Genomic DNA, 71,362 nt, shown 5'->3' on the forward strand with positions numbered 1-71,362 from the left:
ATCGTGGACTTTAATGACTCTCAATATTGGTTTATTACATGTGACATATGAACCCCACAAAGGAAGTATAATTGTGGGAATTGTGTGACAGAAAGGATGGGAACTTTCATATCTGATTTTTATGTTTATCTAAAACTTCTAATAATAGCATCTATTAATTAAAAATAATAACTGGCATCACTTTTTCAGGGAGACACTTATTTCTGCTAATGTTTAACTAAAATGTGAGAAGAATTGGCTCAATATTGTGGAGCAGGAGAGCTGGAAGGCAAGACGGAGACCTCCTCCCACACTCACACCAAGGAAGCAATTACAGCAAACACAACTAACCTGGAAAACGACCTGAAGACTGCAGGACAGACCACCTACTCCTGGGGAAGGAGAGGAGCCACACAGAAAAGGGTAAAGTGGCAGATCCACAATCAACTGGGACCCCAGCCCTTCCCCCATCCCAGCCTACAGGCAGCAGGAAGAGGAACAGCGGGAGGGGACAGGTGCCCAGGAACTCTGCACATCTGGCCCTGGAGATATGCTCCAGGAACATGAGTCCACATTGCATTGGGTTCTGGTGATTAGCAGACTGGACACAAGAGACAGGTGGAACACTCTGGGAGGCTGCATGTGGAGAACCCAGCTGCATGTGGAGGACAGGCACGCTCCCCTTTTCCCACTGAGACCCAACACAGAGGCAGCAGTTTGAGAGACGTGCCCGCAGCGGGAGGGGAGTCAGAGGAGTGAGGGTTGGACAGAGCTCTCTCTGCAGGAGAAAGGGCAGGTGGACAATACCTCCCCAGTCCTCCCTTGTCTCAACAGATCAGGCGCTCTCAGGAGCCCAAGACACCCCATCCCCTCACTGCCAGCTCAGCCTGGCCGCTGCTGGGAGCCATTTATAAGAAGTGCGCTGCATCCGCCCCCTCCCGCGTCTTCCCAGCCTGGCTAATCTAATCGCGTTTCCCAGGCTGCAATTAATAACCCCCAAGCGGCCCCAAAACGAGGCTCTCATAAAGGGCCAGCAGCTCCCATCGGCGGGGAAGGGGCCCATACTTTCCCAGAGCCTGCCAAGGGGGAGATGGCCCCTGGGGAACACAGCAGGGTGCAGCCCTGCTTCCAGGCTGTGCGACCTTGGGCCAGCAGCCTGATGTCTCTCAGCCATGGGTATCCCCTCTGAAAATGCGGAGCCCACGAGACCTACTGCAAGCCTCCATATCTGCATCTTCCCCCATTGCCCGGGTGGGGAAACTGAGTCTCAGAAAGGGGTGGGAGCAGACGAGGCATTGTACATATGCTGCTGCCCCCACTGGCGTCCCCGCTCAGTTCCCCACACCCTCCCTGCCCTGTCTGAGGAACCTCTGTCCTAACCCCACAGTGTTTTCCCCCCAACCCAGACACCCAGGCCTGACCCCACTTCCTTATCACCTTCAGGGTCCTTGTCAGGGCTGCAAGGGTGAGAGGCAATTGATGGAGCAGCTGACCCCTTGACCACAGTTGCCAAGGAGATGGTCCTAGGGGACTGGGGGTGGGCCGGGCGGTGAAATTGGCCCGGGCCGGGGGTAGAGGGGGTAGGGTGGCAGAAGGACAGAGAGGGAAAGAGGAAGGGAGCCACAGCAACAGTGAACAGTCTTCACACTAGAGCTCCCTGGGCAGCCTGTCAGCTATGCTTATAGCTGCAGGGTGGGGTCTGAAACCAGTATTCACCCATCCTTGGAGGTCCACCTGTGATGAGCCACAACTACAGGCTCCTGTCTGCAGACTTGGCCTGGAAGCCCAGAGGCAACAGCCCCCACAAAAGGTCTCTCCACAGCTCTGTGAGCATTGGGGCACCCTGCCTGTGCTCCCTGGTGGCCTCTCCTCTATTCATGCCCAAGAGACTAGGGAAGGTGTCCCAGAAGAGGGGCCAATAAGGGAGGGTCCCGCTGGATGAATAGGAGTTCTAGAGGGTGGAGTGGGAAGCGTACGGAGGTGGGACCTTGGGAGTGAAGATGCAGTGGGTGGGTAGGGTATCAGGTAGGGTCCCTGCTGGGCTTAGCAACTGCCTTAATGGTGAACCTCCACCCAGGGCTGGTGGGCTGTAGCTGGGTTGTTGGAGGCAGGCAGGCATAAATTTCCCATAATCATGGGGCTTCTGGGCTGTTCATGGGGTTCCCAAAGGGTGACAGACATCAACTGTGCCTTTATGAGCTCAGCCCTTCATGGGGCTACAAGCAGCAGCCATATCGGGACCGGGACGGCAAGGGAAAGAAACCCTTGGTGGGTGAGAGGACCGCTTGGGAGCCAGCGCTAACACAGGGTGACCTGTGCCATGGACACGCACGTGTGCGGACATGAGTAAACATGCCAGAGCATGTTCGCCAGGACATGCGCAGGCACGGATATGCTGGACAGCACATGGAAACGTGTGCGGGGGCCCAGTGCCTCAGGGCAGGGAACAGATCAAACAGGAGCAAAATGCGCCACGAGACCTGAGAGTGACCCGCACGTGCGAACACGCCGGGACTGTGTGGACAGCGCGCGCGCACACGCGCCAAGCCCAGGGGCGACATGCACATGCCCAGTCCACTGGAGTGCGCGCCCACTTGTGCACCCACGCGGAGCCCGGGCACGCGCATGCGCACATGGCGCCCGCGAGCTGCGGGCGCCCCGTAGGTCTCCGGACATCTCGCGTTCTCTTGTGGACACCTGCTACGGCCAGTGCAGGCGTACAGTAGTACGCAGGTCTGGCTGGGGGGGATCCCATGGGAGGGCTCAGGACCAGATCAGGACGAGCCAGTGGAGCCCGCATTACTTTCCTCCGGGTTGAAGCTTCTCCACCCCGCCCATGGGTTCCCGTGTGTCTGGGTCCGGGGGAGTCGAACCCGGCTCTACATCCCCCAACCCGGGGCGTCCTGGGGGGTTCCCCAGTGCGGGGTGGGCTCCATGGGGAGGGGACGCCCGGAAGACCTGCAGCCTCACCCCGGGGTGGGCGCGCAAGTGCGCACCTTGGGCCTGAGTCTGCCGCCCTCTGACAACAGCCTCAGCCGCCAGTGGGAGGGGAGGTGCTGGGAGGACTCTGCGTGACCGCAGCTCCTGACCTTGCCGCTCTGTGCCTCAGTTTCCCAGTTTAGCGATGGCGACGTGGAGGTGACCTGACTGGACACATGCGTGGTACAGGATGGCATGGGGTGCACAGAGGGTCCCGCAGGAGAGGTGATGTGCAAAGAGGAAGGGCCGGTAGTGATGCCGGGGTTCTTGTTTGCAGATTCGAAGAATGAACTTAGCAAACACCCGAGGTAGGAGAGCCAAAAAGAGGCTTTTATTTAGAGATACAGAGAGAGGACAGAGCTCCAAGGCACAAGAGAGCCCGTAGTGCGTTGTCTAGGGGTTTTATAGGCAGTTGAGGATTTGGGGGAACCGGATAACGGACTTAGGGGTGCGGGCTTGTTAAGTGGTCCCTGAATATTAGAATTAACAACACAAGGAACTTCCTGCTCTGATTTCTCCTTGAGATACCAGCGTCTTGGTCTGGGACCAAGGTGGGCTAAGGTATTGTCTGTTTGCTAAAGAGTAAGTTAAGAATCTTACTTCTTACAATGTGGCGGGAGGGGGGCGCATGGGGAGGGCTGTGCAACACAGAGAAGACAAGTAGTGATTCTACAGCATCTTACTACACTGATGGACAGTACTGTAATGGGGTTTATAGGGGGGTGGTGGTGAAGGGGGGACCCTAGTAAACATAATATTCTTCATGTAATTGTAGATTAATGACAACAAAATTAATTAATTAATTAATAAAAAATTAATAAAGAATCTTACTTCTTACCTTCCTGGGCATTAAAATGAAATCTTATCTTTAAGGTGGAATCCTTTCTGCCTTTTACTGTGTTGTTTAAGGCTAGGCTTGCTTGCCATTATTAATTGCCCAAATCGCAAATCACCTCATCAGGTCTGGAGGAAAAACAGCATATACACCTGGGCCTTTTAGCAGGCTAAAATGAATCTTCTTTATCTGGGGAATATTAACTGAGCTCACTGAAGAATGACTCTAGAGCTTAAAGTTTAACACAGAGTTTTGGTAGGGGGTTTCCTTGCATGTAGTTACATTGCTCTGACTGTAAATATCCTGCCTTGCTTTTTCCAGAGGCCCTCACACTACTCTGACTATACCCACGGTCCCTGTCTCAGAATCAGGATTTGGATTCAATCCACTTTACCCCCACAGACCCCCACTATTGTTCTGGATCAGAAGGGTGTCTCCAGGCAGTTCCCATGGCAGAAGAAACAGAAGCAGGTCCAAAGACAGTCTCCCACTGACCTAATGCTTAGAGAATCTACATGGTTCACCACAAAGAGCAGAGGCAAAGGATGGTTACCTTCATGATTAAAGGATAAATATAACCACAACAAGAGACCACTTGTCACCTTTCAGGTGGCTATAATAAAAAGCAGTGGACAATAGCAAGTGTCAGCAAGGATCTGGAGAAACCAGAGCTCTCATACACTGCTGGGGGGAGTATAAAATGGAGCAGCTGTGGAAAACAGTCTGGCAGCTCCTCAGGTTACGCTTAAAGTTACCTTATGATCCAGCAATTCTCCTCCTAAGTATACACCTAGAGAACACTGAAGACATACATTCACACAAAAACCTGTACATGAATGTCTATAGCAGCATTATTCACAATAGCCAAAAAGTAGAAATAATGCAAATGTTCATTAACAGATGAATAAATCGATATGTGGGATAGCCAGACAACAGGAATGAAATACTGATACACGTTACAACATGATAAACCTTGAGAATATTTTAAGAAAAAGAAGCCAGTCACAAAAGACCACATATTGTATGACTCCATTTATATGAAGTGTCCAGAATAGGCATATCTATAGAGGCAGAAAGTAGATTAACAGTTGCCAGGGGCTGGGCTGGGGGCTGGGTGGGCAGGAATGGGGACTGACTGCTAATAGGCATGGGTTTCTTTGTGGGGTAATGAAAATGTTCTGGGATTAGTGGTAATTGTCATACAACATTATGAATATACTAAAAATCACTAAATTATGCACTTTAACATGGTAATTTTATGTTATGAGAATTATATAGCAATAAAAAAGTCCATCTAAACAAAGAACTGATATAATTCTCCATCCACACTCCTGCGGATGATGAAATTATAACTGGTTGCCCATCAAATGGAAAAATACTGCTGTGGACAGAGCCCTCTGACAGGGGCAGTACAAAGGCTAATCACATTCTGTGTGATCTACAAGAACCTCATGAAAGTGGTATTTGTTTCCATTTCCTTACCTGCAGTCACTTGCCATATTTTGATAACGCTCTAAATTACAGGACCCAGAACTGGTCTTTAATTAAAGAGTACTTTAATAGAGCTTGTGGCAAATGCTGTAGAATTAAGGGAGCCACTAATGAAATACAGCATCGTTTTATCTGTTCTCTGGTGGTAGCTCTTAAAACGCAATTGGTACCATGCAAGACATTTATTTAGGATTTTATCTCTTTTATTCATCCCATCTCCAAATGAATGTTATCCTTCCAGCTGCTTTTTATTCCTTCACACAAGTATTTTCTCATTTTCAATCCACTCTTTTCTCCCCTTAGACTCCAGGGAGCCAGAAAGTCCGTGTCCTGGGGGGCGCTAATCAAGAGAAGCACACATCTTAAAGATTTTCACTCATCCTGCCCCCTGCTTTTCCCCTGGCATGGATGGAGGGAGGAATGGACACAAGGAATTAAGCTTAAACATTGCTGTAATGAAACCTGTTACTTACAGGAAAGCAGTACAACTTCGGGGGCAAGGCAGGACAAGTTCAACACAGCCCCAGTACCTCTCTCTGACCTGCTCCAGGCACATTTCTCCTTCTGACAACTCCCTACTCTCAGAGGGCACCAGGCACTACCAGGCCCCCCTACTTTTCACTCAAATGCCCATTCAAATGTTATATCCTCTGTAAAGGATGTAACTTCCGACCCCAACATGGAATCCATTCCTTCTGGGATCCCTTTATCCATATTCAGCAATATTTGCCTTTTCTACTGCTTGGCAATCAGCAGTGTGTGTGTCTTACATCAGTGGTGGGACCTCACGGGCAGAGCTACCCCAGCGCCACAGGCAGCATGCTGCACATAGGAAATGATCAACAAATGTTTGTTTAATAAAATCATGTCAAGTCTCTCCTATGCCAAAAAAAAAAACCATCAATGAATCAGTGTCTCCTAAAACTGTCATCCTCCTGAAGACACTTAGGATTTATCTGGCTTGTGGCTTGTGGCTATACTGCTTCCGAACAAGCAGGGACTTTGGTCGGTCTCAGGGGGGCCAACAGGTGCCAAGCACTGTGCTAGGTGCTGTGGACACTGTAGAGAGCAAGACAGCATGTCCCTGCCCTCCAGGAACTTACGATCCAGTAGCAGGAGACAAGGTAACTGTCTGACTCTGTGGATGGCCAGCAGGAAAGCTGGCGGTTCATAACCCACCTGCCTCGTAGGGAGAGAAGACTGTGCCTGGGGGAGGCCCTTTGTTCTGAGCTTCATGATGGAACCAGATGTGTGCATTTGGAGGAAGGAGCTGGGAGAGCTGGATTTTTCTCTGCAGGGAAGGGAGTTCCTCTGGGGGAGAGCATCAAGTACAGAGCTGGGGGAAGGAACAGGACGGCATCCGGACCGAGTGGCAGAAGCCTGCAGCATGAGTCTGCTTTGACCCTCAGGTCAGAGCAGAGGCCACCTCAGCAGGACGGCCTGTGTGAGGGGCAGTGTCTGTGGAAACTAGGAATGGACTGAGTTTTCCACCAGCCATGACTTGGCAGAACAGATTCTGCTCTAGGAAATGGGGGGCCATGGGACAGAACAAACGAGGCTGCTCTTGGAAGTGGAGACCCATGGGGCAGAAAGTCCATGAGAAATGAAAACCTCTTCCCCGCCCGCCAAATTTAGTAGAAATGATATGGGGGGAGGCCTTTGGATACCCATTGACTTTGGAATTTAAGTGTGTACTGTGGGTTGGGGAGCTATCCATATAATTTCATATAGATCCCTGGGGAAAGAAGCCCCGACTTGGCCTTTGGGGTAACAATATAAAACTGTAAGGCAAGGGTGAAGTACCCAGCTCAGTATGTCCACTTAGTAAACTGGAAGTGCTGTAATGATGGTGATGAGGAAGGTGGCCGCGGTGGTGGTGAAGACAGTAAGGCCATTTCCCGCCCGCCCCGATGGCCAGAGTCCCCTGTACCGAGGGATGCCCTAGGACAGTGCTCTAGGACATGCCTCTTGGTGTTGCTGGAGGTATCTTTGAGGACGTTGGTTGGCACGGAGTGTTGGTAAGAGAAGCTGCAATGAAGACTCACATCCCCGTGTGGGCAGATGAGAACTGGTCTGACTGCAGGGTGCCTTCCTCCAGCTGTGGGGCCTCCAAGGAGGTGGAGCACACAAGGGGGGCCCTCTGCTCTCCCCTCCTTCCGGGTGACCACTGTATAGGCTGGCCTTTGCCTCTGAGCAGGTTCACCCATGCCTGCCTTCCTGTGTGGCACCCTTCCTCCCTGCTGGCAGCAGGCTGAAGCTGTAGTACTGTGGGAGACCTCGACCCATCAGCACCGGGCACTGGAGGAAGATCAGCCTCTCACCTGGCCCTGCTGGGGGTCCCCTGGGTCAGGTTTCACTGATCAGAGTGGGGAGATTGGAGGTTCAACTCGGGGTGCTGGGGCTGGGAACTCAAGCACACCTCACAGCTTGCTTAATCAGAAGCCATTGAGATGTAAACTGACCTAAAAGGGGGTCTGTGCCAGGAATTAAAGTCCAGCTTGTAAGTGCTCTGCAGCGGGGCTGGGGGCTGAGACCCCAGAGAAGAGCACTGTATCACCTGCCGTTCACTCATTAGAGCCTTCTTGACACCGATGTTCCTTGGGAACCTCATGGGGACAAACTGCTGGGGTTCAAATCCCATTTCCTAGCCATGTGTGGCTTTGGGCGTATTACCTTACCCCTCAGTGCCTCAGTTTCCTCATCTATAAAGTGGAAATAAGGGACAGTGTGTCAATGAGTTTCTACATGAAAATCACGCTGAATCACACCTGGTTTATGGCTAGCACTAAGCTGATGTTGGCTGTTGTTTCTCCCACGAAAGCCCAGGCCCGCCACAGCTGGACACCATCAGTGTTCAGTCTTTTCCCCTCAGTAAGAACACAGTCATGGTGGGTGGCCTCACACATCCAGCTGTAACAAGCCGGAACAAGCCGCAAGCCTGGAGGTCACCCTTGACACCTCCCCAGTCAAACCCAAATCACTGCAAGATTTGTCAACCTTACTAACTTAATAACTTCCACCAAAGTTACCTAACTTCCTTAAAATCCCCCAGATCTGTTCCCTCTGCTCCAGAACCTCTCCCCAGAACTAACCCAGCAGGCCCTTACGTGCAGCCACCCCAGCTCCCTCTAACCCATTTCCACTCTGCAGTCAGACTGATGCTTTGAAATGCAGACCTGATCATGTCACCACCTCCTTGGACTCTTCCTGTTGAAACCTCATAATGACTTTCCACTGTTCTTGGGGTTGAAAAACAGAATCCTAACACCATGCAAACTGAGTCTGTTAGGATGTTTTGGCTGTGTGGTTCAGAAAGCCCTGATAAAATGGGCTTAACATACAGGCAATTGATTAGCTCCCTCAAAGGTAACTGGAGTAGATCAGGCACTGCGTGATCAGGGCTCTAGCACCGTATTCTCTCAGCTCTGTCTTCCGCCCTATATATCAGCTTTATCCACAACACAGCTTCCTTCTGATCAGCATCAAGAGAACACTTCCAGAGGAAAAAAAACACCATTTCCAGCCACAAAATAAGATTCCTTCCCATCAGCCTAAGTGAGCCAACTGAGACCGTTTGCGCACACCCAACCCAAACACTCCTAGTGATGTACCATGCACAGAACCTTCCATTCCCTGCCTTTGGTGGGAAAGGGGTAGAAAAACACATTGAAATCATGCTAAAAGATACCATTGGTTTTATTTTAATGATGCTCAACTCTGAAAAATATGAATGAGTTAACCTTAAATCTCCCTACTATCCTTGATGATGGATCCGGGACTAGGGGTACCCTTAGGACTCTGACCTCATGACAATAGACAGTAAGAGTGGAGTGCTGGAGCATAGATGAGAGAGGAAGACAGGGGCTTGGTCAGGGAGGAGGGGTCAGCTCCACCTCCTAGGAGATGGTTTCTGAATGGAAGTGATGGGAAAGATAAGAAAATGCTACTGTAGCATCTTCTGTATCCTGGGTGGTTTCTTGTTTTGCTCATTGTTTTCTTTCTGAAAATGGACTTGGCCACCAAAAGAATTGAAAGAAGGGATTCAAACAGCTTTTGATACAGTGATATTCATAGTAGCATTATATACTATAGCCAAAAGGTGGGAACAACCCAAATGTCCATCAATGAACACAGAAAATGTGTAATATTATTCAGCCTGAAAAAAGGAATGCCATTCTGACACATGCGTCAACACAGATGAACGCTGAAGAAATGCTGAGTGAAATAAACCAGACACAATAGAACAAATACTGTATGATTCTACTTCCATCAGATTCCTAGAAAAGACAAATCATGGAGACAGAAGTAAATAGTGGTTGCCAGGGGTTGGGGTGGGATGGTTTCAGAATGGGAGTTTTGAGTAGAGTTTCAGAATATGGGATGGTAAAAGTGTTCTGAAGATGGATGGTGGTGATAGTTGCAGAACAATGTGAATGTACATAATGCCACTGAAATGTGCAGTTAAAAGGGTAAATTTTAGGTTGCATTTATATTTTATACAATAAAACAAAATGGACTTAGTTCATCTTCTAGGCATTCAGGACTCAAAAAAAGAGGAGTGACAGGAAATTCTCAAAGGATGATTGTTTATTGAGCTATCTGGCTAAAAGACACTTGGCATTTTGGTCCTGTTTGGAAGGAAAAATTTTCTTTTACGTTTCAGTTGCCGTGACTGAGCTAAATTAAATTGACCTGGGACAGACTAACAGTAGAAAATAAAATTTAATTACATAATTATATACACAGTGGGGACTCCATAAGAATATGAGACCTTTGGGCAGGCAGGCAACTGAAGCTTATATGCCATCCAGTGAAGGAGAAAGGGTAGGGATCTGGGACTTCAAAGGAATGGAAGACTATTCGCAGGAAGATTTAGAGTAAATGTTTGATAAATGAATGTTTGCTGGGCTGTCACAGAAACAGTGGGACACAGGGAGGAATTTCAACAGACTGCTGCATTCTTTCCTGTCTCACACCTAGTTCATCTTGTGCTGTTGTTATCTATGGTGATAGCTCCCCCTGGAGCCGATTCTCTCAAGTGTTTTAGGCAGGTAGAGGGAAGGCCAAGGGTTCTTCTCGAGCCTCTGTTTCTTACAAATTATCTGCCTGAAATAATCCACTTGCTAAAGAGACACATTTGCAGTGGCAAATTTTGTTCCCCTGCAGTCCCACATTGATACTGGTGACGGTGATGGTGCCGTTAGACCATCCGAGGCAGAAACCCCGTGGCAGCCACGCGAGAGGCGTGTGAGAGCGCCCTCCTCTGGCCCTGGAGAGACTCAGCCCCAGCACCCGCCCTCTGGACCTGGCAGGCTCTTTGTGAGAGGAATGCCGGGGTTCTTGTTTACGGAGTCGAAGAATGAACTCAGCAATACACCCGAGGTAGGAGAGCCAGGGAGAGGCTTTTATTGAAAGATACAGTGAGAGGACAGAGCTCCTGGCCAAGAGAGCCCATAGTTGTGCATTGTCTAGGAGGTTTATAGGCAGTTGAGGATTTTTGGGAATGGGACAAAGGGCTTAGAGGTGTGGATTTGTTAAATGGTCCCTGAGTATTTATAATTAACAACACAAGGTCTGAAGGAGGAAAGACAGCACATAGGCCTGGGCCTTTTAGCATGCTAAAGTGCATCTTACATATGTTTATAAATGATTAGCATAGTAAAAACATGTGCTACGCTTCTTTATCTGGGGAATATTAACTGATCTCACTGAAGAATCACTCTAGAACTTAATGTTTAACACAGAGGTTTGGTAGGGGGTGTCCTTGTGTGTAGGTCTATTGCTCTGACTGTTAACGTCCTGCCTTGCTCTTTCTGGAGGCCCTCACCCTGTTCTGCCTACACTCAGGGTCCCTGTCTCAAGAGGGGCACATTTTCTTAGGCAACATTGGTCTCTGCAGAGAGGAGGCTGCAGAGTGGTGGGAGGAGACGTGAAGAGGGGAATTTCCTTCTGTTGAGCAGGAAAATAGTGTGAGGGAACCGAGCTATCCCTGCTCTTTGAATGGAAAAGGTCTCTTTAAGACATCCTTTTAGAATTGTCCCCTACCCCGTCGTGTTGCCAGAGGGATGATGGAACAGCTGTCACGCCAGTTGGGTCTGACTCTTAGTTTATCATCTTTCCCCACCCCTCTCTGTAACCCCCTCCTTCAAAACCCACCCGCCCAAAAATGCCTGAGCACAGACTATTTTAAGAACTGAATTCCCTGTCGGCATGGCAACTTCCTGGCTGTACCTCTTGGCATAGCTGCATGGGTGGATGGAAAGCCACCTGAAAGGCTCCAGGGCTCCAGCCAACCTATAGCAGGGACGGCTCACGGGTCAGACGTGACCAAAGGGTGGACCTCTAGTCGTGGTGACGTACACTCCTCTGGGTGTTTGCTTGGTTTACAGCTTTTAACAATACGAAAAGCATTCTCATCTGACTGGCCATAGAAACATGCTCCAGGCTGAACTGGCTCAAGGACGATAGTTTACCCAACCCCTGGGTAACGCAAGAGCAGCAGGTGTTCACACTTGCTGGATTTCTCATTGTGGAAGCTTGAAAGGTTTGGAAGGGTGACAGGTGCTTGGGGAAAAGATGCAAAGGAGCTTGTGGAAGAAAGACAATGGGATTAATTGATTTTAAAAATTTACCCCCCAGATAGCCACATTTTATAATACTTTAAAGGTGTATTTATATTATTCTTGTGCTTCAAAATTAAAGTCTTAGGCTATGCTATCTTCACCATACCCCAAATAAAGACTGAGGCTTACCATCTATGAGTTCCTTTTGTAGAAAGTGGTGTTTATTTGGTGACTTATCCTTCTTCACAAAGACCAGATTTTCTTCAGATATGTTGAAAGAATGTTTTGAATGCTTCTGTCTTTTTTGTTTGAATTTCTTTTAGAAAAAATATTATAATTTTTTTATTATGGAAAATTTTAAGTCTACACAAAAGTACAAAGAATAATAAAATTAACTCCCATGTACTGACAATACTGGTTTATTGTTAAAGAGTATACCTGTGTAAATGGAAGAAATAACCTGTACTTTCTTAAAACATGGATTAAAATGGGGAAAAACGATACCTCTGCAAATATATTTGAATAGAATCCAGTTCTAGGTCATGCCTGAAAGTGATTGGGAGTAGGGAAGATCAGAACATACATAAGAAAGAAAAGGCGATAGCTCTTTGATGGTTACCATAGAAACCACTAGGTTAAGATGGTTGAGTTTGCTTATGGGGCAGTTAGGTTCCTGCTAATGGAGTCTGGGTCAGGACTGTGGGAGAACTCTTAGGCTGCTCCAGAGGATACCTTGATGTCTCTGAAACTCCCTGCCCACCCTCCTCACTGTTCTTAATTTGAGGATATTCTCATTTTGAATCAATAGGGTTTGATTCAATTTTAGGACTCAATTTTAGGACTTACTTTGTTTTGATTAAGTCAGAGTCAATGTGTTCCTGTGCATACTTGATTTGAAGTATTTTGGGATTTTACAGTAGACCTTTTGAGTCCTGTATACAACAATAGGAGGGCCCCTATGTCCCTGGAAGAAAGCCCTAGAAGGACTGGTGGACCTGCAATGATCCCCACACTGGAATGCAGAAGTACGCATGCGCTGCGGTAGAGCAGGGACTCGGCCTGATGAGAATCAAAGGGTCCAGATCACTTTCTCCTTCCTGAAGAAACTTGACACCAGAGTAGAAAGTCCATCAATCCCCAGTGCACAAGGCTGCTTTAGACATCGGATTATTTGTTACAGGGCGTGTCAGTAAGAAGTGAAACTTTGGCATCGCGTTCTTGGACTTGGGTCCAGTCCGCACCGATAATTAACTTCTACCCTGACATTCTCTCAGTCGATGCTCAGCACTCATAATAGGCAGGCACAGAGGCAGAAAAGGCAGGCTGGGATTGGTCATCAAGGGGTAAACGTGTGCAGAGGGAACAGACAGATGGCCTCCAAGGATCGAGGTAGATCCTCAGAGATGGGGTCCCAGAGCTGGGATCCCCAGAGGTGAAGTCTTCCCTCTAGTGCTTGTCCTGCAGCTCAAGGGAAAAGGCTCTGCCGACGAGGCACAGCCACCAGGGGGCGCACGGGGCCTGGGATGTTGGGAATCTGGGCTGCTGGAGGGAGGTAGACACGGGAGGACGGACTCATTTCCTCCTCTCGGCCCGGGTGGAAGCTGGCGAAGAACAAGACAGGTATCGCACCGGCAGTTGCTTAGCTGTCTGTATCTCCTACGAAATCAGCAGTTCCTTGAGGGAAGCGTCTGTGCTTTCGTCCCTAACTTTCCTAAGGGCACACAAATCCCTAGCCCCCACCCCGAGGTTTGCTGAGCAGTGTGGAGGGAATACACTCACGCTGGAAGGCGAAAAGGGCGGAGCAGAAGGGCTGTGCAGGGCTGTGGCGAACTTTGAGGCAGCTGCTCTGGGTCGGGGAGTGAGAGATGTCCGATCCTCACCAAGTGGGGCCCAGCCGTTGATTGGGAAGGAGACCTTGCACATTTGTGAACCTTGCCGGGAGCCTAAGGGACACTCTATGTACGAGTTGGGGAAGAAATAAGTCAGCGATTCTTAAACTTGATCTCAGGACTCCTTCATACTCTTAAATATTATTGAGGACGTCAGAAGAGCTTCTTATGTATGTGGGTTCTGCTTCCCCATATTTACCATATTAGAAATTAAAACTGAAATTTAAAAAATATTCACTTACTTAAAATTAAAAATAACTATATTTTCCAAAACAAAAATGCTAGTGTGAGTGTGGCACCATTTTACATTCCTGCGAACTTTTAAAATGTTTAGCTTAATAAAAGACAGATGGAGTTTCATATCTGCTTCTGGACTCACTCTGTTATGATACCAGAGTTTTGCCAAAGCACATAGCTTCATCCATTTATGAGAAAATGAGAGTGAAAAAGGCAAATAAACTCTAATTATGAAACTAGTTTTGACCTTGCAGATGCCCTGCCCATTTTGATATTAATAGAGTATAAGCTGCATATAGCATTATTTTGGGGAAAGAACTGAAAGGCTCTTTGTAGAAGGAAAGGTTGCTTTTGGTGAAGGCTGAGCTTGCCTTGAAGTTCACCCACTGGCAAAGAGGCAGCCTCCACAGCTGGTAATACCAGAAAGCAGGGCCTCAGCTGGTGTAAACACACATGCGTGTGTGTCTGTTCACATCCTGTGAGTGTTAAACTCGACCACAGCTGACTTTTCACTGCCTGCTGTTCTGAATTGCAGCTGGCAGGACGGCAGCCAGACTCCCTCTCTTGAGGCCAAAAGCACATGAAAAAGTTGATTCTCCTTGGGGAGGGTCTGGGCTTTTTTGGGAAGATACTCTGCTGACTTTGAACCCATTTTATGGGTTCTCATCAATCCAAAAATATTTCAAAACAATGGCCCCACTCACCTCACACCTGTTAGAATAGCTATCCTCAAAGAGACAATAGATAACAAGTGTTGGCCAAGGATGTGGAGAAAAGGGAGCACTTGCACACTGTTGGTGGGATGTGATTTGGTGCAGCCTCTGTGGAAAAGAGTATGGAGGGTCCTCAAAATCTTGAAAATAGAAATACCATAGGATCTAGTAATCCCACTTCTGGGTCTATAGTCAAAGGAAATAAAAACAGGGCATTGAAGAAGTATCTTCACTTCCTTGTTCATTACACCATTATTCACAACAGCCATGGTATGGAAACAACCTAAATGTCCATCAACAGATAAATGGACAACAGAGATGTAGTATATGTGTGTGCATGTATGTATATGTGTGTATATATATATATAAATATATATATATATATATAAATTTAGGGATATTATTTTTCTAAGCAGATAATATATTTATCGGAAAAAGTGACCACCCCGGGTAATAAGCTTACTGTAAGTCTTTGCTAGAGAGAGCAACCTGTTTCAGGGATGTCTTTGTTTAATGATGGACAGTGTTCAAGATAGGAATATGATGCCACTGACCATAAAATATGCCATATATCATATAAATATGATATATATATTATAGAATATTATTCAGCCAGAAGGAAGAAGGAAAGAAATTATGCCATTTGCAACATGGATGGACCTTGAGGGCATTATAGTAAGTCAGATAGGGAAAGACAAATACTGTATGATAGTATTTATATATCTAAAGCAGCTGAACACATGGAAACAGAGAGTAGAATGGTGGTTACCAGGAGCTGGGGAATGGGGGAAATGAGATGTTGATCAAAAGGTACAAACTTTCAGATATAAGATGAATCAGTTCTGGGGATCTAATATACAGCATTATTATAGTTAATAATTCTGTATTATATGTTTAAGTGTTCCTAAAAAAGTAGATCTTAAATGTTCTCACCACAAAAAAGAAATGGTAATGTGATGGAGGTGTTAGTTAACGCTATGATGGTAATCATTTTGCCATATTTAAGTGTACCAAACCAACATGTTATACACATTAAACTTATACAATGTAATATGTCAATTATATCTCTAATAAAGGTGGGGGAGAAAACCTCCAACACACAATGGAGTGAAGTGAAGTCCAGCACCTCCATGTCCCTAGGCCTGTGTAGACTGGGGGTCTATGTAGACTGCCCCAGTCTGAATGAAGAGGCAATGTGGGGAGATTTCCAGGGTCAAGTCACAGATCAGGAAAGTGACTTCCCAGTTAATTCCCTCCAAGGACACCTAACCTGAGTGAATGTCCTATTCACCTGAGGAATGGCAAAACAATCCTGATTCCTGGGCCCACTTTATATCAACCCGGGCCAGAGGCTGGCTTCTAAAGCTCCAGGTCCAACCTCAACCCCCCAGGTTTGGGATCCACTGGCCCCCTCTATTCCTGTCTGCCAACTACAAAAGCCCTTGGTCCTTAGACACCTTGGCATCACTTGGGGCTCATATTTAAAATTTTGAACATTCCAGGCCCAATCCCAAGGAAGCCTAAGTGCCGAGAATTGAGGGAAAGCTGGGATGGGTCCTGGAACAAGTTCTGAACATGCAGCCCAGTTAGTAGGGATGAAAATAGGCCAGGGCCACCCTCTGCCCCAAGAGTAATTGCTGCTGGTGTATTATAGTCTGTGTGTCACAGAGTTTTGGGCCGAGCTCAAAACCGGCACAACCTTGGCCTGCCTTCCCTTACCCTTTAAGCAATCAGACCCTTTTCAAGGGGCCTAACTATACACTCCAGGTTTACAAGTCTCACTGGACCGTGACAGTCTTCCTCCCCGGCTCCACATCTGGGCATTCCAAGGAGATCCCCATCTTCTCAAACTGCAAGGGGGCATCCACCTGAGCCCTTGCCCACGTGCCCCCCTCATCTTCCCCACACTTCCCCACCGTCCTAACAGAGGCCAGGTGGCAGGTGGGTGCACAGCCATGCAGCCAAGCTAAAGGTGCAGCACGCTAAAAAAGATGGATTTATGAGTTCAGCTTTATATCAGGAGCCCCTCTCCTGCTTTCTCTTCCAATTTTGTACAGGTATTTTAGTCCCACCCGCCCAGAAGGAGCTGTTTCTTCCTCTCCATCCGCCCCCTCCCCTGGCCACTGGTTTGAATGGCCACCTGTGTGACTGGCTCACAGTTTCCTCACAGGAGCCCTGGGCCTTGACTCTCTGGGGACACTCCATGGGCCCCTGGTCTGCTCTGCAGCCAGCCATCCTCAACCTCTGCTCTTGACCCTGACTTTCACACACGTTTGTGAATATGAACTCATTTCATGAATAGCTCAAAGCAACAAATTTGATGAGTGGCTTTTTTTTTCTCACTTTTGTCTGGGCACACAAATGCACACCTAATAATGGAATGGGGTTCATGGTGTCCATCTTAATCCCTGCCTAGCCTCATTCATTTTCCACTCAGGTTTGAACTGTATGGGAAACGCCATGGGAATCTGGGGCTCTTTGCTGTCAGCTTTGGAAGACTCAGTTCTGGGAGGGGTTCAGTGGAAATGGTGAATGTGCACAAATCAGGGCTATCTCCCATTTCTGGACACCAAAGCTGCTCCCATGCCACTTACATCCGAATCCCTAGGGGTGGGCCTGGTCTTCGGCTTCCCTGCTGATTGCAACTGGCAGTCAGGTTGAGAAGCACCACCTACTCCCAGTTCTCAGGAACATCTTCCCTTCTACTAGAGGGGATTGACTCAGTTTGGAAGTCATCCAAAAGAAAGTCTGTTTCCCCCAAGGAAAAGAAAAACTGCTGGAGTGAAGTGAAGTCCTTGAAGAACCTCAGGACACGCCACCCTAAAATATGCCACTTTGATATACGATTACTTTGAGCTGAAGGCACTTGGAAAACAGTAAATGCAGGGAGAGGCTTTCTCCAAACTCCCCTTATTGGCCTAATGACCTCCAAAAGGAGCTCTATTGTCATAAATCCCCTGCCTGGAGTTTCATCAGCCTGAGAAGAAGGACTCTCATCACAGGGGAGGAGACTAGAGGTCACAGCACACCCAGACAAGCTTTGTCACACACAGTCATGCCTGCCACCTAGTCTTCTAAGGGCCCACTCATCTTCCCTGAGAACTATGTACTCTCCCCTTTAGGACCTGCATCCCCCCTGCCTTTCCCTACTAAGATGGCATCTAAGCTCTCAAATTTCATCTCCTTTTGGATATTCATTTTTTTACCCTGTGACTCCCCATGCATGTAATATTAAATGCATACACTTTTACTCCTGTTACTCTGCCTGTTGTTAGTTATGTCATAGACACACCCAGAGAGTCCAGGAGAGGAGAGGGAAAGTCTCTCCATTCCTATATTCTCATTTACTCATTCTTTCTTTTATCAAACATTTATTAAGTACCTACCCTGCCCAGACATATGCTAAGTAGTATTAGAGGTACTAGGTTGAAATGAAGCATAGGTCCAAGAATCAGGAAGGATGGTGGAGGGACCAGACATTAAGCCAACAACTGCAGGGAGAGCTCAGCTTCTTCCCCAGGATCCTGACCCATCTTGGTGGACTGAGGGAGCAAGGGCTTCCTGAGGGACTGTGGGTATTTCTGAGGAAAAGTATTCATCCATGGCAACTGCTCAGCACCTATGGGAGGGGCGTCTTCAGGGACAACATGGCATCTACGTCCTATGAGTGCAGCATTTTTAAAGCACAGTCTCAAGTTCTTCATATTATGCTCTCTTTTTTTGGAAAAGATATACATCCCCCCTGTGTTTATTGCTGCTTTATAATATTCAAGATATGGAAGCAACCAAAGTGTTCATCAATAGGTGAATGGATAAAGAATATTATTCAGCCATAAAAAAAGAAAAAATCCCACCATTTGCAACACGGATGGACCTAGAGAGCATTATGCCAAGTGAAACAAGCCAGGCAGAGAAAGACAAACACCCTATGATTTCATTTATATGTGGAATCTAAAAACAAAACAAAATGAACAAAATAGCAGTAGACTCAGACACTGAGAAATGACCAGTGGTTACCATGGGGGAGGGGTTAGGGTGGGTGGGTGAAACAGGTGAAGGGCATAAAGAGGCAAAAATCTCAATCATAATATAAATTAGTCATAGGGATGAAAGTACAGCATAGAGAATTTAGTCAATAGTTCTGTAACATCTTCGAATGTTGACAGATAGTAACTACACTAGTTACGGGGGTGAGGATTTTAATAATGTAGATAATAATGTAGATTTTAATAATGTAGATAACTTGAATCATTGTGTCATTGACTTGAAACCAATATTATATTGTATATCAACTAAAATTTAAAAAAAGATTTAAAATCAAGAGAAACAGAAAGAAAGACCCAAAAGAGAAAATAATTGGCACAAATAAGGTATAATGTGGCAGGACTGAGAAGGAAAAGGGTAGGAAACAAGGAGAGGAAGGCAGGGACCAAATCACAGGGCTTTGTAGAACATGAGAAGGAATTAGGGTTTTGTTCCAAGTCCATGGCAAACCACTGGAGGGTTTTCAGAAGGGCAGTGATATGGTTCACTTTGCATTTTTAAAAAGTCACTCTAGTGTATGTGTTTGTATATGCCTGGATGAATACGGAGAGAGTTACAGGCAGGAGGCAACACACTCCAGCATTGTTAACATCCAATATGTAGTTTTTGTTATTTAAAAATTAATAAGTATTTAGTGTAACAAAATAAAAATGTAAATATAAGATTGCAAGTAGAGAATAGACTTAATAGACTTTTAAGGGCATGAGCCTGCGGAGTCCGGTTCAAAGGCTATTTCAGTAATCTAGGTGAGAGTTCATATTATGCTTTATAAACTCTGTGGGAGGCATTGTGGTTACTCCAATTTTACAGGCACGGACACTGAAACTCAGAGATGAATTAGTTTGTCTAAATCCCTCAGGAAGAAGGGCTGGCAGCAAACCTCAGGTCTGTCTGACTTCAGGGTGCTTTTTGTAACAGCAAAACCATCCCAGCTGTGGAGAGGTGAGCTTCACAGAAAGAGCTGGTAGAAACTGACAGGCCCGTTTCACTGGCATCTCAGTGGGGCCCTGTGAACACCTGAGGGCTGCCACTGTCAGCAGTCATGGGTGGGGACTTTGGGGCAGGTGTGGACTATGGTGCTGGTCACCTCAGCTATCATGGTGGGCAGCCAGCAGTCACCTCCTGGCACACTAGCTGACATTTATCGGGCACTTAGGACATGCCACACACTGTGTAAGTACTTAATATGGGTTAATTCACTTAATATTTACAATTCACATTTTTACAGATTAGGAAACTGAGGCCCAGAGAGGTAACATAACTTCCCTGGGTCACACATCTTGTAAGCATGGAGCCAACATTTGAACCCAGACACAGTGACTGTTGGACTTGAGCCTGTGCTGGTGTGCATAAGGGATATAGTATCTTGAGAGTGTTTACTTTATTGACAGTGTGCCCCATGAAAGAAGAGGGCATGGTGGATTGCAAAAGGGCTACAGTACTTTGTAGCTCCTTTCATCAGGAGCTGGAGTCTATATCTCCCCATCCCTTGAGTTTGGCCTGGCCTTGTGACTTGTTTAATCCAGAGAACAGGGCAGAAGTAAGGGTGTGACAGTTCCAAGCTTTGGCCCAGAGAAGCCTTGTAGCTTCACAGAAGCCCAATGCAGGCCAGCCTGCTGGATGTGAGATGTGGAACTCAGCCACCCTTTCGCTCCAGCTGACAGCCTGTTAACCACCAGCTATGTGAGTGAGGCTGCCCTAAACCAGCCAGCAACCTGCCAACTCACCACAGCCACATAAGCAAGCCTAGCAGAGCCAGGCCAGAAACTGCCCAATTGACCCACAGGGTTATAAGCAAATAAATACATGTTTATTGTTTTAAGCCACTTGTTATGTAGCAATAAATACAGCAGGAAATACCTTGAAGACAAGGAAGATACGAAGTTGGAGGAACTCCCACCAGACAGTATGGATGTGTGGAAACCCTTCAGGCAGAGAACAGAGAGGTTCACAGGAAACCAGGGTGACTGGGGGAGAACCTGCCTGGGTTCCTCAGAAACCTAGTACCCCCAGCTCTTCCGGTTTCCACCAGATGGAGGAGTTGCAATACTTTTCTGAAGAGAGACTCCAGATAGCCAAGAGGCTGCAAGCAAGAGGACGCTGCTGACTTTGGGAAGTGGGTCCCCCACCGGCATGAGGCAGGGGCCTCCAGGCAGAGTGGTGATGCACGTGGGCAGAGAGAAAACTTGAGAGAGACCCCCAGGCTCTCCCTGGAATCCTGTGTGCCAAGGGAGGGTGCCAGCTATTCCCATTGGGGTAGCAGTGATCCAGGCAGTTACCTGTTATGAGCCCAACTCATGTAGCCGCTGTGAGAGCGAGAAGTGGAAAGAGAGGAGAAATGCTTAGAATGTTCAAGAGACAAGAAAACTTGGAGCCAAGTGAAATGGAGGTAATGGCTACTGAGGGTGGGGCAGCCTAAAATAACACTGCTCTTCAGAGCACAAAGGATGCCCTAGCAACTAACAAGAGGGGCCAAAATGTTAGATGATACTTATTAAATGCCATTGCCCTTCAAAGGTACATATTATGGTATGATCCTGTCTCTTTCATGGTAATATTGGTGAGTTTTTTATCTGCTATCAGCCCTTGACCCACTTGAATTTTAAAAAGAAGCCAGTAAGTGAAGGGATGATGCTACATTGGTCGAATTTTAGGCCGCCATTTAAAGTGGAAAAAGGGGTTTTCTTTTGTGTTGGGACCCTTTCCTGGGTTCTTGGCTTCAGCGTCAGCCACAGAACCACAGAAACAGTTCCCAGGCCTAGGCATCAGACACCTTTAAGTCCCCTCCTCCAAGGTTGTCCCAGTGTCTGAGGCTCAGGAGCGTGGGGGCGGGGGCCTGCGCGGCCGCCAGAGAGCGCTGCGCCGTCGCCGGGTGCGCCTCGGCCCCGGCGTGGGCATTTTTGTGTTTAAATGCCATCGTTTACTGCTTTCTCCTTTTCCAAACGTGTTTCTGATTTACCCGGTATCTCTTCTATGTGCAAAACTTAAGGAAAAAAAAATGCATGTTTAACTTGAATTTCTGGGTGGGCAAATGGGGCTTGACACCAAATGCAGTTTTGTTCCCGGAACCTCTGGCACTGGGGCAGAGCAGCCAGCAAGGGCTCCCCAAATACTACTCCCCGGTCAGGACAGAGGCGCACTGAGACGCAACGAACCCACCCTTGGAGATGCTCTTAACAAAGAACTGGCTCGCCCCTTTCCCCTCCAGAAGACAGGTTCGTTTCCGTTGAGGTTTAGGAGCTGATGGCCGAGGAGTACGGGGCCGCGCTGGGTAGACGGAGGGGCCACGCCGAGGCCGAGCAGGCAGTAGAACCGCCACTTTCCAGCTGTGCCGGGCGCTGTGCGGCGCCTCCGGGAGCAGCGGCGAGCGGACGGGGGCACAGACCAGGTGCCCGGGGCAGCAATGCGGGCACGGGGTGGAGTGCGAAAGGCAGTGGGCGGGGGGGCGGGGCGAGGCGGACAGCAGACGGGAGCCCCTTCTGATGGGGGTGGCGGGGACCAATCCTCTGGCTTGGGTGGAGGCGAGCAAGCCTGACGGCCACAAATAGATGTCCTCAGCGAAACGAATAAATACCCGTTTGACTGCAGGGAGGTCTGAGGGAGAGCTCCTAATCCCTGGGGTGGGGGCTGGGGTGGGGCTCTGGGGGCCGGGGTAGTGTTCTGCGGGGAGCCGTCTGATTGGCGGTCAGGTTCTGTTTTTCAGAGCAGAAAAAAAAATCCCCGTCCCTTGGGGAGATTTCTCAGTCACTTTTCTGCTGCAGGAAGCTGCTGCTTGTTGGAGCCTCCTGGGATTGGCAGAGTTAAAATCCTTTAACCCAGGATGCCTTGGGCCTTTTGTTCAACTCTTGACAATGGAATTGGGTGGAGGGGCCTGGGAAGGCAAGTAGCTGGGTCCGGGTGTATCCGTGGAGTGGGGGTCTGGTGATGCTGTGTGCAGTCACTGGGTGATAAAAAAGCAATGGAGTCTTGTGTATGTGTGTGTGCTAAGAGGGGGAGAGTGTAAGGGAGCCTACCACACAGGGCACCAGCTCATTAACACGTGTGTGAGTGCCTGCTGTGCGTTCAGCAAACCCTTAATTATCCAGGGAGACCGTCCAAAACCCAGAACTCAATATTGGTCCCTAAAAGGTTAGATAATGGGTTTTTCTTGCATCTGGAATCCTAAGGGACCATCTCTGACTCCCTTGGGCTCCCAGATTCTTCTAGATGTCTTTGTCTTCTACAGGATAGCACTTAGTTAAGTAAGGACACTCAGAAATGCATACCCTTCAACCATGTTAATCATCCTAAAACCTTTGCTTTGAACATACCACATTCATGATTCATAATTGTCAGCAATGCCCACTAATTCAAAGGACTAGGAGTGAGGTCCGTCGAGCCCTCCCACCATGCAGACTTTTCTCCCCCATTTCTCACATGCATTCTCCCCTGTAGCCAGCCTGACCCCCTCCTGGGCCTGGGGGGTGGGGCCGAGAGGAAACAAAGCAAGATAATCCATTGTAGAATTTGCTTTGGCCTGCTGGGGGGCCCAGCTTGTTTTTCTGACTTTACCCAGGTGCTGCTTTTCTTCCTCCAGCCCTAGTCAAGTGATTTGCCACCTGGGCAATTTAACAAGCAAGCCCAAAACAAACAGGAAGGATTCCATCTTGAAAATAAGATTGCATTTTAAAACCCAACTTGTTAAAAAGTAACTTTCTTAACACACTCTGTAACAAACAGACAATAACTCAGCTCACCTTAGGAGCAAAGCAGGCAGTCCTGAGTGATATACTCCCAAACCAGGAAGCTGCTATCTTGCGAGGAAATCAGAGCAGTAAATTTCTTGTAAATAATCAGGAAGACTAATAAAATTAATCTCTTCAAAGATAAACAATTTGGGACCACTTAGCAGGTGTACATCCCTAGTCCTTTGTCTCTCAACCCTCTATAAAATCCCTAGACAACTTACCACCCCGGGCCTCTCCTGGACTGAGTCAGGAGCTCTGTCATCTCACTTTTCTCTCTAAATAAAAGCCTCTGCCTTGCTTTCCTACCTTGAGTGTTGGCGAACTTCATTCTTCGGCTCTGTGAACAGGAACCCCCGGCATCACCATGGGTATATCTTCAATTCTCTAGCCCTGCAGCTCTCTTTCCTGGGACACCCTCCCCATCTCGGTGATCTAGCCATAACATCCCTTCTACATTCAGTTCTGGCATCAATCAGCCAGCACATATTTACTGAGAGCCTACTATGTGCAGGGCATGTTCTGGGCCCTGGGAATACATCAAAGACCAAGACAAACACCTGCCTTTAAGGATTTTGTGTTTTAATGGGAAGGAACATAATAGATACAAGGCCAAACAAGTTCACATGTTGATAAGTACTACAAAGAAGCTAAACTAATGTGATAGAATTAAGGGTGTTGGTAAGGGGGCACAGGGCGGTGGGGCTGGTGCTGTAGCTTTATTTAGACAGGGAAGGCCTCTTGGAGGAGGTGACATTTGAGATCTTATAGATGGGAAGTAGGCAGCCCCATGAAGATCTGGGGAAGAGTGCTTCAAGCAGGAGGGATAGTAAATGCAAAAGCCCTGAGGCAGGAGTGCGGGTGCTATGTTCGAGACATCAGGAAGGCCAGCTGCTGTGGTTGCAGCAGTGTGAACACAGAGATTTGAGGGCACTGGGAACATAGTCAGGGACTGGGACTTGGCCCATGGATCTAATCTTCATGGGCCAAGGTAAGGAGTGTGGTTTTTATTATGTTTACAAGGGGAAGCCTTCGGAGGATTTTAAGGTGGAAGTGAAGATACTTCATTTGCCCTTTAGAAAGATCACTCTGGCTGCATTGTGGAGAACAGACTAGGAGGAGCTGAGGAAAACTGAAGATTTAGTTGCAGAAGTTCTGGCAAGAGGAGAGAGAACTAGCGTGTGGCTGTGCATATGGGGAGACTGGGGAGACGTGGTACTGGTTTCTGGACCAGTTCTGGAAGTGCAGGAGGCTGCTCTGATGTACTGACCTGACAGAATGCAGCAGTCAAGGGTGAAGCCTCCATTTTTAGGCTGACTGGGTGGTTGGGGAAAAGGGGCGGATCACTAGGTCTGTTTTGGCCATGCTAAGACCTATCAGACATCAGGTGGCTACACGGAGACAGGGTGAGTTCAGGGGCATCTCTCCTTCAGGCTGAAATTTGAGAGCCAGCATGTAGATGACACTCAAAGCTGTGGCCTGGATCATTCCTCTTAGGGAATGAGTTAAGATAGGAGAGAGGGCTGAAATTAAAGCTACTCCAACATTTAGAGATCTGGTAGGGAGAAAGCCAGCAAAGACTGAGAAGAATAGCCTGTAAAGTTAGAGGAAAACCAAAAAGTAGTGATTAGAGGGAAACTGAGCAAAGCAAGTATTTCAGAAGGAGGATGTATCAGTCCCATATTGCTGGGTAACAACAACAAAAAACAAACAAAAATATGAATGGCACATAACAGTAAAAACTTATTTTACTTCCTTACTTTTTTTTAACTTACCTTACTGTGGGTCAACTAGACGCTGCTGGCCTTTGCTGGGCAGCTCTAAGCTGTAGTTGGATCTGGGTCTGCTCTACATACATGTCCTTCATCATCCTTGCACCAGCAGGCCAGTTGGGACAAGTTTTTCCCATGGCGATACTATTGGCACAAGTAGGCATAGGCAAGAGGCAACTTAAGATGCCTCCCAACACCTAGGCTGGGACCTGGCACCATGTCACTTCCTCCTGTATTTTATTCACCAAACAGGTCACACAGCCAGGCCCAAATCAAGGGGCAAGAAAATATACTCCACCTTTAACGAGAAGGATATGGACACAGGGAGGAGTGACAAGAACTAGGATCAATAATTCAATCCGCCACAGAGCGGTCTAACACGTTCAGTGCCACTGGGAGACCAGACAAGGCAAGGACTCTGAACTAGCCACTGTCTAGTCGAGATGTAGGTCCCTGGCAGTCTTGGTAAGAGCTATGCCAACAGAACAGTAAGGATAAAAGCCCAGCTGGAGTGGCGGGAGGTGAGATTGGGAGATGGGGAAGAGGAGTGTGTGTACACAGACAACTTCTCTGAAGAGAGGCAGACCAAAGGAGCTGTAGCCTGAGGCGATGTGAGCCTAAGGCTAACATGTTTTTAAGTTCAGGGAAAGAAGTCCTGTTTTACTTCAATAAGAAAGATCTAGTCAAGAGGATTGATGGTGCAGGAAAGGAAGGTGAAGGCTGGTGGAAGGGGAAAGGGCCCCAGGCACAGATGGAGGAGTGACCACAGAGAGGCGGGGAGAAAGCAAAGCCGCGGGCATTCTGGGGGCTTTCGTGGCAGGAAGGTCAGGCAGTTGGTCTGATTGTACCTATTTTCTCTATAAAGGGTAATCTGAGGTCAGACTGAGAGTGAAAGAGGAAGGGTTGCTGAAAATATGTAGAGAGAGGAGAAAGTGTGAAATCGTTGCTCTGTGGAGAGGGAAAAGGAATTTTCTAAGAAACTACAGCAGGACTGTCCAGCAGTTCAAGTGCCCATTTGAAATTTATGGCCGTAAATTTGAAGTGAGTTCATCTAGAGTAGCTGGGGAATTTTCTTCAGCGGTGTTCAACCGCTCCGTTGCAGGTGTGAAGTAAAACAGTTTGATCTAACCACAGTTGGGTGTTTGCCAGGTGAGTATGATGGAGAGAGAGCAGTGTAAGGGAGTTAAGAGTGTTTGCAAGGAAGATTTTGTGTGCTGGATCATGAAATCTCAGCTGACTGAGAAGCAAAGACCTGGTAGGAGATAAATAGTGAAAGAACAGTAGCACAATGAATTGGAGGTCTTGGGTGCAAAGGACTTAGAGAGTGAGCTAGAGGGCTGGCAGGTGGTGGGATGTTTGAATCTGAGATTTTAGACGTGGTGTAGACACTCATAGTTCCAAGGTCTAGGGCTTGACCAGGAAGCTAAGGTGGGGCAGGGGAAATATATTGCCAGGGCTAAGGCAGTGAAGGGACTTAGGGGCCAGAGTGTTGGGTAGCCTGTCAGCCCTGCCGCTGAAGTCACCAAGGACGAGGTCAGGGGAAGAGAAAGAGTCTCGTGCTATTATCAAGGGACACACAGAGAGTGACCAGGGGATGACTGGTGACACTAACTAGGAGAAGTGGGCAATAAACTCTCGATAACATGCACTCCAAAGGGGCTGGGTTTTTGAAGGAGGGGGTCCAGATTGGTAGCTTCAGTGGTGAGGACGTCTCCAGGCAGAGAAGTGCACGGCCTGAGGGGGGAAAAGAGCCTCTACTGGTGAGGGCTGTGGGGGCAGCCTGTCCTCAGAGCACAGACAGGAAGAAGTGAGCGTCCTAGAGAGGTTGGGAGTACAGGCACTGGGGCAAGGTTTGAGAGAGCAGGGAAGGGTGGCCAGGAGGGCTATCGAGGGCTGGCGGACGGCCCATGAGCGGGGAAAGGCCCCCGAGGGAGGTGTCAGGGAAGCCACACCTGGCCCCAGTCGTGGCAGCTTCCCAGATTACCCTGGGGGAGGAAAGACTTCCTTTCCCAGGAACCTCTATCTGGTTGCTCAGGATTCTGTTAGGCCTGTCACCTACTTCCTGGTATCTTCAGCGTTCTACCCTGTGGATTTCTTATTTCCTCAATTAGATGCAAGTCTGGGCGGCAGACCCACATGTGCCACTTTGCACCCGCCCAAGTCCAACACTACCTGGCAAGTAAGGAGCGCTTCACAAATGTTTTTTGAGGGAGTTGGACACGAACGTCGTGATGGCTTCCCTTTGAGGTCAAGAACGGGGCCCGGCCTCAGGCGGAGGGGGTCCTTCTCCCGAGACCCCGCCCCTTCCCGGGCCAGCTGCCGCGCGCGCGCCCCTCCCCCCGCGGCCGCGGCCGGTCGGTCCCAGTAACCCGACGCCTCGGCCGCTCCCCCTCCCACCCCGGCTCCGGGCGGCCAATGGCCGCGGCGAGAGCCTCCGCTGGGAGCCTCGGGGCCCTGCCGGCGCCGCCCCGGCCGGGAGGGAGCTGGGGCACCCGGGGGCGAAAGCCTGCCCGCCTGCGGCTCTGGCCGCGGCCTCCGGTCATGTTCCCAGCCCCCGCTCTCCGCCCGCTCCTGCTGTGCCTCCCCTCCCTGGGCCGCGCCCAGACGCAGCCCGCTCTCTGCCTCCGACCGCCGAGGCCAAACCGGGCGATCAGCGGCACCCCGAGGGCCAAGCCAGAGCCGCCCCCCAGCCCAGGGGTCCGGGCGTTTTATCAGCCCAGAGATCTTGGGCGGTCGGAACCTCTGAGCCTGTTGCCTCATCTGTAGTTGAGACTAGTACCGGTCCGCCTCCCAGGGGGGTGGTGTGCGGACCTAAGTGCAGAATGTGAAAGTCCTCGTGCAGTAGCCAGAGGACGGGCCAAACCCAAGTCACTGTGACCTGTCACCACCGCCCTGCAGCAGGGGAACTGCAGCCCCTCCTACCCACCATCCTGGATTCACCCACCATCCAGGGGATTCCCTGGGTTCGCAGGAAGAGCCTCACGTAGCTTTCCTTAACCCCCGGTACCGGCCTTTCCTGCAGCTCCGCGCTGCCGCGGCAGTCAGCTGTGGGCTTCAGCAGCTCTGGGGGAAGGGAGCTGGAAATACATGCTGGGCTGGCAGGACACCTTTCTGCTGCCTGTTTTATCTCCTATAAACTCGCTAGAGTGTGAGGAGTGGACAGAGGAAGCTCTCACCGACAAGGCCCTTCTTCCTTCTTGAAAGATTACGACTGAACGTGCCTGAGGGTTACTGTCCTGAGGATTACGTTCTCCGTAGGCTGCCAATGTTTGAGTGTTGATCCATACCTTTGATAGTGGTACCTGAAAGAAGAGCAACAAGAGCTCAGCAAATATTTTATACTCCTAAAGAAGAGGAAGAGAGGAAGTCTTTGTCAAGATACATCATTTTAACATCCATAGCCCCCACACACACCCACAATGGCAAGGCATGGGTTGCCCACGGTGATGAGGACACATAGGGGTCCCCTGAATTCTTCACTTCTGGGTCCATGTCCTGAACAATCTTCCAAGTTGGCTTCTGGAACCTGCAGCCACAGCTCACACCCCTTCTCTGCACTGGGCTGGCAACCCTTTTGCACCCTGCCTGGGGCAGAATGTCACAGCAGTAAACTGTTCTCTCTCTCTCCCTGGGACTTGGACTCCAGGGCCCAGCTACCCCATCAGGCCTTCTGCCCCCAGATGAATCCAAAGGCAGGAAGTGACTGGGGAGTCCACAGGAGATCTTTAATCGGGGAGAGGGAGAGGTGTCCTGCAGCCCAGGTCTGATGTTCTGCAGGCTTCCTGAATTCATTTGCTTCTACCTTTTCAGCCTTGCCAAGCCGTGTGAAAGATCAGCACAGCTGGAAATTTCTAGCAGGAAAGCACCAGGTGTTGAACAGGTCCCAGGCTGACCTAGAAAGTTAGGGGCTGGGGCAGTTTGACGTTGGCATTCTCACCTTTGCAGACAGGTACGAATTACTGGCTCTTGGAAGGCAATGCCAGCCCTGAGCCTGTGCCGGGGCTGCAGTGAGCCCAGGACACTGGGCAGCCATTACAAAGTAGGAGCTCCTCCCTCCCAAGTCCCCAGGACACCAACACAAAGGGCCTCCTCTGCTGGCCAAGCAGAAGGGATAGGCTGACTGGGGAGAGCTGGGACTGTCACCCAGTCAGAGCCAGGCAGCTGCAAATGAAACACAGGCCTAGAAGGCTCAGACAGGCACTCAATCTTTCCCAGAGCCAAGAAATCCTGGCTAGAAACTTGACTACGGAGCAAGGAAAAGCACCGGGAAATAGTTGAAACCAGGCAAGACCCCTGGTGATGTTGGACTCCTGACAAACAAGAAGCTGAGCCAAATGCTTTTTTCCCTGCCTGGCCCAAATACAAAAGCTGAGCTGGCCAGAGAGGACCCAGAGGAGGTGGCAGAGGAGTCTGGGAGGGGCCCAGCAGGGAGAGGAGACCAGGCAGCGGGGTAATTTTTACCCTGCTCAGACCCCAGAACTCTCAGAGCAAATAGCAAGTTTGCATGGAGGGCAGCCCCTCCTTGGCTTTGCACATGGCCAAGGTCACTTAGACCTGCCGTAGGCTCTAGTGAGGGGCAATGAAAACTCCAGCGTGGCAGCGTAGAGTCGCTGACACCCAGTGGCCAGGCTGCATGGGTCAGCTTGCATTTGGAGGAGAGTTTGTAGGGGCAGCTAGTAAGGAAGGACAGCGCTCCCACCCTCAGCCCCAGGTTGTGGAAGTTCTGGCCTAGGCACTCAGAGCAACTCAGTCCTTACACTGCAGGCTCGGCCTGAATTATTTTAAATCAATCTGCACAGTAGCATGATACAGTAAAATTTATAAACCTACCAAGGAATGTTCTTTCTTTTGTATTTCTTATAATCTGTGAAGGGGGGATACTTTTTAAAAGTTCTAAAATTAAAGAGAAAAGAGAAATCATCCTGTGTTGAGGATGGAGTCAGTGACTCAATTCTCTTTATCCTTTGCTGGATCTTTGGGAAAAAAAAGAATGAAAAGAAATATGCCACAGTACTAAGCCTTCTTGTTTAAAGAAAAAAAAGCTTTCTGAGTATAAAAGTAGAACATGCTCTATAAAAAGAAATTCAGACAAAAGGTATAAAGAAAGAAGCAAAAATCACTTGTAATCCCACCACCCAGTGATAGCCCTCATATAATTTTTGTATGTTTCTCCCTACTAGGTTCTATGCATGCAGATATGTGTTTTCACATGAGATAAAAGTATTAACATAAGAGTGGTCTTAGCCTGTTTCTTCTCCCTGCCCACTGAAGAAAATCCTGAATTTGCCTATTTGTTTTCCCCTCATTTCTCTCTTCTGGAGATAGGAAGAATTATTACTTGCTGAGATGAGCTGAGTTGATCTACATAACAAAGGAATGCAGTGGGACAGGGAGGACATCCAGAGTAGGGAACTCCTTCTGAGTAGAGTTCAGCAGGGGGTTAGATCAGCACACAATAGAGGCCCTGGTGAAGGTACAGGGCCTAGACAATTGGCCTTGGGGGAATGGGCTTCTGAGATGAGCCTACATGGTTATGACTGGAGCCCTTTTAATGTTCTTCCAGAGTTGTGATTAAATAATGAATTTATTTTGTATTAATTTTGTTCATTAAGGTATGCATTAAGTCTGTATAGCGACTGAATCCCATGGTCACCTCTCTGATTTACAAAGGCTATGCTTTTAAGGATGGGGTCACACTATATTTCCTTTTTAAAAAAATAATTTTAAAAAAATTACATTTCATGGTCAAGTCAGTAATAAATACAGATATTTGATATCCTTTAAACAGCTGCATGACAGCCCTTCATTTATCTTCACCATAAGTGATTTAACCCCTCCCCTGTTGAGAATCATTTATGTTATTCCATGTTCACTGTTACCAACAATTACCCAGAGACTGTCCCTATGAGTATATATCTTAGCACTCTTGCTGAATTTTTCCTTAGGAGATATTCCTAGTGAAGAGGGTGAAAAGATAAGAAATTTAGTGCATGGTGCCGAAGTGTTCTCTGTTAAGACTGAACAACTTAACACAACCACCTACAGGGCTGGATGCTGCTCTTGAAAGTAGTGGTGCAGGTAGGGGAGGTCCCAGTGGGCCAAGTGGGCAGAGATGCTCTGGGAAGGAGCTGACCTTAGCACGTGGTGTGGGAGGAAAACCAGGCAAGATGGCAAGAAAGCCCAGAGAAGGGTCCATGGAGGATTGCTTTTGCTACCCAACACCCTTTCCTGCAGAGTCACCCTTTTCCCATTCCACCATAACCACACAGCCCATGAGCTTTGTTGGTGCTGACCTCACACCTCCCCCACCCCCTTCCTGGGCTGGCTGCAGGGGTGACCCTGTGACTGAGCCAGATCATACTCCATACTCTTAGATTGGGGTGACCGGCCCGAGGACATACACAGGACCAAGCCAGGAAGAAGCTCCTGTCTTACTCTTGAAGCATCACGTGATGCTAGAACTGGCAGTGCCCTCTCCTCCCACCACCTGAGAGCCACCGAGAAGGATGCAGTGCTGAGAGGGAGACAAAACTCGGGCAGCGTCACTGAGAGCTAGAATACATCCATGTCTGAAGCCAGCAGGGTCCATTCCAGACTTTTCATTCACATGAGCCCATACATTCCTTTTTCTCTTTTTTACCCCCCGCCCCCCACCGCCAACTGTCATTAAATTTTATTTTGTAAGCATTGGGTTTTTTCTCGTTTTTTTTTTTTTTTTTATTGAGGTATATTTCACATAGTATAAAACTAACCACTGACCATTTTAAAACGTGCAGTTCCTTGGCTCTGAGTGCAGGCACAATGCTGTGCAGCCATTGCCTCTATTCAGTTCCCAGACATTTCCATGACCCCAAAAGGAAACCCCATACCCATCAAGCAGTCACTTCCTATTCCCGCCTTCCTTTCAAGCCCTGGCAACCACTTGTCTGCTTTCTGTCTCTATGGCTTTCCTTATTCTAGACGTTTCATATAAATGGAATCATACAACATGTCACCTTTTGTGTCTGGTTTCTTTCACCTAGCACAATGGTCTCTGGGTTTATCCAGGTTGTAGGATATAGAAGTACTTAATTTCTTTTTTAGGGCTGAATAGTGGTCTACTGTATGGCTATACCTCACCCATTTTGTCCATTCGAATAGACATTTGGGTTGCTTCTACCTTTTGGCTATTATGAAAAATGAATAATGATGCTATGAACATTCATGAATAAATGCTTGTATACCTGTTTTCTATTCTTTCGGGTGTATACCTAGGAGTTAAGTGGCTGGATTTAAGTCCACACGTTCCTTTTCTAGTTTAAGCTAATGTGCAATGGGTTTCTTCTTTGGGCAACAACAGGAGTCCTGGCCTACTGGGGCCTTGAAAGACAAAACAGCACGGCCAGGGCAGGAGCAGGGGGCAGTGTTCAGCCTGGAGGGTGGGCCAGCAGAGCAGAGACATGGGAAGCAGAGCAGGGAGGAAGTATGTGCTCAGATGAGAAAGCATTTCCTGAACAAGTAGTAGGGCCGTACTACCTGGGAGACCCATGAAGAGGAAGGTCAGAGCCACTGTTATGTCAGCCTGATCTGGGAAAGGAAATGCCTCCTCCTTCCTCTCTTCCTCCTCCCCTTCCTGCCATCGCCTGTGCAGGGAGTAGTCTGGGTGGGAGAGGACACACTTTCCTTTTTAAATGAGAAGGATTTGTTTCACTCTGCGCCTCCACAGCTCAGCCAGGGACTGATTTCTCCACGTGATAAGTCACAAGTAGCCCTCAGGACCATGTTTGAGGGTGAGCGGCCACCTTTAAATATATCTACTCTGCCTGGAACTCCAGCTAGAGTAGAGTCCCTGGCCTAGCCTAGAAAAGCAATCACTGGGGCCACTGCTCCTGTTCCTACCTTCCCATGGTCCACTACTGTCTGCGCTTCTGATGTTATAGTGCATCTGTGGGGATCAAACCAGGACAACCGAGATCCACGGTTCTGCTCACTCTAACTGAGCATGGGTGGAGGTTCTCCTCGGAGTTAGTGAGGTCTCTGCTGTGGAATGGACTACAGGTAGAACATGATTCTATTGAATTCTCTTCATTTTGAGCACCTTCTTGTGTGTCATGCTGTGCAAACTCTTGGGCAATGGAGGAGAAGTCGAGCTGGGTCGGGACACAGGGTGGTTGGGCACCAGAAATATTAATAACCTAAAGCTCCTGATCCTGAGAAGCATGCAGAGCAGGGGGGGTAGACATGTACCTAAAAGAGATAGGTGGCAGTGTAAAGGACAGTAGACAACATTACAACAGTAGGAAAATTTGGTTTTATATCTGTCTTGGTGAATATTGATTTACTTAGTTTAATATCTATTTTTAAATTGAATCAAAGTAATATCTTTACGTAGTTTAGTAGCTAAGTCCTCCTTACCCACAGCCAGCACCAGATTGCCAGCCAGGTGAGTCCCCCACCTTGGAAGCAGAGCCTCCAGCCCCAGGCAAGCCTTCAGACGGCTGCAGCCACAGCTGTTATCTTGACTGAAACCTTGTAAGAGACCCGGAACCAGAACTGTCAAACTAAGTTTCCCCTGAATTTCTGACCAACAGAAACTTGAGATTATAAATATTTATTGTTGTTCAAAGCAGCTAAGTTTGGGATAGTTTATTACACGGCAATAGGGAACTAATACATAATGTTTGCTATTATTATTTTCTTGAGTCAGTACCACAAGCAAAGAAGCTGAGGAAGGAGATGTTCTGACCCAGGTGTGCCATGAACAGTATTAATAACTGAGGGCACCTTGCTCCTAGGTTGTGTATAACATGAAGGGCCAAAGACCATCTGGACAAGTTGCAAAGCTACTTTTGAAATGATAAGTTTTACACAAATCTGAAGTGTGTTTCAGAAGCCAGTGGGCTCGGGGATGAGACGCCTGGGCTGACAGACCTTGTTCACAGAAAACTTCTAGTGCTCAGGTGACAAACATTAAAATGAGAGTTATAGGGCTATTGATCTAATGCAGTTCTCACAGGCGGGACTTCATTGAGCACTTTCATTAGAAAAATAGCCGCAGCCGCCAGTTCATTTGAGTCTGGCCCATGTTTCCAGCGTGTGGGAGCTCAGCCTTTCCTGTCTATGAAAATACAGTGGAAACCTCTGCAGTATTTCCCAGGGAAACTGGCTTCCTTCCCTGTCACCAGGACCTGAACAGAGTGAGCTGTGGAGCTCACGACAGCCACATTTCATCAGCTGACGTGAGCTCATGTCCAAGAAGTCCCCACCCCTCTCCCCTCTCATTACCTGAGATTCTGGGAAATTGGCTCTATTTTCAGCCTCCAGGTTTCCTTGTCAACCCGAGTGCTGAGCTCCTCAGAAACAAGTGGCCCACAGGGGAGCTGAAAAAAGAGGAAGGTGCAACGAGACCCACACAGTCCCGGAAGGGGACAGTTCTCCACCTGAAGACTCTGGGAACCTCTGTCAAAAACCCTCTCAGCAGCCACGCCTTGGAGACATCTGTATATTCGGGACTACGGTTGTGACGCTTCTCTTAGTGACCCAGTGGTCAGTCAGTTTGAAGCTCCTTCCTTGAAAGAAGTTTGATATAAAACGTTTCAAGAGAATTGTTTTAACACTTCTGTATTTTTTTTTTTTTGCTGCTTATTCCTTTCTTTTCCAGTTTTGCTGCTTAGAGACAGACCTTAAATTCAGCAATATTTACCTCCCCATGGCTGTAAAGAGAAGCAGTTGAGAAATGACCCCTTTTTGATTTTCCCACATCCCTTTTTAGAAGAAAGAAAACAGAATTCGAGTTTGAACCTTTAAAGGACCAAGGTGCTTATAAGACTTTCCAGAGGCCACAGACAGTAAAGGAGACAAATCCAGCCAATTGGTTATTTAAAACCTTCACTTAGCATTTGATGAAGGATTAACCATGAAAATTGACCTCCAGTTCCCAGCAGAAATTGAACATGTTTAGGCACTGCCCACAGGGTAAACGAAGAAACTGATGTTGAAAAAGTTAAATCTGGGTTTCTTAGAAACAGCCACAGCTTGTGTGGATGGGCAGGCTCTTCCCACAGTCTCCACGGCCCCTACTCAGTCCTCCTTCAGTGACAACAGCAATGCCATAGCTGAAGGGTAAATGTTATGTGGATGACGTGTCCTTCACAGCAACTTTAGACAAGGCTGACAATGAAAGAAAAGCAAAAATGAAATCAAAGTAAAATACTCCCAATGCTTCTATTATAATTTGCATCATATTATCTGTAATGATTTGTAATTTTACATATAAAGCTATTATCTTTTGGCAGACACCCTGACTTTAAATACAGGTCTGTTACCCCAAGGGCAGCAACCTGTGCCTAGCTTCCTGCAGAAAAACCCAGAGTAGGGATATTCCCCCCCCCAGAGTGCAGCTAGCCAGGCAGGAGCACCACCGGCCTCAGGCTGTGCCTTCCTCCATGGCATGAGGCTTCCCAGACTGGCACTTATCATGATACCTGCTTTGGTGACTGTCATCACCAAAGGGCTGCACGCTACCACTTTCCATCTACTCTCTACTCCCATCTCTTTCTGCATAGAAAGAATCGAGTATCTTCCATTCTTCCTTTGTTGCCTTAGTACTGTCTGATGAGTGCACTAAAGGATCATCTCTTGGTCCCTGACATCCAGGAACCTACACAGGCTTTAAAACAGTACAAAAGCTCCCCAAAGAGCTGCTTGCAGAATGGGAAGTTGGTTGCATTCCTAATGGAGTGCCACCTCCCTGACCCCACACACCTTTAAGTGACAGGAGACTGCAGAATGATGGGGGATCATCACAGACCATTCTGGTCCTTTTGTCAGTGCCTGACAGCTCCTTGGAGCAGATGACTACACAGAAACTCAATCAGAACAGAACAGGCAGAAGCAAGTTGTGAGGTGGGCCAGGAGCTGTTTCTCCCCAAAACACGTTTCGACACACTGATAGGTATGAATATAGTTAAAAGAAATAGGACAGTTATGTAACATACACAGCCAGTGTCTAGCACAGAGTAAGTGTATCAGTTAGCTCTTTCTGTTTAACAAACCATCCAAACCTTGGTGGCTTTAAGCAACAACCAATGTTTAGCTCCCGATTCTGCATTTCAGCATACTTAGGCTGGCTCACCCTTGCTCTGTGTCCCCGGGGGCTGGCCAGCCTTGGATGGCCTCAGCTGGGGCAGCTGCTCTGCTCTGCATGGCACCTCATTCTCAGGCACGCTAGCCTGGGCTGTTCACATGAGTTCCCGAGAGAAAGAAGTAGGCACGTACCGAACTATACAAATAATGCCCACTGCATTCTACTGGGAAGAGCAAGTCCTCAGGACAGCCTGAATTTAAGAAGTGGAAGAATAGCCTGCTGCTCTTGGCAGTAGGGACTGCAAAGTCATCTTGCAAAGTACTAAGTAAGCACAAGGGAGCTGTGAAAGACTGTGGCCACTTTTGCCATCTACCACTTTAGGTACCAATAAATTCTGTGAGTGTTTACTTTGTCAACCATTTCCAAAAAGAATTATATCGATGTGGTAGCTGACAAGCCAAGGATGAAAAGATATTTGGAAAAGCAAGACCATCAGACTGGGAAAGAAGGCGTCAGAGAGTGTCACCTTAGTTAATGTACTTGTTCCCCCAATGGTCAACTCCCCTCATCCTCCAGTTCCTTCCCTGCCCAGCGCCTGTTCTCTCTCCCCTTGATTTGAGAACCTGGCTGGGCCTTACCTAGGACTTGAGTCCTGTCCATAGGGCACTAGCCTGTGGGTAAGGAGACTTTCTCTGTCTTCTGACTCCCCATCCAGCAGTCCTGTTCCCTTGTGAGCTATTCATCTTCTTGGTGGAGTCATTTCAGTCTCTCCAAGAATAATAGAATCTGTGCTCAGTACCCTGATCTGGAAAGTTTATTTCCCTCTTATTTGGGAGTTAGTAGGTGGTTAGTAACATAGGGTCGGCATCCATTAGATCATCTTGCTCCTCCAGCTGGCTGGATATTTGGAGACAATGTGGAGAAAGCCAGGCTTGTCTCAATGTGTGCTGACTGGCTTCTGTCACATTTTCAAGTGAGACGAATTTGTTTAGTGATTTCCCTTCAGGAGTAGGAAATGTGTCCCCTCTTCCTTCGATTCCCACCCACCAACACCACTGTGCGCATACACACCCTGCACTCATGAGAACTACATTGCTGTTTCTTCAGCACAGCAGACCCTGTTGCCTCTCATCTTTACCCACAACTGCCTTTTCCATAGCTACCTTCTAGCTCAGGCTGAGCATGTGACACCACACTGACCTATGAGATACAGGCAAAGTCAGCCAAGTGAGATTTCTGGAAAAGCTAGTTTTCCTGACTTGAAAAAAAGAGAAAAAGAATAGATGAGTGCTTTGTGCTTCCTCCTTCTTCCTGCACACAAGGCTAGCAAGTGTAGCAGCCATTTTGTGACCATGAGGACTGAAGTCATCAGCTGAGGATGATAGAGCAAAATGATAGAAGTCTGGGTGCCTGATGACTTATTTGAATACCTGCACTAGCCTCAGGGTTATGCAAGTTAGTATAAGTCATTCTTGGTTAGATTTACTCTCATTTGCAGCCAAGCAAATTCCTTACTGATAACAGGCAGGATCCTTGTTGGTTTCAAAGGAAAGTGGATTCACAGAAATAAGTGACAGAGCTGAGTATTCCTGAAGAAGTCCCAGGAATAGATCACTCACAGAAATCACTGTCCATTCCAGTCTTCAGATTTCTATAGTAACTTGCTTGGAAAGAAAATAAATCAGTATCAAGGAGGACAAGGATACCATCACCTGAATTATTATTATATTTTATTAAATCTCAGGTGTCATCACTTGTAAGGTGTAACATTATTTTATGTATCATTATGAAAGAAAAAATGTTCTCAAGACACACCTCAAATTGTGAGATGTATCCCTCTGACTTCAGAGTTTTTTAAATGGGGTTGGGGTGGGAAGGGGCATCTTAGAATCAGTAAATTATGGCATGTGTTTGCTTCCTTCATTTACTGCCTGCCGTCCCTATTAGGTCAGAGTCCTCCATACCTGGAATTGCTCTCTGCTGAGTCCTCCATACCTGGAATTAGGCGTGGCACAGAGCAGCCTTCATAAATGTTTGTTACTGAATGAACTGGGGGATCTAGAGTCTGGGTTTCCCGTAACTTCCCATTCCGCCCCGGCTGAGCACGGTGTTTCCCTTTCTCTGTGCCTCATCTCTCCACAGTATATTTTAACTGAACCTCATCAGAACAGAAGAAAATAAAAATCCCCACATAAATGCCAAGTGGACCCACACTCTGCATCACCACGGCAATGCTTCCCAGCACCTCAGATGGATGCAGGGAGGCCTCATTCTCCTCCTCCCCTGGAAACCTCTGTTTCCCCAGAGCCCATTTCCTTCTACGGCTCTGGAATTAACCCTTTCTAGCCAAGCCTTTTCCAACATCTGGTTTGCTAAGTGTGCTCCCTGCAAATAGACAAGGGCCGAGGAAATATGCGAGGATCATTTAAGCAAAGAGCTGGTGTTTGGTAACTTCCATAAGTTTCTTCAGGAAGTCAATATGCCAGTGTGTCACTGCCACAAAATATTTTTAAGTAATATCAGCCTGCATCTCTCAGAGAATGTCTTGCCTAATTGAGCTGGTGAGGAGCAGAACTAAGAGTGCCCTTCCTGCTGCACTATCACCTTATTCAGAAATAATAAAGATAATAGTAATAACACACATAATGAGTGACACACCCTTGGCATATGTTCCCTCATTTGAACTTCAACAAAAATTTTGGGAGTAGGAAGCACCATTACCCCCGCTTTACAGGTAGGGAAACTGAGGCATGAAGCTGTTAAGTCACAGAAAGTAGCAGAGCCTGGCTTTAAACTCAGGTGGGGTTGCACCAAATGCCATGCTCATAACCATTATACTCTACTGCCCTGCAACTGCATTACACTGGGCACCTGGTTCACACCAGGCTATGCGCTTGGCACTCAGGCACAAAGAATAAAGGCCAGTCTCTTCCCTGAAAAAGCTCATTCTCTGGTGAAGACAGATAGGCAGACAGAGACAGATACACAAAAGGTCACAGGAACACAAAAGAAAGGGGAAAAAAGGCCTGTGCCTATAGGCAATCAAGGAAAGCTTCACAAAGGAGGTGGCTTTGAGCAGGGCATTGAAGAAAAAGTAGGAGTTTGCTAGGTATGGGGGGTTGGGGGACATCCCAAGGAGCAGAAGCTCCTTGGAGGCTGGATCTGGGGAAAGGGAGGAAGTAGAAGATGGGGCTGAAAATAAGGGAAGGGGCTCCATGGAGGGAGTTAACTTGCCTTGGTCAGGGAGCTTGAGAAAGATTTAAAGAGTGAGCAAAGGAACAGACTCGCTTTGCATTTTAGCAAGAGATCTTAGGTAGTTGCTTTGGGGGTGATCGTGGTGAGAGTCCAATGCATCTCAGTGGGCTGAGTTTCATGCTCCTCCAGTGTGAGTGACAACATGAAATGGAAACAAGAAGTGTGCATGGACGTGCAAACCGACTTTGGCTTCATGTAAAGGAGGGAATGGACATCCATACCTATGAAACTGCTCCACAAACTGGATGGGCCTTCTGTATCTTCACGTGGCATGGCAAAGGTCTCTGGCAAGATCTCTACTCCCACTTCTAAAACACCGCCATCTATTACTGAAATTCCAGTTCAGAAATTATTCCTCTGGCTTAAGTACTGATCTTTCTTTTCCAGATATTTCCTTACTTTTTTTCAAAGTGACTCTTTTATTTATTTTTTAATTCCCAGAGGGACACACCTTTTTTAGAGAAAAAGAAAACTTAAAACATACTAGAGATGTTTTATATTTCCTTCTCAAATGTGGTTGAGATTCCGAGTGTCTCTCAATACCTGTGAGGGTTATGTTTTCCTACATACAACAATATTATACAAAGCAGTAATAATAGTGTAACTCCATTCGGGTTCCTGGACCCGATTCCAATGTGTGTAAGTATGTGGGAAGGAGTCCTCCCACACAGTACACCAAGCAATTCTAGAACAGCAGCAGGGTGTTGGAGAATTCAACTCAATTCTGATGCTATTTGCCTGGAGACAGTACCAGATTCCCAGGTTAAGGGCTCCAACCTACAGCACTGCCCTCCACTCCACACTCCAGGCACCTGTCACAAGCCCAGGCAGTTACCTGTGCTTCTGACCCTCTGGCTACATATCAGAAGTTCCTGCAACGTCCTCCTTAGGTTCAATTAATTTGCTAGAGTGGCTCACAGAACTCAGGAAAACACGTTTACCAGTTTAGTAAAGGGTACCATATGAGTTAATAGCCAGATGAAGAGAAACAAAAGGAAAGGTACCGAATAAAAGGCTTGTATCCTCATGGCATCTGGGTACACATGAAAGCATTTAGTTCCCCAAGTGGAGAAGCTCTCCCCAACAAAGAAGGAAAATCCAACCAAGAAGAGTGTGTAAGTTCTTCTCATGAGTTTTGTGAGGGCTTTGTTGCATAGTCATGACTGACTAAATTATTGGCCATTGGCTGACTCAGCTTCCAGCCCCTGCCCTTGGGTAGGGGTCCAAAAGTCTCTCATCACCTGAAAAAACACCTGTTTCAGCTTTAAGACTCTGCAATGTTTTCAGGAACTGGGCATGAAGACCAAATACACCTGGGAAATATATATTTGGTCATATGAATGACCAAATATGTATTTCTTATGACTCATTGTATGGCAATACCCTTCTTCTTTTTTGGTGGCAGGATTCTCATATTCTGGGTGGCAATGAGTCTTGCTAAAAAAAAAACCCCATTTCCCAGACTTTCTTGCAGCTAGGTGTGACTATGTGAGTAGGATCTGAGAAAGATATAAATGGAAGTGTTCTGTGGGACTGTTGATAAGGCTGCTTAAAGGAAGCTGACTCAGCAGGAAATGGGAGAGTTAGTTTTTCTTCCATGCCTCTTTCCAGCCTACAACCCAAAGTGATGTGATGACTGGAGCTTCAGCAGCTATATCATATCATGAGGTAACTTTGAGGACAGAAGCCACATACCAAGATTGTGTTTAAGAGGCCACCATCCCAATCCAGGACTCCTCACCTTTTAGATGAGAAAGAAATGCATTTCTATTTTTTAAGCTGCTGTTATTTCTGGTATTCTGCCTCATGCAGCTGAATCAAATTCTGTATGACATACCATGCTGTCTTTTTAGAGAAATTAACGGACCATATAGTGGCAGCACCAGAGCTAATTGAACCTGATGTGGTGAACTGACCCTAATGGAATCATCTATAGGCTGCATGAAGCCAGATCCTCGCTCTCAGTAATTAGGAACTAGGTCAGAGAAACTCTAGTTAATTGGTGTTGGGGCTTGAAATTGAAAGCCACATAGTCATAAGGTGCTGAAGCCACCATTTGAGGGTAGCCATGATGAGGTCATGTGTTGATAATGGAGTAAAGAAAACCATCTGCTGAGAGAAAAAATGGAAGTGGACACAGACAGAAGAATGAGACTACAGAACCCCAGAGAATAAGAAAGAGTTGGGGAGGGTAGCTACTTGAGAAGTTTTCAGTTCTCTTGAGGCCATACTGTACTATCTGCAATAAGTTTCATGTGAATTCCAGTTTCTTAATAATAAACTTTTTTTTTTTTTTACCTAAGCCAGCTTGAGCATCTGTTTCTTGCAGTTAACAGATTCCCTAACACAATCTTTCATACTGTCCTATAATTTCCTTTTTCACTTTCTAGTTTCCTTTTTAAAATACAAATGTTCCAGAAGATGTAAATCACAGGCCACTAATATTTTAGGATAAATGACTTTTGTCATCTTCCTGAGTGGAGGAAGGAAAGGAGGAGGTAGGCAGGTAACATGAACTTCAGGGGAGCAGGTGGACAGCAGCTACGAAAAGTCAGAGACAGGCCTGGTGGGCCTCACAATTGTAGTGAGGCCAAGCCCAGCAGGCAGAATGCTTTCACTGCCTTTGGGTGTGCAGGGACTGCCTATAAAACTGGAGAAAACTGTTTCAAAGCACAGAGGCATAATACAGAAGGGAAAGAAGTAGCTGGATGTCTATTTTCTGACTGGATCTGTGGCTCTAATTCTGCAAAAATTCAATATTGTTATATTCTGCTCTGTCTAAAAGAATATGGAGTTTCTTTATTCTGTTCCCCAAACTTGGCATCCACGACTTAGTAGTTTCTCCCATTCTCATACCCCAGATGACAAACTATTAATAAGAAAAAAAAAAATCAGCCTTCTTAGTGACCTGACAAAACAAGTGGCTTTTTCAATGGCTGGCTGTTGGGAAGGCCACCGGAAACACCCACACTGTCAAAGAACCTCAAGCAGCAAGTGTCAGAGCCACACTTTTATTTACTTGAGCTTATTTATACCCTTTCTCATTCCACAAGGCATCTGGCAGGGCTGCCAACTTTCTGTGTCATCAGGTCATTACCCTAAACTCGTAACGAACACTGGGTATGTACACAGGGCTGCAAATACACAATGGCTAACATGGATTGGACACTCACTGTAGGCAAGGCATTGTGCTATGTGATTTATATGGATCAACTCATTCAGTATGTGAGAGGTATACTGTGTTTCACTGTGTTGACAATACAATCACACTGATAGTGAGTGGCACCATTATGTACTGCCAAGAAAAAAATCTGTCAGTTAACTGAAAGATGCAGTACCAGTCAGGATATGCTAGATTGTGTTGTCAAAATAGGGCCCCAAAGTTTAACGGCTAAAGAAGAAAGGTTTGTTTCTCTCCTCTTCAATGCCTGTTGGCTATGACTTAGTTCCTCATCTTCTTCACTGTAGGACCCACGTCCATGGGGTAGCCTCCATCTGGAACTACTGCCTGTTGAAGGTGAGCTGTGGCTGCCTTTTAAAGCTTCAGTCTGAAAGTGATACATGTCACTTCCCTACATAGTCCATTGGCCAGAGCAAGTCACATGGCCACCCCTGAGTTCAGCAGATGGGATGGAGGCTCCTCCTGGAGGGAGGGGCGCAAGAGTAAACAGCACCCAATCCCCTATTCCTGCATTGCCTGGAAGACATACCGCAGTTTCAGAGATATTTTAGCAGGTGAAAACTGTGCATCCTAGAATAGATAGAATATGATCCTCCCCAGGATATAGGTGAGGGACAGGGGATTCGGTGGGTCCTGATGCCCTAGAGACCTCAGTGTGGCTGAGCAGGAGCCTCAGCCCAGTTATCACCAACTCCTCTTTTAACTTGGCCCCAACAAGCCCTTGTGGAGGTGGTAAGATCTGTTAGGGATAAAGGAAGCCTAAGGACCCCCTAAATTACTTTCCATTTACTAATCTCTCTTTTTAAAAAAAACCTTTCCATCAAACACATGTTGAGCCAGCACTCTGCTAGGTATGACCCTGAACAATAAGTCTCTAGTTCCCTTAAACAAAATGTTCCAGGTCAGCGAGAGGTCAAAAGGAAGATTCACAGAGATCAGCTATTAAGCTGTAGAAATAAAAGACATGCACTTAGAGGCTAAGCTACACGTGACCCCTTCTAATATGGGGCCGGCCCTGGTCGTAAATCGTCCTATAAAAGAGATGATTATTTACTCTAAGCAGAGGCCTGGTGGGTGTGGGGTCCAGTGCCAAAAAGTGAGTGAGCTGGCCACTGGAATGTAAGTGTGGGTGTGGGGGGAAGTGGCTACTGACTTCCACTGAGTCACTTAAGGCTCAGTGGGGAGGGCAGCTGGGCCCCACCTTGGTGTCGCAGGAAGGAGCATGGTCGGGAGGAGTCAGAGGTTGGGTGGGGCAGGGAGGGGGAGGAGGGCTCTCTCTCAGGCCCCAGCGCATCTCTCAAGTGGCAGGCGAACAGGCCTTTGATGCAAACATTGCCCAGTGGAAGCCACTGAGTATCCAGTTGGAGATCCAGAAGGCTTCTTCTGGGATGCCAATCAGGGTTGCCATGAGAACATCCAGAACCTTGCTCTTGTCTGGTTTGAAATTCAGAAGCTCCTGGTTGGTATGTCTGATACAAATTTAGGGTCCTTCAGCTTCTGCTCTTCCTCCCAGAACAAGGATCTCAGCAGTGAGCTAGTTTTCAGACATTTTAAAAACAGGAAGTAAGAAAAACGGAGGGTTAGAAGTAAATAGAATGGTTGGAGGGGATGTGGGCAAAATACAAATATGAAATTGAGCCAGCCATAGGATGGATCATTGGTTAGTCAGGGTGTAATCTGAGTGTGCTGTCCCAGCTCTGCTTTAAAAAGTGGGAAGGATTACTGTGCAGAGAGGGAGTATGCCACAGGACAGCGCCAGACAGCCAGCTGCCGGCCTCCTGCTGAGTTGGAGGCCAGGCTGCCACAGGCCCCGCCTCCATCAACAGAAGCCCAGCTCCCCTCCCGGGACCCCTGGAGAGCAGGCTCACTCAGGCACTCTGCCAGGCTGGCCCCCAACCTCCGCCCCACTCCAGACCCACCCTGCTGCCTGTCTGGCCATGGTACCCACTCATGTCTGTCTAGAGCCTTCTTTCTTGTCCTCCTCACCTGGGCTGCTCTCTCTCCTCCACCCTTCAAGGCTGCCCTCCTGAATCACTTCAGGCCTCCCTGGGTAAGTTCTGGATATTTTGTTCTAGGGCTCCCTTAACAGCACAGGGTGGGCACCTGGCCTGCACTAGCCAAAAGGAAAAGGGAGGGGGGATGTGTTGGGAAAAGGGGCTCATCTAACTGTAGGGGAGGAAAGCATTTTCCTTAGCCCCTTCAGGGTCTTTGGACAGGTCTGAAAATGAACTGACAAGGCAGATTAACAGGAGAAAAGTACACAGATTTATTTAATGTAAGTTTTACAGCATGGGAGCCTTCATTAGGAAGTGAAGATCCAAAGAGGCAGACCTGAGTATTTTATATTAGTGAGACGGAGACCATGGGCTTAGAGTAGGGTGAGGGCCCCCTGAAAAATCAAAAGATAATCCATTGTGGGATTTGCTTTGGCCTGTTGGGGAGCCCATCTTATTTTTCTGACTTTATCCAGGTGCTGCTTTTCTTCCTCCAGCCCTAGTCAAGTGATTTGCCACCTGGGCAATTTAACAAGCAAGCCCAAAACAAACAGGAAGGATTCCATCTTGAAAATAAGATTGCATTTTTAAAACCCAATTTGTTAAAAAGTAACTTTCTTAACACACTCTTTAAGGAACAGATACTAACTCAGCTCACCTTAAGAGCAAAGCAGGTAGTCTTGAGTGATATGCTCTCAGACCAGGAAGCTGCTACTGTAGGAGAAAATCAGAACAGTATATTTGTCATAAATAACCAGGACTACTAATAAGAAAATATCTCTTCAAAGATAAACATTTTGGGACCGCTTAGCAGGTGTACATCCCTAGCCCTTTGCCTCTCAACTGCCTATAAAAGCCCTAGATGACCCACCACCCGGGGACTCTCTTGTCCCCTCCAGGCCTGAGCCAGGAGCTCTGTCCTTTCGCTTTCTCTCTAAATAAAAACCTCTGCCTTGCTCTCCTACCCTGAGTGTTCGAAGTCCCTTCCTCAACTCTGCAAACAAGAACCCCGGCATAGCTAGGTTTGCTGAAGAGTGGGCAGTCGTGGAGGCTAGGATAGGCTAAGGGGTAGGAGGCAGTTACAGTGACCTGGCGAAGCTTAGGCTGGGTTGTAGGGTTCTTCTTGGTGTCCCTTTCTTCAGAGATAAGGGTGCTCCTTTCCTCCGGATATAAGGAGACCACCTCTCACATGAAGGTTTGATTACTTGTTTCAGGGAAGAAGGGGGAGTTTCAGAGTGATCTTCCTGCTTCTGCAGTTTTCTCAAACTCCTTCAGCTTAAAATAGTCAATACATCAAAGTGCTTTGGGGAGGAAGAAATTTCCTCTACCCCTCGAGATTCTTCTAGCTGGTCTAAGAATCACATCGACATCAGACAGATTAACAGGAGAAACAAACCCCAAAGTTTAATTCAACTTTGTACATACAGGGAAGTCAAAGACATGGGTTCCCAAGTCAGGGACAGTGAGGTCTAGGTCATCCTGAACCAAGGAGATGAGTCAGGGGTCACAGACTGAAAACGGAAAGGGAAGTAACTCACAGGAATATTGAAAGATAAATGTTTTGTAAACAAAATACCTGATGGACCATACGGAGACAATGGAGCAGGGAGGAATTTTAAACAGACTTAGCCAGTCCCTCCCTGTCTACGCGCACCTAGTTTACATTGTAACATAGCTTCCATGGTGCGAGCTCTCCTGGAGAAGTGCCTCCGTCTAAATTCTTCTCTCAGTTGTGTCGTTGGAAGGGAGGTCACCGCCTTTTAGCTCCCCGGTTCTCCCTCTACAACCCTGTACCCCTGAGAAGCACACTTCCTCTCCTGCTGGTGGCGCCACCCCAGCAAGGGGTGGTGAGGTGCCTGTGCAGTCTTAAGGGAATTTGGAGGCAGGTGGTACTGGGAAGACGAGCCATCAGCTGCACAGATCATTGCTGTCTCACCACTAGCTACTTGTCGCAGGTGTTCTTAACCCGAGACTCGGCTACACTGTGACTTCCTGCAGGCGAGTCCCTCCTCTGCTTGTTCTGGCGCAACCAGCAATAGGCCCTTGGGAATGTCCGCACACTGATGAACTCTCAAAACCAATGAGCCAGGCCAGGCCAGGCCCACGCTAGTCACTGAAAGAAGTCCTATTCATGAAGGTGAGAGTGGATCTAGAATCCTCAGGATCTTTCAGGCTCTGGAAACGCAAAATAATCAAGAGGAAATCCACACCACCTGCTGCCACCCTCAAGAATAAAAGGACCTCCCGACCCAGCTCTCCTGCTCCCACTCTCCCAGCAGGAAAGGCAGATTGTGCAGGGAGGTCTCTGCGGGCAGGTCCAAAGATCCCTGTTCATTTCTCTCCCACCAAAGACACCAACCTGACAGGCTGGATGAAAATGGCCAGTGATGGTGGTGGCAGCAGATTAACTCGTTTCAGAACTTCACCATACCTCTCAAACTGCCTAGCCAGCTCCTGCTGCATTCCCTCTGCAGCTGACTTCCAATTTCACAGAGAAAGGACAAGCTTTGGGCCATAACTGCCCTTCATCTTCCTGGATTCTTGCTCAGAACTTCCCGTCCTGCTGCCGAGGAAGACATTCTCCAGCCAGTGCACTCATCAGAAACCCAGAGGCCACCCCTCCTCTCCTTGGCACCTGCCTCCAGCTGTGGCGCACGCTCCCTCCCTCATGATGGTACAAGTCTCCTTTGCTGTGTGTTCCTCACTCCCCCTTCAACCTGGCTTCTGTCCCGGCAGTGCTCTTGCCAAGCTCTCCAAGGACACATTTCTGGACTCTTCTCAAGCCATAGCTGCTCAGTGTGCTCCTGTTGACCCCCCAGGCCTGCCCTGCCCCTTGACCTCACCTTCTCCTACTCCTTTGGCTGTTCCTATTCTCTCTCTGTTTAGGGCTTCTCTTGCTCTCTGTGCTGTAAATGTTGGTGTTTCCTTCTCTCCTTCCAACTGGGTACCCTTCTTTTAGATGATTCCATCTATAATCATGGTTTCAACTATTACCATATCCTGTCAACTCCTTAATCTATAGCTCAGGCCAAGACCTTCTATGCTTTGACCTGTATGTGCTGTAAAGCCATCAGTGTGATTGTAAAGGTCCATGGTTTTGCAGTCAGACAGATCTAACTTTGAATCCTGGCTCTACCACTTGTCAGCTGTGTGATTTTGGTCAGGTATCTTAAGCTCTCTGTGCTTTAATTTCCTCAACTATAATCCAGAAATCATAATGTATTTGCCTTATGGGGCAGTTGGAAAGATTACATGGGATTATGTAGAATGCTTAGTACAGTGTCTGGCTCATAGAAACAATGCAGTAATTTTTATTGCCTATTACTCATCTTTTTTGTATTCCCAAGCTTTTATTTCCTAAACTGCTAGGCCTGAAGTAATTTCAATTATTTAATCATTAAAAACAAGGAACAAATTCATGAGGAAATTGTGTATTTTCTCTTGACAGATAAAGAAACTGAGGCTGAGAGGCAAAACATCTTATGTTAGGCCACAAGGTATCCTATGTCCAAGCTGGCCTTTGAATAGACTGTGCCAAAGTCTTCCTTCTCAGCCACTACGATTAACCCATCTCTCAATATATTCAAATCAAAATTCATTCTCTTTTCTAGTAATCCCATTTTGTTAGAAGAATGTGCACACTTACTTTGTCAGCAAAGTCAACCCGCCAGGGGACCGCAGGGTGTGAAGGGCGAGGAGGGTGGCCCGAGTGCCCTCTCCATCTACGGCATATACCCCACCCTACCCACCAGGAGGCCTCATCTTCTCTCCACCCGCTGTCCTTGTCCTCCAGCACCAGGTCTTTCAATGGCCATAGTGCTGCAGCCCCCAGCAGGAGTCAGCACCTAGTAGGGCATCAATAAACTAACTGTTAAGGGCCCCGGGCCGACCCTAGCCTTGCCTGCAGATCCACCCTTTGCTGTGCTGCTAGGATGACATTGCTAACACATTCATTTCATTCTCCTAAGGGGCCTCAATGCCTTGCTCCCTTTCCCCAGGACAAAATGTTAGGGAGGTTCAGGCAAAAGAGAAGTTTGGTGTGAAAGGTTTCCCTTGGGGAAAGAGAATTGCCCAGGTTTGAGCCTCTGAATCTGTGGCCTGAGTTTAAGGCAGGATACATCCTCCAACGGGCGTTGGATTTAAGAACCCAATAGTCTTGTCCAGGTCAAGTGTTTTTCTCTCAGCCCCCCACTAGCTGTGTCCATTACCCCAGGAGGGGTCAGTAGCGAGCAAAAGGTGTTACTATAGTATGGGGCTGGCTCCCTGGCTTCTGGGTTCCTATCCAGTTCCCCGGGCAGACGTCCCAGGAAAACACTCTGGCCACACAGCTGGTCTTTCATTGGCATCTTCCCTGGCAGTCTCAGGGAGGATTGAGCACTGAAGCCACTGGAAACTAGGTTCTTTTTCTCCTGCTCCTGTTTGGCTCCACCTACTCCGTCCCCTCAGGCCAGGACACTCCCAGGCTGGGAAGAACCAGTACAAACTTTGTTTTGGGGGCGCTTCCGCCAGGCCCTACACTCCCAGCTCAGGCCTGCAGGAGCGTCGTCTTGTTAATTTCGGCCTTTTGGGCTTTGGGCCTCCAGCCCCTCCCCAGGGTGACTCACCCGTTTTTCTGCCGGTCTGGCGCTGTGGGGACGTAATGAAGAGCCCTGTTGGGCCCTGCTGGATGCGCCCCCTAAGTGGCACAGGCCCTGGCCATCCCTGGGGTGGCGCGTGGCTCGCGCAGTTGTGCAGTTCCCGCTGGCCTCGCAGCCTCCCCGAGCCTTCTCTGGATGTCTCCCAGTTCACACCACGTTTAGAGTCGTTTGGCCCTCAGCAGGAGGAAAACACCGAAGCTGAAGCAGGCAGAGAGATCGCACAAGGAGTTCTTACTCTCAGAAAACCACCTGAAAAGGGAGATCTTCTCAATCAATTAATCAAAAGTATTGATCAGGGGCCTAAGCTGTTAGAGTGGAGTGGGTGGGGCTTGGATAACAATAGCCAACAGGCAAAGGAATAACCCTAAATATATTATCTTACATGGTATTTACCCCAGTGCAGTGTCAGACCTGGTAGGGCCAGGAGCCACCCAGTGGGTTGCCACTCATGTACTTGCTGTAAACCCTTGGGTTGGTTTATGAACATCAGCTGTTTACTCTAGGATTCTAGAACTTCAGAGCTGGAAGAACTTGAGAGAGTACCCTTAGCTGTTAGCCCTCCTTTTAACGAAGAGACCTAGAGGGTGAGGATGCTGTTTCTGCTGTTAGTGACAAGTCACATGGGGAGCCCAAGTTCCCCTCTTCTCAAATGAGCACCTGCTTCCAGCCTCACCTGCCAGGTGGAGGGTCGGTGGGGACGTGGTGGACGTGGTGTACACACAAAGGAGCTGGTGTTCAGGAAGCGACAGTAAATGAGTGGAGTCTCCCCTGGGTTAAGACCTTTATACATAAACAATTTTGGGTTTCAGTGGAAGACTCATCTACAGGACACCTGCCAGGGCTATGACATTCAAGTCCTGTTTATTGTCTTTAAGCTATTTTGCAATTCTGTAAATTGTAGATTATCGATAGATACATAAATTATGTCCTATCTGGTAGAGATCTGACATCTTCCCACCCCGACCCCACTGGCAGGAGAAACACTACTTCTGTCTTCATTTGCAATTCATCTCAACATTCCTTTACTGTTTGTAAATTTGTGCTGTTTGGACTTATCTTTTAAACCAGTTGTATCTATCTGCCTGGTTCTGTCACATCATTTGAGTAAAATAAGTTCATTGTTTCATATTTTTACCGAGTCCTGGTTTTACCTTACCCCTATGTCCTTCCTCGTCCACTAGGCCCAGCCGTCCCGCTGCGGGGGTAGTGAGTTGCTTCTGGATGGATCTGTGCCTGTGTCCAGATGAACCCAACCAGAGCTGCTCTTCTCTGGGTTTGCCTGGGGGGAGAGTGTGTCCAGCGCTTGCGCGGTGGCTGACCTCAGCCCTGCATCCCCACTCACTGACAGGCGTTACTCTTGACACTGCCCTAAATCCATGTGACAGGGGAAGTCCTCCCTGCTTCTGAGAGCAGGAGGCCAGCTGGGAGGAGAGGCCGAGGGCCAACCTTCACAGCAAGGCTTACAAGGGGCGGGGAGACAGATTGGCTAGGAGCCTCCTACACTCATCTTTCCTAGGGTTGAATTCTTTTCTCTGTCTTTTTTCTCATGGGTGCTTAGTTTTGAAGAGAGCAGAAGTATCTGCTTACCCCACTAAAAAGAGAGGGGAGAAGGAAGGAGATGGGGGGAAATGCGGAATGAACAGGACCACGAGGAAGAAGTGAGAGAGAGAGGACAAAGGGTAGGGTCCAGAGCACAGCTGGAGCAGTCTTCCTGCCACGATTCCCTGGGCTACACAGTGCTGAGTAATAGCACAGTGGCAAGGCTACCCCTTTGTCTCTCTGACAAGGGGAAAGTTGGTTTGGGGCTAGTCTGTCCTCAACAACTCTTGTAACATTTCCTATCTCCTCTCTTAACCAAGGGCAGGCAGGCCTCTGACTCAGAGCCTTCCTTCACCAGCAGTACCCAGCTAGAATTTCATGCCATTGTCCTTTTTACCTTGTACGTATTTTACTGTTTTATCATTTTGTCCTATTTATAACAAGAGCTACTGGCTTCCCCATGGATGTAAAGCTTCTTTTAAAAGTAATTTTATTTAGGTTTTTGAAAGGGAGTCAGGATAAAAACAAACACTGGTCAATGGCCAAAAAATTAAGTTCCTTTAGGATATGCAAAAATCATGAGGCTGGCACAAAATGACTGTAATTGGGGACTAAAGTGGAGAAGAAAAGGGAAGAAGAGAAAGAGAAGGGAGAAAGAAAACATGATGAAGGACAGAAGTGAAACTCTGCCAGGGGGTTAAGGGACACTGGCAGGGCTGAAAGAAGGTTGCACTGTGAGGACGAGGTGGCCAGAGGGACAGGAACAGGGTCTGGCTTTATGTTTGGGGTCTGAGGCAAAGATGAGGTGATTCGAGAGCAGTATGGTGATGTCTTGTTAGGGTCTAGGACTCCGGGGTTTCCCAGAGAACAAGACACACGGACACGGAGATGAAAATCCAAGCAAAGTCTTTATTCAGCCAGCAAGCTGGGGTTGACAGCACCTCCCCTGACACGCAGGCCGAGTCCGAGCTGCCAACCCCGAAGCTACTTTGGGTATTGATTATATAGGATCTTCACAGCAGTTACATCAAAGCCCGCGCAGTTCTACAACTAATAGGTTTAAAACACACTCTATATTGTAACCAATGGGAAACATTGTAACCTTTTTAGGGAACGCGCCAGTTGCCTGCCCGCTTCAATTGTTATCTCTTGCTTACCCAAGCATGTCTATGTGACTTATCACGGGTTACATCCCCAGGCGTTCCCTGGCTGTTGCCCACTTCTAGTTATCTAACTTAGGGTAGGCGCATTTCTCAGAAGCCTCGGGTACTTTACACAAGAAAAGACTGGGTGGCTCTCGCTCTAGGCAGTCAGGTTAAGTGTCATTAGTTCTTTTTCCTGACTTGATGCTCTCTGCACTCCGTTACATTTCCCCCCTTTTCTTGATCAGACTAAGGAATCTTCTGCAGCGGTGTCTAGGGCCTGATATTTTTGGCGAAGGTCCAGGAGTTGGACGGTGTTAAACCTCTCCTGCACAAACTTAAGCAGCCTGTTTATTATACACGGGCCCATGGTAAGCAAAAACAGCAGAATGACCAGTGGCCCTGCAACGGCCGAGAGGAGGGTAGCAAACCATGGCTTGTGCTTGAACCAAGACTCAAACCAGCCTTCGCTGCTGCTGCTTTCATATTCTTTACGCCGCCTGTCAAGATCTTTTTTTAGTTTGGCTAAGGAATCTCTGACTGCACCTGTCTTATTTATCTACATAGAAACAGCATTCTTCTTTTAGGGCTGCGCATAGCCCACCTTCTTTTAAGAACAAGAGGTCCAGGCCTCTTCGGTTCTGTAGGACCACCTCTGACAAGGAGGTGAGGGATTGCTCCAGGTCTGATATTGACTGTCCGAGCTGTTCTAGGTCCCTGTCGACTGCCAGTCTCAGGGCTGTGAGCCCTTTTTCCCGCATCACAAGGGCTGTGACCCCAGTGCCTGCCCCTGCTATCCCTAGGGAGAAGAGGGTCCCAATGGTCAGGGTGGTAACAACCTCCCTCTTGCTCCCGTGGGGGCTCAGCCTTTCTTCCCAATAAGAAAGGAGAGATTCATGAGAATGATACATTAGGCGAGTTAGAATGGCCACCAGCACACAAAACTCACTGTTAGCATTGAACACAGAGGTGGATAGGGCCGGAGTGAGGCCTGTCTTTGAGCAGAGCCACCAGCCCGAGGAGGGTATAATCCACTTTCCCTGCTCCCACGTAGTGTTATTATAGGAGGAGCATAACTGGCTCTGGGTCGTTGGGACTGTGCCTACACACGTACCAACAACTGAGACTTGAGCGATTATAAGTCCCCACGGTCTCCCATCCCAGTAAGTGAGATGGGAGTTGTTGATAGTGTAGGAGCTATTTATCTCGATTGCCTCATAGAAGGGGGGTGAACCTGGGTAGCATAGCCAACAGGGATCGGTGAGGGAGGAAGTGGTGTGGTTAAGAGTCTCTACTACTGCCTGCACCATTTCCACATGGGATTATCTAACCTGGAGGGAGTGTGCTGGGCCCATAACCCAGAGGTCGATGGACCCGGTCCTCTCGTGGGCTCTGGAGCAAGCGTCTGGTCGGCATTTTCTCATCCTTTTTGCTCAGGCCCTTGTCCTGGATTGAAGGTTTCTGGGGATTTATAACCGGGTTGGGACCTACGGCGGCCGTGGGAGTTGACACGGTTAATTTAATGATGAGGGTTGAGCCGGCATGCCCCCCATATTTATAATACACCATTCCCCATGCTAGTCCATTTATCCAGCGCAATACCTCAGTGTTTTTGCCCGTCTTGGTGAATTGAACTCTTACCCAATCCTGGTCCGTTTTGTCACAAGCCTTGGTTTTGTAAAGGGTCATAGGCTGGTGACGAGGGATGCCCTTGTTGACATAAGTAAATTTGACAGAATCGATTTTTGTAACTGTCCATCTCCAATTCCCATCGTTCGAGGTTACACAGTCCCAGCTGGCACAAAAGAAGTCATGCCCCCCCCCACAGTGCCTTCCTTTACCTGTTCCTGGGCAAGCATAAAACCCATGGGAGCGAGCCAAATTTGGAGGGATGGATCGGTAAACGGGGTTGATCTGCCGAAAGCAGAAATACAGGTCAGGCCACCAGGTTCCGATTGGCGCACTGTGTTGTGTGGAGTTGATGACTTCCCCATTGTCGCTATCAGTCAGCATCCAGGTCAGGTTCCTTGGTTGATAGGGGTTGGTGCCTCTGATCCCCACAGATGTGGCTCCCGTGAAGATCCATACTAAGGAGCTTATTAGCAGGATCTCTTTCATCTTCGGCTTAAGTGTAGTTTTAGGGGATTGCCAGGATGCTGCTGCACCTTCCACTCTTCTTTTCGGTTCCTTGGATCGTTACAAGGTAGGATCCGAACGTGGGTGTGGTGCACCCATGGAGTGATACCATCAACCTTGAGAGCAGTGGGGGTGGTAAACAATACAATGTAAGATCCTTTCCACCTGGGCTCGAGAGTCCTCACTTGGTGTCTTTTGAACCATACCATGTCCCTGGGACTATGCCATGTTCCGGGCTCGGAATTTTCCCACCCTCATAATATGCTCTGATCAGGGGCCAGATTTCCTGCTGCACTTTAGCAAGAGCTTGCAACACATTCAGATAGTCAGGGGATGGGTCCTCTGCACCGGGAAGCTGCACTCGCCGGGTTATGGGTGGAGGGGCCTCGTACATTATCTCAAATGGAGTTAAACTATGTACATAGGGGGAGTTTCGAGTGCGGAAGATGGCTAAGGGAAGGAGGGTCACCCAGTCCCCGCCAGTCTCCAATACCAATTTAGAAAGGGTCTCCTTCAGGGTCCGATTCATTCTTTCTACCTGCCCAGAGCTTTGTGGGTTATAAGCACAATGTAACTTCCAATCTACTCCCAAAGCTAGGGCTAGTCCTTGCAGGACTTTGCTAACGCAAGCTGGGCTGTTATCGGAACCTATTGCTTCAGGGACCCCATATCTGGGGATGATTTCCTCAATTAATCTTTTTGCTACTACCTGGCTAGTCTCATGCTTGGTTGGAAAGGCCTCCACCCACCCAGAGAAAGTATCTACCATAACCAGAAAATACTTGTATCCATACTTCCCTGGTTTTATTTCGGTGAAGTCTATTTCCCACTTCCTCCCTGGAGCCCTCCCCCTTTCCCGGGTACCTACCGGGTGCAGCCCTCTTGGGGCTGGTCTTAGCATTGCACAGCTACTGCATTCTTTTGTGATCTGACGAGCTGCCTCATTCTGGTGGGGAAACACCAACTGCGTGGACTGGAAAAGGCTGAGCAGCTTTTTCCAGCCTAGATGGGTGGACTTATGCAGATTAGCAAGCATGTACTGCCCCAATGCTTCTGGCAGGATTAACCTACCTTCTTGGTCCCTACTCCAATTTCCCTCCTCAAACACTTTCCCCGAGACTTGTTTCTTAATCCACTCAAGATCCTGGGGGGAATACTCAGGTTTGGGTGGCAAGGCGGGCAGTTCAGGTATGGGTATTTCGAGGGCTGCAAGTACAAGGGAGTCCAAGAGGGCTGCCCTCTTAGCTTCCGCATCAGCATGGCTGTTGCCGATGGCCTCAGGTGTCTTCTTTGATTGGTGGCCCGGTACATGTATAACTGCTACCGCTTTGGGTTTTTCGACAGCAGCTAGTAGTCTTTGGACTTCTTGCAGATTCCTCAATCCCTTCCCTTCCGCGGAACAGAATCCTCTTTCTCTGTAGATGGCACCGTGGACATGGACAGTGCCAAAGGCATATCTGCTATCTGTGTAAATGTTGGCCCGCTTGCCTTCTGCTCTTTCCAGGGCCTCAGCGAGAGCAATAAGTTCCGCCTTCTGTGCTGAGGTGCCAGGGGGCAGAGCTGTGCTCCAGACAACTTCCCCTTCATGGGTTACTACTGCTGCCCCTGCTCTCCTGACCCCCTCCTGCACAAAGCTGCTCCCATCTGTATACCAATTTAGCTCACAGTTTGGTAACGGTGTGTCTTTCAGGTCTGCTCGCACCTGGATAATTTCGGAAAGGATGTCTCTACAGTCATGGATGGGGGTCGTCAGATCTGGGTCCAGCAGAAGGGTGGCAGGATTTAGGGTTACCGGGTCAGAGAAGGCGATTCGTGGAGAATCTAGTAGGAGCCCTTGGTAGTGGATGAGTCTTGCATTCGTCATCCATTTTCCTGGAGGATGCTTGAGGATCCCCTCTACAGTATGTGGGGCTGTTACTCTCAGGTTCTGGCCAAAAGTCAGCTTGTCTGCTTCCTTTACCAGTAGAGCGATAGCTGCTAGGATACGCAGACAAGGTGGCCACCCGGAGGCTACTGGGTCTAGCCGCTTGGACAAATAGGCCACAGGTCTTTTCCATGGGCCCAGCTGCTGAGCCAGGACTCCTTTAGCCACTCCCTTCTTTTCATCTATAAACAGGATAAAGGGTTTTTCTGGGTCTGGCAGAGATAGGGCGGGGGCCCGGAGGAGAGCTTCTTTTAGTCTGTCAAAAGCCTCTTGTTGTTCCTGAGTCCATTGCCAGCCCGGCCCTTCTTTGGTTGCTTCATATAGCGGTCGGGCTATTTCTGCGTACCCTGGAATCCAGAGCCTGCAAAACCCGGCTGAGCCAAGAAATTCTCTCACTCCCCGGGGTGAGGAAGGGACGGGGATAGTCAGGATAGTTTGTTTCATAGCCTGCGTTAGCCACCTGGCCCCATTAGATATTTTGTACCCCAAGTAGACTACTGAGCTCTGACAGATGTGGGCTTTCTTGGTGCTGGCTCAATATCCCAGTTCGCCCAGTTCAGCCAGCAAGTTCCCCGTGGCTTCTTCGCACTCTTCATGGGTTTCCGTGGCCAGCAACAGGTCATCTACATACTGCAGCAGTGTCACACGGAGGTGGCTCCTGCGAAAGGGCTCCAGGTCCTGGCTTAAGGCTTCATTGAATAAAGTGGGAGAGTTCTTGAAGCCCTGTGGTAGTCTAGTCCAGGTAAGCTGCCCTTTTCTTCCCCCCCACCCCCCCGGCTCTTGCCACTCAAAGGCAAACAAAGGCTGACTAACTTCAGAGAGTGGGATACTAAAGAAGGCGTCTTTCAGGTCCAGAGTAGTATACCACACATGCGTGGGTGGCAGGTGGCTGAGTAGGGTGTAAGGGTTGGGCACTGTAGGATGGATGTCTTCTACCCTCTCATTGACTTTCCGCAAGTCCTGCACTGGTCTGTAATCTCTACTGCCAGGCTTCCTCACTGGAAGCAGGGGCGTATTCCATGCAGATTGGCAGGTTTTAAGGATTCCTGTCTCCAACAGTCTATGGATATGGGGTGCTATCCCTTTCCTAGCCTCTTCCGGCATTGGATATTGCCGGACCTGGATGGGTAGAGCCGCGGCTTTGAGTTGAACAATGACTGGGGATAGGTGTTTAGCGAGACCAATTCCTCCGGTCTCGGCCCATGCGGAAGGGAACCTCTGTAACCAAGAGTCCATTTCTCCCCAGCCCCCCCTTTCTTGATCCGCCTGAAGCAGACGATGTTCTTTGGCCAGGGACAGAGTTAACACATGCACCAGTTGTAGGGGCTGCCCTTCTTTGTCCATGATTTTTATCCCTTCGGGTTCAAAATGAGTGCGCATCCCAACCTTGGGTAGTAAGTCTCTACCGAACAACGGTGCAGGGCTCTCAGGTATGACCAGAAATGAGTGAGAGACCTGATGCCTTCCTAGGTCCACTTTTCTGCTAGTGGTCCAGGCACATTTCTTGGACCCTGTCGCTCCCTGGACTATACTTGTGCGTCCTGGGTTCAGGGGACCATGGGCCTGGTTAAGAACTGAATATTGTGCCCCAGTATCTACCATGAACCCAATGGGAGTCCCCTCCATGCACAGGGTTACCCAGGACTCGGGGAGGGGTGCCGAGCCCCGTCCCCGTCAACCCTCCTCTCTTAGGTGCAGGGTCTTAATAGGGTTCCCTCTTCCTTGTTCCCTCCTTTGGGGGCACTCTCTCTTCCAATGTCCATATCTCTTACACAGGGCGCATTGATCTCGTCCTAGTCAGGATTGGCAGGGTCCTGTTCCTCGAAGTGGCCTAGGGCCCTCCTTCACCCTGGCCAGGAATATCCTGGCCATCTCCTCCCTCTGCTTCTTGTTCTCTGTCTTCTAAAATTCTCTGTCTTCCTTCTTATTTTTCTCCTGCATTACCCATTTCTCTTTCCTCAGCCTTTCCTCTCTATCCTCCGGAGTTTCCCTAGCATTGAAGACCTTCTCTGCCTGCTGCAGCAGTTCTCTAATAGAGATCTCCCCCAGGTCCTCCCATTTGTGGAGTTTTATCCAGATATCGGGGGCTGCCTGGTTGATGAATGAGAGGACTACAGCTGATCTGTGTTCCTCTGCTTCCGGGTTTATGGGGGTGTACTGCCTGTAAGCGTCAAACAGCCTTTCCAGATACGCGGCTGGGCTTTCCATTTCCCCCTGAACAATAGTTTTTACCTTAGCCAGGTTAGTGGGCCGTCTGGTGGCCACCCGGAGACCAGTCATCAGAGTCTGGCGGTAGACCCGGAGACGCTCCCTACCTTCTGCAGTCCCAAAGTCCCAATCCGGGCGCATAAGTGGGAATGCCTCGTCGATGATGGGCTGGAGGGTAGTGGGTCTTCCATTCTCTCCGAGGACATTTTTCCTGGCCTCATTGAGGATACGCTCTCGCTCTTCCATCGTGAAGAGAGTGCGGAGCAATTGCTGGCAGTCGTCCCATGTGGGATGATGGGTAAACATAATGGACTCCACTAGACCTATAAGACACTTGGGGTCCTCTGAGAAGGGAGGGTTCTGAGTCCTCCAATTATAGAGGTCACTAGATGAAAAGGGCCAGTATTGATATTGTTGAGCGATGCCTGTACTGATGGCACGCACAGGCAGAACCGGCACTGCTCCTTCTGAGGTGGAGGAGGGAGCCTCCCCTTCTTGTTCCCTGGCCCCCCGAGGCCTTAACTGCATTCCTCCTGTTCTATCTGGCCCCCAGCATGGGGCCAGAGCGGGGGAGTGTGGGGAAGCTCTTTCCGGCCTCCTGCCTCCCTCTGCTGAAGAGTCTGGGGAAGCTGTGGCCGCCTGGTTCCCGCTGGGTTCCCCAGCCTTGTTTTCTATCCTCCCGGCAGCTTCACCCCTCTCCTCTGCATACGGGGGTGGTTGCTCAGTCGGCAGAAGGGAGTAGAGAGGAGAACTATCAGGGAGGACAGGCGGCACACTCGGGCGCACAGGATTTCTGGCCCTGCGATCAGAGGGCTTTAATTTTTCCTGAGCAACTAGGACGGAGGTCTTTAGTGGGTCAGTATGAGGTTTCCCCACCAAAAAGGGCCTCAGCCAGGATGGAGGGTTTTCGGCTAGATTTTCCCAGACCAAGATATAGGGGAGTTGGTCAGGGTGGCCCTCAGGGTCTGGTCGGGAGATAATGGTTTTGACTTTGCCGATAAGGTCCAGGGAAAGAGACCCCCTGGGTCGGCCAGCCTACTCCAAAGGAAGGCCACTCGACTGAGCAAAAGGTGTCGAGCTTACCCTTCTTGATGCCAAGGCTCATATTTAAGGCCTGTTCCTTGACCTCCGGGAAATGGGAAAGGATCAGACTCTTAGGAGTAGCCTGAGTCTGACCCATAGTGAAAAAGAAGAAGAAAAAGAATATGAGGGTGACAAAGGCAAAGGATGAAGATGCCACTTCAAACAAGATGACTGTTGTATGTGCTTGTGAACGGGTGCCTGTCATTGCACAGTTTTTCTTCTGCGGGGGACGCGAATTTATCTGGGATTTGCGGCTGTGACCCCCTTATCCTGTCATGGGAGTCTTCCAGCGGCAGGTGCCCTAATGGCTCTTAATTGCCTGACCCGTGCCCGCGGGGAATGATGTAGTGGCAAAAAGGAGGAACGGAGAGAGCAGGAGAACCTTAGAACAAGGAAACTTAAAATGAGAAGCACAAAAAAAAGTATAATCCGAAACCAAAACACAATAAAACAATCAATGATAACACCAAGCACACACACCACATCTGATCGCACTCGTTCGGACCGGTCCTTCTTTCACTCTGGTGCGCACCACCCTCACCACTTTCAGGATCCTCAAAAACTCTCGTGATTCTCCCGAAAGGTGTCCACTCGGACTGCCGCAGGGTGACGAGCTCGATCCTTTCCTCCTCGGGCGCCAGGTTCCTGCCGATCGGACTTGCTTTCCTAAGGCCGAGTCACTCAGACCCTAGGGCCAGGATTAGTCACCTGGACTTCACCCAGGGTCACGAACCTGGGGGCCGGGACTACCAACCTGGACTCTCTCACTCGGGGTCACTAACCCGAGACCATACACGGGATGGCGACTCCCGCTTTATAATGGATTTATGCAGACACGAGGGGGCGACCCTCGAATTATACTGCCCCGTCCGGACAATTAGACCTTGCCTCCAGCCGTCCTTTGTTCTCAGGGAAGCCGCACGGATCCCGGACGAGCCCCCAAATGTTAGGGTCTAGGACTCCGGGGTTTCCCAGAGAACAAGACACACAGACACAGAGATGAAAATCCAAGCAAAGTCTTTATTCAGCCAGCAAGCTGGGGTTGACAGCACCTCCCCTGACACGCAGGCCGAGTCCGAGCTGCCAACCCCGAAGCTACTTTGGGTATTGATTATATAGGATCTTCACAGCAGTTACATCAAAGCCCGTGCAGTTCTACAACTAATAGGTTTAAAACACACTCTGTATTGTAACCAATGGGAAACATTGTAACCTTTTTAGGGAACGCGCCAGTTGCCTGCCCGCTTCAATTGTTATCTCTTGCTTACCCAAGCATGTCTATGTGACTTATCACGGGTTACATCCCCAGGCGTTCCCTGGCTGTTGCCCACTTCTAGTTATCTAACTTAGGGTAGGCGCATTTCTCAGAAGCCTCGGGTAATTTACACAAGAAAAGACTGGGTGGCTCTCGCTCTAGGCAGTCAGGTTAAGTGTCATTAGTTCTTTTTCCTGACTTGATGCTCTCCGCACTCCGTTATAGTCTCAAATGTGACCTGACTGCTTAAGGACTCTGGGAAGTTCTTCCGGAAAACTGGAAGTGGTTCAGGGTGGCTCTGACCTAGAAAGGGGAAGGGGATCTCTGTTATGGACTGCCCCACAAATGAACTCTGCACTCCCTTTCTCTGCTGTTAACCAGCTACTTGAGTAGACATCACTTCATCTTTCCTTTCTTCATTGGTATTCATTAGATATTTTTAAATATCTAATTGCAAGGAACTCATTCTAAGAAGCTTGAATTTTCATGCTGAGGCATAAAATTAGTGTCCAGTAACTCAGAGCCTGTCTGCTTCACAACTTAATTTAGAGACATGCTGGTTGGCACAAGGCTTCTGATGCCAAAAAATCTTTCATTTCTGAAGCCTTCTAGCCAAGCTCTATGAAAAATACAGCCATAAATACTCTTTCCAATGATTCCCCAGGCCACAGTCACAGAGCTTTTACACTGCATTTGCTCAGGCTCCTCAGCCAAAATCATCTTGCTCATTCTTCTCCAGGGTCCTTGGAAACATGAGGCCTCCCTCACTATGCACCCTTCCTTGCAGGCCGTGGGTCTAGGTGCCAGATTGAAGCTGTGGGCCCCAATTTCCTGCAGTTGTAAGCCTCTAGCTCTCCAACCATGAGGTGATGCTCTGGCCAGAGGCACTGGCAGCTGAAGTCTTGGACATTTGGCTTTTACTATGGGAGGCCCTTGCTACTAGGGTTTAGAAGCCTAGGCATTGCTGATGAGTCCCTGGGTGGTGGCCCACAGGGTAGATTTACAAAGCTGATTTGTATGGGGAAGGAGGAGAAGGGCAAGGGAAGTCTTAGAAGGATATAGGGTGACAGGTGGGAGAAATTATGAGGCTCATCTCTCCCACCCCATGAATTGCCCTATAGCCCCTGGAGTTTACTTAGTCCACAGAGGCTAGTCCTGCTTTCAAAGGCTAGGTGTAGACCAGTCATCAGCCAGCCCCTACAGGGGTGCTGAGAGGCCCCTACTTGTGTTTCTCAATGCTGACCATATAGTAGAACTAACTGGTGTTGGGGAGGAAGAAATTTCTTCTACCCCTCAAGGTTCTTCTAGTTGGTCTAAGAATCAAATTGACATCAGATAGATTAACAGGAGAAAAAACTGAAGTTTAATCACATGCATATGAGAAAATCATAGACATGGGTTCCAAAGACAGTCAAGGACAGTGAGGTATGTATGTCATCCTGAATCAAGGAGAAGGGAGCAGGGGGTCTCAGACTTTAAAGGAAAAGGGAAATAATTCATAGGACTATGAAAAGAATAAATGTTGAATAAACAAAATACTTGATGGGCCACACAGAAACAATGGGGGGCACAGAGAGGAATTTTAACAGACTTTGTTGCGTCCTTCCCAGTCTACCACCCCTGGTTTGCATTACAGTCTAGCTGTGGTGAGCACTCTCCTCTGGGAGCAGTTCCTCCATCTGAGTTATTTCTATGCAGTTGTGTGGGTGGAGGGGGAGGTGACAGTATTCTCCTGAGTCGTTTGGGCCTTGATGGTTTTTCAGCTCAAAATAATGGCATATCACAATGGCACATCTTGGAGTAGCCTGCCATTGGTCCCTACACTGGGTAGTTTTAGAAGTACTGATGCCTGAGCCCTGACCTAGACTCTTAAATCTAGAATTCTCAGGAATAAGTTTGACCACTGATTCTTCTTTACTGATATATGACTTAGATATAGCAAAGTGCACAAATTCTAAGTATGCAACTTGATGAATTTTTGCACCAGGGTAATTACCACTGAGATCAACATTCAAGGTATGGATAATTTCCAGTCCCTCTGAAGGCTCCTTTCTGATATATATATATATATATATATATATATATATATATATATGGCAATATCAAAGCCCCATCATATCAGGAGCAGGGACAGCCAGCACCTCTCTTTTGATCTTTTCTAATCTTGCCAACCACTGGTATAGAAGAGGAAAAAATTCTTCCCTCTGTCTGTCTCGAGTTCATTGGCTGGGGCTTTGTAAATCAGACTGGCAAAAGACAGAATAACAAGAGGAAAAACAAACAGAAGTTTATAAACACGTGCACTGCTCATACCCAAGGAACACTCAGATGACAAAAGAACAATACAGTTTTAGAGTAATGACAAGACAAAAGAAAAGGACTTTGAACTTCTGAGGGCAAATCGTGGAAAGCCAAACATATGGGGAAAGAAGGCAGATAAAGGCTAGTTATCAGTTAAGGTTTGTGATGTAGATTCCTGGGCTGTAGTCTCTGGGCTGATAAGGGTCTGGAGTAGTCTCCAGTGATTAACTTCTGTCCTTCCTGATAGAGGAAGGATACCTTTGCAAATTTATATCCTGTTTTTTAGGCAAATAGGGGCAAGGCAGAGAGCTTTCTTGTATCTGCTTCTTCTCAATTGACTTCAGCTCAAAATAATCCTTATGCCACATTTGAGGCTGGCATATTCTGCTGCCCTTCACAAGAAACCCACGTCAAGTATTCTGGCCCCACCTCTTGGGTCCCCTCACTGGGCCTGAGGGGAAGTGAGATGCTCCGGACTCCAGGACAACTCTCTCCTGGGATCTTCACCACTAACCCTAAGAACAAATCCCTTGAAGATGAGTGCCTGATGGGTTCAGGAAGGCAGAATTCTGGTGGTTTTTTGTTTGTTTTTAAGGCTTCAGGCCTGCCCCTGCCTCAGTTGTTTTGTTTTCCAATTTAGTTATGTCCTGCCTAGAAGGTCCAGCACCTTTCTTTAAAAAGGCTATTCTTGTCATCTACTTTTTCAGTTTGGGGGCTTCATTTGTGCCTAACACAAGAAATGTCTCATGTTACCTCCCTGATAATTTTTTGTGTGAAGGTAAAGTATACATAACATAAAATTTATCATTTTCACCATTTTTAGGTGTCCAGTTCAGTGGCATTAAGTACGTTCACATTGTTGTGCAAGCCATCTTTGGGGAGGAAGACTTTCTTCTACCCCTTGAGGTGCTTCCAGCTGATCTAAGAGTCAAACTGACATGAGACAGATTAACAGGAGAAAAACCCAACATTCATACAGGAAATCCATAGGTATAGATTCCAAAGATGGTCAGAGAGAATGACATATATATGTCACCCTGAACCAAAGAGTAGAGAGTAGGGGTCTGGGACTTCAAAGGAAAAGAAGCAATTCACAGGAATATGAAAGAGTAAATGTTTGGTAAGCAAAATACATGATGGGCCACACAGAAACAATGGGGCACAGAGAGAAATTTTAAGTCTTTGTTACATTCCTTCCTGTCTATTACCTCTAGTTTACATGACAGAATAGCTGTCTATGCTGAGAGCTCTCCCTCTGCAGTAGTTCCTCCATTCAAATTCTTTTTATGCAGTTGGCAGTGGGGTAGGGGGTTAGGCGGATGCAAGCGGGGTCAGAGTATTGAATCTTTTGGGCCTTGATGGTTTTCAGTTCAAAATAATCTACATGTCACACTGGCACTCTTGGGGACAACCTGCTTTTAGCCCCTACACCATCACCACTATCCATCTTTCAGAACTTGCAGCATCCCAACTTGAAGCTCGGTACTCACCAAATTTTATCTCCCCTTTTCCAACTCTTCCTTCCAGCCTCTGGCAACCATGATTTTACTTTCTGCCTCTGTGAATTTGCCTGCTCTAGGTACCTCATATAAATGGAATTTTATAATATTTGTCCTTTTGTGTGTGGCTTATTTCACTTAGTGTAATGCCCTCAAGTTAAAAAATATTATAGTATGCATCAATAGTATCCATTCCTTTTCAGGGCCAAATAATATTCCATTGTATGGATATACCACTTTTGTTCATCCATTTATCTGGGACATTGATTGTTTTGACCTTTTTGTTAGTATGAATAATGTTGCTTTCAACATCAATATGCAAATAATGGCTTGAGTCCTGCAGCATCTGTATTTTTTAGATGCCCCTCTGCTGATTCTAACATGCAAGGTTGAGACTCTGGTCTGGAGGTTCATTTGCTGTCCCACTCTTGAAGTTAGGCTTCCATGTACAGTACAGCTGGGGAAGCTGAGAGATGGCAGAATCAGGCAAGCCCCCATACCAGCAGGGTTTCTGATTCCAGGTCACATCCAATGCCTCCTCCCTGGAGGTGGGCTCCTATTCTAATCACCCACCTCAGCAGCCCTGAGCCCCAGGAAGTTCCTGGGCCTCTTTTCAAATTGGCCTTATCTATTCCTTGAGATCAACTTTGCATATGAAAGGTGGTGAAGAGGACTTTGCCTTCCACAAAAGATCTTTATGCCCCTTTCCCCCAGGCAGGGAGCACCTCAGCCTTTTCATTTACATGGCCAAGAGGGGCCAGTTGAGGTATCTTCTGAGAACAAAGAAAATCTGCTCCAAGATGACTTCCTGCCTCCACCAAGCCCTGGAAGCAGCTGGCAGCCTTTAAATTGCTGTTTCAAGGGCTAAAAAAACTTAAGTTTTGCTTAGCCAAGCACCCTCTGTATTCACAGGCCTGCCAGGTGACAGGATCTGGCCTTGGGTCTGAACTGCAAGAGAAGCACAGGCAGAGAGGTTACTTGGGTGTGAAGGGACCACAGGGCCACGTGGGTTCAGGGAGGTCCGTTCTACTTCATCCTAAAGGGTACATGGCATGGCTCAGTGGGTAGTGAGGACCTCAGAGGATGAAGACTTCAAAGTTGGTAACCCTCAGGCTGGCAGCCTGGAATTCTGGATGTGGGTAAAGTTGCAATATTTCCAGAATCTTTCCCCTGGCCTCAGTGCATCTCCGTATCAGTAGCTGATTACAAGCTGACTGGGGGAACAAGAGTATATCTGAACTGGAGAGGTTTGGTAGGGTCCTTTTTATAGTTCGGTTGTGAGAGACACAGGTGAGTAGAAGTGGATGACTGCTTGTGAGCAATAAGTGTGTTTCTCCTTTGACTGATTTGGCTTTAAAGGTAATTTGCCCTGGGCTGGGAACTTACTTTCCCTCCAGAGTTACACTGGGGTCAGTGCCCTGGGCTGGGACACAGCCTCTGGCAGGAGGGGCATTGCCAATGCTCTCCTGGCTTTAAGGTCAAGACAGTGAGCTCATGTAGTCCTCTGCGGCCTCCTAAATTATGGCCCCAGAGGAGCTGAAGTTCTGGGTTATATAAGTACGGGCCTAAGCTAAAGAAATTGGAATTTTTACTGCTAATGGGGACTTTTTAGGGACTCTAGGCTAATGAGGCCTTGGACAATTCTGATTCACCCAGACAGTCCTGAAGTTTCGACAACAAATAGTGAGACCATAGAGGAGTCATTTCAGATCTTCCCATTTCCCAGAGTTACAGTCAGTATAATTTGAGTTTCAGGCTTCCCAGCTTTCCCTGCTCTGGGGGTGCTGATATACTGAAATGGTCAGGATTCTGAAAGCAAGGCCAGCCCCTAGACGCAGCATGTACATAAATGGGAATTGTAAGTCCTGGAACAAAGAGCTAGACTTACCAAGATTTCCCAGCCTTCTGGGTTCCATAAAGCAGCTCCTGTCCTAGGATGCAGCTGACAGGCATCAAGAGCCTAGTAAATAGACCTACCTGCTGGTGGCTGTAAGAATAGAAATAGGTTAGCATAAGCATAGCCATCTTAAAGGCCTAGAAGCCACTTTCTGAGTATGTGACTTAGAAAGAAAAACTGGAACTGGGTAAGGCCTTGAAAAACAAGTTAATCATGAGCACCGGGTGGTGGGCAGCTGTGACCCTTGGTCAGCTAACCTTGGTCAGCTAATCTTACATACCAAGCTTATCGTGCAGAACCTCCCTAACCATTGAGGAGTAGTCTTATCCTGCCCTTGCTTAACCCCAGGATGTATGTCTTGCAAAAATAATGTATAGTTGTGGAAAATTACTATGAGTTAAGTGCTTTGAAAATGCTATATAAACCCTTGGCTCTGAGTGCTTGGGGTCCTTGTGGAGACCTGCTGCGTCGGGCTGACACTTGGACCCCAGCTAGCTGGCTGAATAAAGACTTCGCTTGAATTTACATCTCTGTGCCTGTGTAGTTTGTTCTCTGGAGAAGCCTCGGAAGCCCGGACCCTAACAGTGGCCAGCATTTCTGGGGCTACCACCTTCTCAAGAGCTTATCAAGGTCAAGATCTTCTCTGATAAGGGTCATTCAGCTATTCAGGAATGACTGCCATCTCATCATCAAAGCAGGAACTGGAGCCCTGAAGAGGGAGGCAGGCATGGGGACTGGTCAACCCTGGCCACAAATGGGGCTCTGGAGACTCAGAAGTTCTTTACATTTGTCTTCCTCTTGCTAGGCTTCAAGGAAGCACCTATTGTATGCAAGTGACAATCCTACACCCTGAAGGATACAGAGAGTGATAAGGCAACAAGAAATTTACCGTCTGGTAGAGGAGAGAGTCACAAAAATAAGGAAAGAAATCAATGTCCCAAATAAAGTGAACCTGAGAGGAAAAACTTACCCTCTCCCCTCCTAGGTATTCTGGCTGGGTCTGAAATAAAGAGACAACAGGCAGAGTAACAGGACAAAAGGTGTACACATTTATTAATGTTTAACACTACGTGGACAGGGGCGTCACAGGAAAAAAAGGGGTGGGATTTGAGAGTATATATGCTATCTCAGTAGGAGAAAGGTGGGGGGTGGGGATGCAAGTCCCAAAGGGGAGAGTATGTGATTCTCAGGGAAGTGGGCCCTTAGAAGACTAGGTGGCAGGCATGACTGTGTGTGACTGTAAGTCCGGGGAAAGCAAATCCCGGGGCAAAATACCCCTAGAAACCAAAATCAGTCAAAGGGAGAAATAAAGTTTTAAAACCCATTTATTGCTCACAAACTGCAGTCCCAAGCATCTTTCTTCTCTGCTCCAGCAGGTACCACACCGGCCCTCCCCTCACCTCTCAGGTACAGATAAGCCCTCTGTTGCCCAGGTAATCACGCATTGATATGGAGATGAACTTCTCTCCACCCCTGAGGAAAGATGCAAATGAACTAAAGCCATACTTCTTTCCACCTCTGAACGCCCATTGATATGCAGATATACGAAAGCCAGGCAAGATATTCTGGAAATGTTTCAATTTTACCCACAGTGACAAAGCTGGGCTGGGTGTGCTGTGACCTCTAGTCTCCTCCCCCGTGATGAGAATCCCTCTTCCCAGGCTGATGGAACTCCAGGTAGGGGATTTATGACAATGGAGCTCCTTTTGGCGGCTCAGTCTTTAGGCCGACAAGGGGAGTTTGGAGAAAGCCTCTCCCTGCATTTGCTGTTTTTCAAGTACCTTCAACTCAAAATAATCTGTACTCCAAAGCGGCATATTTTAGGGTAGCATACCCTTAGCTCCTTCAAAAGCATGGCTAGTGAATGCAGAGTTATGTTCACAAAGCAAGTTATCCTCAAGTTGTGTGGGACATTGTTCTGTTAAGGTTGCTGCTTTGTTTTTATACAATTTGGCTATTCTTTTTAAATAACAGAAAAAACTAACATGAGATTTTATTAATGTCATATGTGTGCTAGGCACTCAAAATGCATTAATCTATTTAATATAATAACACTAAGAGGAAAGTATTATTATCCCCATTTTACAGATGAGATTAAATGTTGTTTAGAGATGTTAAATGCTGTTTCTGAGATGGCCCACCTGGTAAGAGGGAGAGCCAGAATTTTAACCCAGTTGGGTCTAATTCTAAAGCTTGAGTTGTTCATGTGATGCTATGCTGGACGTCCAGATGTGTTGACAGGCACGTTGAAGGCAGCTCTGATGAACTGGATGCTGTCTTTGGTTCCAGGACCCTCCAGCCTATGGCCTTAAGTCGGTACTTTGACTCCAAAGGCTTCTATTTCTTCCTCAGTGGTTTTAATGGTTGAACCAGGTGACTACAAGTTATCTCCCATTTCTAAAATTCTCTCAATCTAGGATTTTGAGGTTCCTAAAATGAAACCATCTCACGTTCACTCTTTGAAGCACCTAAATCTTAAAGAACATTTAGGATGTAAGTAAGCAACAATTGTGCTCATGCTCTCTGACTTCTGGGAAGGCTGCTAAAATGGTCTAGTGTGGTAACAGGGGTTAAGGTGGATACAGAGGGAGAGAGCCACAATTGAAGGATCCCCACCAGTAAGATGGCAAACTTCCGGTGTGTCGCTCCTTTCCTTTCAACAATCATGTTTGAAAGGAGCTCAACAAACTAACATTTATGCGGCATGTATTAGGGTTGACTCCTATGTCAAATAGCTGCCTCATTTCAATGGCTTAACACAAGGAAAGCTTATGTCTCACATAGGAACAGTCCGACCCAAGTGTACTACTTCTATGACTCACCTTCAAGGGGTTGTTGCTCAGGAATCCAGGCTCCCCCTGTCTGTGGCTCTGCCTGCCTCCTAGGTCTTCAGAGAATTTCACTTCCAGTTGTAGAAGATCACGTGAGAAGCTTTTAAGTTGCGGGAAGTTGCATCTCTTACTTCCGCCCCATTCCATTGGCCAGAATTGGTCACATGATCCATCCAACTTCCCAGGAGAAGCTGGGAAATACAGTCTCACTGTGTCCAACAGGAAGTTAACTTAGGTGAATGCATGGTAGTCTCCAGAGAAGTACATAACTAGTCAAGTCAGTCCTAAACAAATGAAAAGTAAAGGGGAAACTTAACCTTACTCATCATGGAGACTCTGCTGCTGTCCTCTCTGAGGTGTTGATGGCCTATTTTCCTACCACTACTCATAGTACTAAGCTGAGTGACATTGGCAGGAGTAAATTGAAGCCCTTTCCCTTCTTTGGTTCTCTAAAAGGAGGTCATAGAACTTTCTTAAAATGCATAATAAGACTTTCTGCAGTGTCTTGTCCTGTGGTCAAAAGTAATGGTAATGATAGTGGCTAGCATTTATCAAGCACATATATCACGTATTTAAAGGTACTATCTTAGGCTAGGGGCAAATCTCAAGGTTTGGAAGCAATATGCAGAACTGAATAATGCAATTTAATTTACTTTGTCCATAAATGGCTTTAATTTCTACATTTGATGCCCATTCTGCATGTGGCAGAAACTTAATTTCAATTGACTTTTTGCCCCTGCTGTATCCCAGGTTTTGTCTAAGTTCGTAGGTGATGGGGAACAACTGGGACTCTATGTCCTAGTGTTCATCTATTCATAGTTGCATCTGCCATTACATCGTATCAAATGACAAAACTAAAACAATCGGAGTTTGATGTCCCGTTTTCAAGGGAAAACAGCCCGTGCACTGAGGGTGCTTCATGAACAGTCAGGCACTCTTCCTGTGGGCTTTGGGGCAAGAAAAAGTTTTACAGAGCATTAGAAGAGGCAAGAGAGAAACAGGGCATGATCGGCTGGAAGGCTGAGCATTTTCTCCTAAGGCTGGCAAGCCCTCTCTTCCAGGGGCAGGTGAAGCAGCTGAAGCTGAGCTGGAGTACTGTGATTGGTATGTTAGGTTAGCTTAACAGGTGTTTCCTTCAGGCTGACTTACTTTTAGGTTTGTGATGTGGCCAGGCCACCAGGGTGGCCTCTATTTTGTGGGTCCTGTTTAGCTTTATTGATCTGAGTTGCCAGACTTGACATTCATCAGGCCTCAGCCTGGGCTGCTCCTTGGCTCCTCACATCAAAGCCACGGTTCTCTCTGCTACCTCAAACCCACCTCCCACTTCATCATGGACAAGCCACTGCTCTGGCCCCTGGTGAGGGCTCAACACCCCACCTGCCCTCAGCCCTGGAGCCAGGAGGTGCGTGTCATCCCACCTCCCCTTCTCAGGGGTGCTCTGCCTCCCACCGCCTTGATAATCCTTGTATATCTGGTTCTTTTTTTTAATTTTAGTATTTATGGCACCAGCTTGATACTTCAGTTACTCAAGGGTTAAATTTTTGCAGTTTAAAAGGCCTCACTCTTAACCTTAAGTAGTTCTGTGGCTTTTCTGTCTTATCACTTCTTCTCTGAGGTAATAAATGCTACTGACTTACTACTGAAGTAATAAATGCTTAAGGTCCTAAGGAAAGACTGCAGACTGACCCAGAGGGAGGGCAAGGGACACTACGGAAAACTATGTGGTAAAAAAAATTGTAAATGTTTCAATATTTTTCCTGTCACAGTCTCATTTACGTCTCAAGGACCACTCTATGACACAGGTGCCATTATTAGCTCTATTTGAGAAAGACACTAAGTTGTATTGTTAAGATCTACTTTGCTGGGACACTGGTGTATGGTGGACGAAAGGGGTAAGGATAATTTTGAATTGTTCAAAAGTTAGGAGAAGGGCTATTTAAAAGACATTCATAGGTATTCCTTTTAAGTGCAAACACACACTAACAGATATGAAATCTTGTCTAATGGAGATAAGACTTAGACTATCTTTAACGCATACCCAAGGCACCCTTGAAATTTATAAAAAGCCTGTTATTTGGAATGGTGAAAGCGAAAGGTTTGAGAAGTGTCCTCTTAAGTTTAGCTCCCTCTTTGCAACCTCTTCTAATGATTAGCTTATCAGAAAAATCCTTTTGTTTACCAACAGTGTG

The 71,362-nt window shown here is 47.8% G+C and overlaps 3 long non-coding RNA genes across 5 annotated transcripts; all 3 read right to left on the reverse strand.

Moving 5' to 3' along the window:
- Positions 1-22,408: 22,408 nt before the first annotated feature.
- Positions 22,409-30,917, reverse strand: LOC108390610 (uncharacterized). Its single transcript, XR_001851553.3, has 3 exons — positions 29,164-30,917; positions 28,403-28,528; positions 22,409-26,960 (listed from the first exon to the last, which is right to left on the reverse strand). It is a non-coding gene; the product is annotated as an uncharacterized lncRNA (long non-coding RNA).
- An 11,626-nt stretch (positions 30,918-42,543) lies between these two features.
- LOC108390612 (uncharacterized) lies at positions 42,544-50,720 on the reverse strand. 3 transcript variants are annotated; one of them, XR_012120968.1, is made up of 5 exons: positions 50,515-50,720; positions 50,032-50,138; positions 49,326-49,556; positions 45,380-45,435; positions 42,544-44,261 (listed from the first exon to the last, which is right to left on the reverse strand). It is a non-coding gene; the product is annotated as an uncharacterized lncRNA (long non-coding RNA). The 3 variants fall into 3 exon arrangements; XR_001851554.3 differs by having other exon boundaries at positions 49,326-49,607; XR_001851555.3 differs by lacking the exon at positions 50,032-50,138 and having other exon boundaries at positions 49,326-49,607.
- A 1,066-nt stretch (positions 50,721-51,786) lies between these two features.
- On the reverse strand, positions 51,787-55,134 carry LOC140849844 (uncharacterized). The gene is made up of 2 exons (XR_012132094.1): positions 55,044-55,134; positions 51,787-54,291 (listed from the first exon to the last, which is right to left on the reverse strand). It is a non-coding gene; the product is annotated as an uncharacterized lncRNA (long non-coding RNA).
- Between the last annotated feature and the right edge of the window lie 16,228 nt (positions 55,135-71,362).

This window comes from Manis javanica, chromosome 1 (assembly GCF_040802235.1).
Source record: "Manis javanica isolate MJ-LG chromosome 1, MJ_LKY, whole genome shotgun sequence".
Taxonomy (NCBI): Eukaryota; Metazoa; Chordata; class Mammalia; order Pholidota; family Manidae; genus Manis; species Manis javanica.